This window comes from Mauremys reevesii, linkage group 13 (genome assembly GCF_016161935.1).
Source record: "Mauremys reevesii isolate NIE-2019 linkage group 13, ASM1616193v1, whole genome shotgun sequence".
Classification (NCBI taxonomy): Eukaryota; Metazoa; Chordata; order Testudines; family Geoemydidae; genus Mauremys; species Mauremys reevesii.
The window spans coordinates 11,812,330-11,884,418 of record NC_052635.1 but is presented as its reverse complement, the minus strand read 5'-3'; the positions used below and the strand labels follow the sequence as shown (position 1 = coordinate 11,884,418).

General features: G+C 46.1%; 2 protein-coding genes across 2 annotated transcripts; both read right to left on the bottom strand.

Annotated features, from left to right (window-relative positions):
• Nucleotides 1–20,691: 20,691 nt before the first annotated feature.
• Nucleotides 20,692–27,851, bottom strand: LOC120380726 (olfactory receptor 4D1-like). Its single transcript, XM_039498663.1, has 2 exons — nucleotides 27,835–27,851; nucleotides 20,692–21,665 (listed from the first exon to the last, which is right to left on the bottom strand). Exon 2 carries the CDS (start codon nucleotides 21,643–21,645, stop codon nucleotides 20,698–20,700), a length of 948 nt encoding a protein of 315 aa, XP_039354597.1. The 5' UTR covers nucleotides 21,646–21,665; nucleotides 27,835–27,851; the 3' UTR covers nucleotides 20,692–20,697.
• Nucleotides 27,852–49,432: 21,581 nt separating this feature from the next.
• Nucleotides 49,433–54,883, bottom strand: LOC120380022 (olfactory receptor 5V1-like). Its single transcript, XM_039497527.1, has 2 exons — nucleotides 54,754–54,883; nucleotides 49,433–50,383 (listed from the first exon to the last, which is right to left on the bottom strand). Exon 2 carries the CDS (start codon nucleotides 50,372–50,374, stop codon nucleotides 49,433–49,435), a length of 942 nt encoding a protein of 313 aa, XP_039353461.1. The 5' UTR covers nucleotides 50,375–50,383; nucleotides 54,754–54,883.
• Nucleotides 54,884–72,089: the final 17,206 nt, after the last annotated feature.

Below are 72,089 nucleotides of genomic sequence, written 5' to 3'. Positions count from 1 at the left end.
ACCTCCACTCACACAACCCCCCACTCCCACAAACAGGCCTTGGGGGTGTCAAGATAAGGCTACATTGAAAGCTCCAGCACCAGCCCCTCGGACACATGACAAATTGAAGCCCAGGCTGGCAGTACTAAGGCAGTGCGCCATCTCCTACCAGGTGCTGGGTTCTCTCGCTCTCTGCACCCACTGAGCAGAGTTCATTCCCTCCAGCAGGCACAGACACCACAGCCTGTTCATGGGTGTTGTCCCCTAGCACCAGATCTGTCAACGCACATAGCCAGCAAAGGATAGCAAAGGGCCTCCATATTCTTCCTTGCTTCCCTGCACAAACACACAGCCAGGCTCATGGCCGAGCCCGAAAGGACTGCAGGATTTGGCCTGGTTTGTTTCTTGCAGGAATGCCAATGATGCTCAATAGCGACAGTCCACTTATGGCATGTGGGCCAGTGGATTAGGGGGCTGGAGCACATGAATTATGAGGAGAGGCTGAAGGAACTGGGATTGTTTAGTCTGCAGAAGAGGAGAATGAGGGGGGATTTGATAGCTGCTTTCAACTACCTGAAAGGGGGTTCCAAAGAGGATGGATCTAGACTGTTCTCCATGGTACCTGATGACATGGAGAACAGGTACCATGGAGAAACAGGTGAAAAACTTTTTCACTAGGAGGGTGGTGAAGCACTGGAATGGGTTACCTAGGGAGGTGGTGGAATCTCCTTCATTAGAGGTTTTTAAGGTCAGGCTTGACAAAGTCCTGGCTGGGATGATTTAGCTGGAGATTGGTCCTGCTTTGAGCAGGGAGTTGGACCAGATGCCTCATGAGGTCCCTTCCAACCCTGAGATTCTATGATTCTATGATAACACAGTTCAGAGCAGAAGGATGTAGAGGTTCAGCTTGGACAGCTTCACCCATTAGCCAAAAGCCTGGTCCTTGCCTTGGACATCTCTTACTTTGACTAGTGTAAACTCCTCCCCTCAAGACTCCTTGCTTATCACCTTTTCCCTCTCCTGTATCTGCAGTTACAATGATAACCCTCCTCTGGCACTCCAGTCATCTTACCCACCTCCTCTTGCAATCGCTTCACTGGCCTCCCCTACTATTCCATTACAAGCTCAAGTTAGTTTCCTACACTTCCAAGGCCCTGCACAATTTCATCTATACTTGCATCAATTTCTTCTTATTCTCTAGCCCCCAGAATCCTAGGCTCCACCCAATCTGGTCTCACTAGTCTTCTGCTTATCTCCTACAGCCAACCTCAGCATCATGCCTCTTTTCAAAGCAATTCCATGGGCCAAGTGATGTCCTTACACCTCATTTCATTCACTCCACCTTCCAATACTGGTCTCTTCTTCAATGCAGTCAGGTCACAACCTTCTGTGATTTGTACTGAACATATCTGAATTAAGTTGCAGAGCAAGCACGTCACCTTCCTCTGTGTTTGTAATGGTTGTAATTGTGCCTCAGTGCCAGGCGAGCCATCTCCTTGCGGCATCCTTTTGTGGCTGTTCCCCTGCTGTCCTTCCCCAGAGCTGGCCACATCTCAGCACCAGGCAAGCCATCTCCATGCAGTGTTGCTGCATCACTGTTACCGAGCTACCTCACACCAGAGCTGGCTGCATCTCAGCTGCAGGTGCGCCATCTCCATGTAGTGTCACTCTGTGGCTGTCACCCAGCTGCCCCACCCCAGAGCTGGCAGCATCTCACCTGTGCTGTGTGGAAGGGCGAAGATGCTTTATAAGCATAGGGCAAGTGTAGACCTTCCACTGCGGGGGGATGATGTGATTCTCTTTTGCCAAGACAAGGGAAGAGCAAAACTCTGAACTCCCCATAGTGTGAGTCCTATACTCAGCCGGCACCACATTAAACATTAACTAGCAGGTCGCACACTTCCCTGCTTCTCTAGGCCAAGCTGTTCACCCGGCTGGGCCCTGTCCCCACTCTGGTCAGACCCCAGACCCCACTCTGGTCGGAATCCAATGGATGAGGGTGAAAACTGGAAAACTTGCCACTTAAAATCAGTTTTTTCCCCAGTTTTTGCCAAAATAAACAGGGTGATCTCCTTGGGGTGGCTGGAGTGTGGAGAGGGGCCTGGCAGGGCATGGGGGAGTGAAGGGGGGGTTGGGCCAAGTATTAGTGAGCAGTGTGACTGGGGGGCTGGAGAGAGTGGGGTTGAGGGGCCTAGCTGGGGGTGTGGGGCTTGATGGTTTGAAGCTGAGGGGCCTGGCTGGGCACCTGGACAGATTGAGTGTGAAAAGCCTGGTTGTGGGAGCTAGACAGAGTGGGAGTGGGGGTCTGGCTGGGGAGGCTGCATGGAGTGGAGGTGAGGGGTCTGGTGGTGGGGCTGGAAATAGTGGGGTTCAGGGGCTTTCCTGGAGGGGGGGGAGGCTGGGCAGAGTGGGTGTGAGGGGCCTGGCTGAGGGGTATTGGCTGAAGTGTGGGGTAAGGGGCTTGGGTGGCAAGGCTGGCTGCAGTGGGAGTAAGGGGATGACTGGAGGGGCTCAATGGGGTGGGCAAGGGGCCTGGTTGTGGGGCTGGACAGAGTGAGGGTGAGGGCCCTGGATGGGGCGGGGCTGGGCAGAGTGGGATTGAGGGGTGTGTCTGGGGGCATTGGATGGAATGGGGGTGAAGTGCCTGGTTGTGGGGGCTGGATAAATTGGGGTTCAAGGGCCTTGCTACGGAGAGGGGGTGCTGGAGGTGAGGGGCCTGGCTGGACAAAGGTTGGAAAGAGTGGGGGTTGGGGCCCTGGAGGGGATACTTGATGGAGTGGGGGTGAGGAGCATGGCTGGGGGGCTGCACAGATTGGGGTTGAGGGACCTGGGGAGGGTTGGATGAAGTGGAGGTGAGGGGCCTGGCTGAGGAATCTGGATGGAGTATGGAGTGAATGGCCTGGCTGGTGGGGCTAGATGGAGTGGGGGTCTTGTTATGGTGGCTGAACATAGTAGGGGTGAGGGGTCTTTATGTGGGGGCTGGACAGGGTAGGATTCAGGGGCATTGCTGGGATGGGCAGGACAGAGTGGGGGTGAGGGGCCTGGCTGGGGGCCTGGGTGGAGGGGCAGAGAGGGACCTGTTTGTGGGGGTGAATAGAGTGGGGTTCAGGGGTTTGGGGGCTGGATGCAGTGGGCATGAGGGGCCTGGCTTTGGAGGCTGGACGAAGCAGGGACCGGGGCTAGAGACTGGGGGTACTGGACCAAATGGAGGTGAGGGGTCTGGATGTGGTGGCTGGCTGGAATGGGGCTCAGGGGCCTTGCTAGTGGGGTTGGATGAAGTGGGGTGATGGATGGAGTGGGAGTGTGGTGACTAGCTGGAGAAGGCTTGATGAAGTGCAGCTGAGGGATCTGGCAGGGGGGCTTGAGGGAGTGGGGCTTAAGGGCCTGTATGGCGGGAGGCTGGATAGAATGGGAGTCAGGGGTCTGGCATAGGGTGAGGTGGGGGCTTGATGACATGCAGCGGTGTGGCCAAGCTGAAGAGGGTTGGACAGATTGGGGGAGATGAGGAGCCTAGCTGTGCAGGCTGGAGAGAGAGTGGGGTTCAGGGGCCTTGCTGCGGAGGAGGGCTGCTGGACAGAGGGGATGCAAGGGGCTTGGCTTGCTGGGGGGTGGAGAAGAGATGGACAAATTGGGAGTGAAAGTTCTGGCCGGGGGGGCTTGACAGGTTGCAGATGAGGGACCTGGGATGGGGCTGTATGGATTGGGGGAATGGGGCCTCACTGGGGGGACAGGAGAGATTGGGGTTGAGGTGCCTGGCTGTGGGTGCTGGATGGAATGGGGGGCAGGGCCCTGGCTGGCGGGGCTGTACCGAGTGGAGGTGAGAGATCCATATTGAGGGCTGGATGGAGTGGGGATGAAGGGTGTGGCTTGTGCAGCTATGCTGAGGGGTGTAGATGGAGGAGCTCAGAACATCGTGAACCCCCATATGGAAAGTGACTTGGGCACCTGGGGTGGGGGGAATATATGGGAAGCTCACAATGGGGCTGTTCCCCCTACAGAGAGGCATTGGTGTGGCTCAGGTGTGGGGTACCTTAGAATGGGGTGATCCCCACTATTGAGAGGGACAGAGATTCCCCTATTCCCATGCTTTCTCCTTAAGATGGTCCCATGTCCCCTTGCACTCAGTGAGAGCCAGGCTCTGCCCCAATATACCAGCCGAAAGGGCTGATCCCAGGTGGGAAGAAATCTCACTGGGACTAGGAGACCCCTAGCAAGCCCATCAAGGCCCCTCTATCCGCACCTCTTCCCTGCCCTATCACTGCATGCTCTGTGCAGAGTCCCATATGTAATGTGTGGGTTGGTTCCCAGCAGAGCAGGGGTCCATTTGAACCTGATACTCAGTAACTCTACTCATTGCCAGAGATCAAGAACTGAGCAGATCCTGGAGGCTCAGCTTCCCTCTCTGTTTCTACCCCTCAGTCCTGACCCACAGCTCCCACCCCACTCCTAGCACTGGGATCTGTGCTGAGCTCTCTGAGGAGATGAGACAACTTTTGCTTTGAATTGCCTGGCTCCAACTTTTCAAGCAGGAACCAGCGGCAAAACTCAGCTCAGCTCTTAATTGGCTTCGCCGGTGGCCCAAATCATCAATACCCACAGCGAGAAATGTTCAGACAGCAAAACAAGCTAATTCCATCAAGGGATTTGCAGTCTGGTCTGTGTGATTTATTAAGTGTCTCTAACTCCCATGAAAGATACCGGGCAGACAATCCTCAGAGATGGACAGCCTCTGTTAATGCCAAGAACTGACACAGCACAGGCAGTGGGTGTGAGGTCAGTGGTCAGAGGACTGGACTGGAAGCCAGGACTCCTGGGTTCTTTTTCCAGCTCTCAATGGGTGTTTGGGTCTAGTGGGTAAGAGAAATGAGGGAAGTACATAGTCAGTGCTCCTGGGTTGCATCCATAGGTTTGGGAGGGGAGTGCGAACGTGGGTACAGTGGGTTAGAGAAGTATGGTTGGGCGTCTGGACACAAGAGTTAGAATTTAAAGTCAAAAGGGACCAGCACATCACCTAGTTTCAATGTCTGTATATCTCAGGCCAGCAACACCACCTAGCAACTGAAAATCCGCCAAGATATTACAAACCTCAGGAGGCTAACTTGTTATGTGCCATGGACGGAGAATAGCAGCTACTGATGTGCACCAGTCCCTAAACCCTCGCAATGGCAGGGAAATGATTAAAGGAGACACACCCAGCTAGTCCTGGCAACTGAGTCACGTGCTGACCCACATACTGCAGAGGAAGGTGGAAAAACCCAAGGTCACTGCCAGTTTGAGCTGGGGGGAAATTCCTGCCCCAGCCCACATACGGAGACCAGTTAGACCCTGAGCATCTGAGCAAGAACTGCCAACTAAGCACTCGAGAGAGAGTTTGGCTCTGTGCTACCTCAGAGCCCTGGCCCACCCCACCCAGTGTCCCATCTCCATCTGTGGCAATCCTAATGCTTCAGACCGAGAAGACAACAACACAAACAACCCCCCAAAATCGATTGAGGGGGTATCCCTCAGCTCTGCAAGTGACTAGCTGAAACCCTGAAGTTTTTAGGAACACCAGACATGAAACACAAAGGACCTTCAGGGCGACCAACCATTGGGAGGTTGTTCCAGGACCTGACACCTCTGTTAGCTAGAGATCTTCTTTTCATTTCTATCCCTGGCTATGGGAGGATAATGGAGTCTACTGGGTTAGCCTGGTGAAGGTCTGGGACTCCTGGGTTCTATCCCTGGCTGTGGGAACGGAGTGTGGTCTGTAACATACAAATAGAATGTTGCCATGATTTTGGTCCCAGCTGCATAGGAGTCAGTCTCATTTATCCAGGTAACAATTATAAAATCCAGCTGCACAAAAAGGGCAGAGATACGAGCTAGCATCTCTGCACATGCACTTGGTTCACTCTCCTACCCCCTGCACACACACACTAAGCTGGGCTCATTTCCTATAGCAAGGGCACATACACCCCCACACCTTCCCCATTTCCCTTTGTGTTCTGGGTGTACCATCAAACAGCCATTTTTTAATATTACAAGTGACCCATGCAGGTCACACAAAATGCTGTGTGTGTTCCCCCTGCAGGATTGGACCCAGCACCCCCTGGAAGGGGAAGGCCTCATACCCCATTGACCAATGCCTGACAGGGGCCAAAGCAAAACCCTCTGCCACTTCCCCAACAGCATCTCCTCAGAGCGTCCTGCATTTCTTTGTTTCTCAGGCTGTAGATCAGCAGGTTGAGCCTGCTGCTCCCCGAGGCTGCCGGGTTGACATAGATGAAGCTGTAGAATAGGACCATGATCACCAGCTGCATATGGAGAAGCCCTTGTGCTGCTCAGTCCCTGAGGGCAGCACTGCCCTTTCAACTAGCCCATAGGAAGCCAGGGTGATGGGAGTGCTCAGGGCATAGCAGGCCTGTTCAGTCCAAGAAGTTGTCTCGCAAGAAGCAGCCTCTTATGGGGCCAGGTCAAACAAACAAAATGATCCAGGGTGTTGGGGCCTGTGAGGGGGTGTGCATAATCCACACTAGGCAGGAAAGGGTTAATCCCACACTATTGGTGGAGGAAGTCCTGCCCCTCAGACCATGCTGGGCATGCTCCAAGTGCCATGCTAGTATAAAGGAGAGCAGCCTAGCTCAGTCTGGGCTGACTGCCAAGGAGGAAGGATGCTTGGTGGAGGTTCAAGCCTGAGATCCAGACCAGAGACCTGTTGCCCATAGCAGACCAGCTGGAGTCAGAGTCCCAGGGAGTACTTGCACCAAGCAGCCCGGAGACTCTGACATCATATGAGCTGAAGCTTCAGGAAGCCCAGTAGGAAGTGACCCAGGGAGATGGGGTGTGTAGTATCTCCTACCTGTGTAAGGTCAGCATGTTGTGGTTGGATTCTTCACTGACCCAGTGGCAGACCATTCCACCACTGTTATGGCCCTAGGTCAGAACCCAGTGGAGTTGAATGGACCCAGGTCCCCCTACCCCGGCTGCCCCCTTTTGGTGACAGCCCCCACGTTTGGCCATTAGGACATGCTGCCCTGCATTCGAGGGCAGGTATATTTACTCCAGCCATTAGGCCACTCTGCCTTACACTCAAGGGCCACTTTATTCACTCTGGTCACTAGGCCATATAGCCCTGCACCCAAGTGCAGCTGTATTGACTCTGGCCACTAGGTCATGCTGCCGTGTGCTTGAGGGACGCTATATTGACTCAGGCGGCTAGGTCACGCTGCTCTGCACTCAAAGACCGCTATTGACTCCGGCCACTAGGCCACACCACCCTGTGCTCATGGGCAGCCATATTGTCTTGTGCCATTAGGCAACACAGCCCACAACCCAAGGACTGCCGCTTTGATTCTGGCCATTGGGCCACACTTTTGAGCGGTCCAGGACAGTCTGGCAGACTGTAACCGCGGTATCAGCGCACCGACGATCCACTCTGAAGTGGGACAGGGTGTGCGTACACCACCAAAGGGCCACAGAAGGAGAGCTGGGAGATGAGGACCATGGGCATCATGAACCACAGGAATCTGGAGAGCCAGCAGGAGACCATTAAGGCCCAGCAGAGCTGGTGAGACATGAATACAGGGCAGCACAAGGGACAGCAGATGGCCAGGAACCTATCCAAGGCCATGTCTGAGAGGAAGAAGCACTCAGTGACCCTGCGGAAAGGAAGTAGAACTGCATGAAGCAGGCATGGAAGGAGATGGGGATAGTGTGGGACACCAGGTCAGAGAGCATCTGTGCCATTGTGGTTATGACATAGCAGATCTCCAGCCAGGAGAATTTCCCCAGAAGGATGAATATGGGCAAGCATCAGAGGCAGGATCCTGCAGGATAGCCCATACAATGCACAGGTTGCCTGCCAGTGTCCCAGCGTAGGTGGAGAAGAGCACAGAGGAGAGTGCAGCTCTGCTGGCCTAGGGAGTGGAAACCCAGCAGGATGCCCTTGTTTACTGGGTTGTTGTCATTCGCTGGATTCATCAGAGGGCCCAGGAGCTGAAAGGAAATGATCAACAGGACTCCAATGTTCTATCCAGAGGGAGTGGAGAGGGGTCTAGTGTTTACAGCCATGGGGAATAGCAGACTCACAACCACACATACAGACACATTGTCTCTCTCTCATACATAACACATTTCAAACTCCACCTGGGACCCAATACTCAGGCTGGGTTACTTCTTCCTTTGGAAACCCTCAGTGTTGGATAAAGATGGATGAGGGTGAAAACTGGAAAAACTCTCACTACTGGAGTCTGGACAGATTGAGGCCACTTGTACAGTTTTACACCAGAAAAGGGCATAATACAATATCATTCAACATTTCTGTGGTGGGAAGAACATCTCAACTGCCCAACACTGTGGTCTTTAATTTCAAAAGGGGGAACTATACAAAAATGAGGGGGTTAGTTAGACAAAAGTTAAAAGGTACAATGCCTAAAGTGAAATCCCTGCAAGTTGCGTGGGCCCTTTTTAAAGACACCATAATAGAGGCCCAACTTCAATGTATACCCCAAATTGAGAAAAACAGTAAAAGAACTAAAAAAGAGCCACCGTGGCTTAACAACCATGTAAAAGAAGCAGTGAGAGATAAAAAGACTTCCTTTAAAAAGTGGAAGTCAAATCCTAGTGAGGCAAATAGAAAGGAGCACAAACACTGCCAACTTAAGTGCAGGAGTGTAATAAGAAAAGCCAAAGAGGAGTTTGAAGAACGGCTAGCCAAAAACTTCAAAGGTAATAACAAAATGTTTTTTAAGTACATCAGAAGCAGGAAGCCTGCTAAACAACCAGTGGGGCCCCTTGACGATGAAAATACAAAAGGAGCGCTTAAAGATGATAAAGTCATTGCGGAGAAACTAAATGGATTCTTTGCTTCAGTCTTCACGGCTTAGGATGTTAGGGAGATTCCCAAACCTGAGCTGGCTTTTGTAGGTGACAAATCTGAGGAACTGTCACAGATTGAAGTGTCACTAGAGGAGGTTTTGGAATTAATTGATAAACTCAACATTAACAAGTCACCGGGACCAGATGGCATTCACCCAAGAGTTCTGAAAGAACTCAAAAGTGAAGTTGAGGAACTATTAACTAAGGTTTGTAACCTGTCCTTTAAATCGGCTTCGGTACCCAATGACTGGAAGTTAGCTAATGTAACGCCAATATTTAAAAAGGGCTCTAGGGGTGATCCTAGCAATTACAGACCGGTAAGTCTAACATCGGTACGGGGCAAATTAGTTGAAACAATAGTAAAGAATAAAATTGTCAGACACATAGAAAAACATAAACTCTTGAGCAATAGTCAACATGGTTTCTGTAAAGGGAAATTGTGTCTTACTAATCTATTAGAGTTCTTTGAAGTGGTCAACAAACATGTGGACAAGGGGGATCCGGTGGACATAGTGTACTTAGATTTCCAGAAAGCCTTTGACAAGGTCCCTCACCAAAGGCTCTTACGTAAATTAAGCTGTCATGGGATAAAAGGAAAGGTCCTTTCATGGATTGAGAACTGGTTAAAGGACAGGGAACAAAGGGTAGGAATTAATGGTAAATTCTCAGAATGGAGAGGGGTAACTAGTGGTGTTCCCCAACGGTCAGTCCTAGGACCAATCCTATTCAATTTATTCATAAATGATCTGGAGAAAGGGGTAAACAGTGAGGTGGCAAAGTTTGCAGATGATACTAAACTACTCAAGATAGTTAAGACCAAAGCAGATTGTGAAGAACTTCAAAAAGATCTCACAAAACTAAGTGATTGGGCAACAAAATGGCAAATGAAATTTAATGTGGATAAATGTAAAGTAATGCACATTGGAAAAAATAACCCCAACTATACATACAACATGATGGGGGCTAATTTAGATGGGGGCTACAACGAGTCAGGAAAAAGATCTTGGAGTTATCGTGGATAGTTCTCTGAAGATGTTCACGCAGTGTGCAGAGTCGGTCAAAAAAGCAAACAGGATGTTAGGAATCATTAAAAAGGGGATAGAGAATAAGACCGAGAATATATTATTGCCCTTATATAAATCCATGGTACGCCCACAACTCGAATACTGTGTACAGATGTGGTCTCCTCACCTCAAAAAAGATATTCTAGCACTAGAAAAGGTTCAGAAAAGAGCAACTAAAATGATTAGGGGTTTAGAGAGGGTCCCATATGAGGAAAGATTAAAGAGGCTAGGACTCTTCAGTTTGGAAAAGAGAAGACTAAGGGGGGACATGATAGAGGTATATAAAATCATGAGTGATGTTGAGAAAGTGGATAAGGAAAAGTTATTTACTTATTCCCAAAATACAAGAACTAGGGGTCACCAAATGAAATTAATAGGCAGCAGATTTAAAACAAATAAAAGGAAGTTCTTCTTCACGCAGTGCACAGTCAACTTGTGGAACTCCTTACCTGAGGAGGTTGTGAAGGCTAGAACTATAACAATGTTTAAAAGGGGACTGGATAAATTCATGGTGGCTAAGTCCATAAATGGCTATTAGCCAGGATGGGTAAGACTGGTGTCCCTAGCCTCTGTTCGTCAGAGGATGGAGATGGATGGCAGGAGAGAGATCACTTGATCATTGCCTGTTAGGTTCACTCCCTCAGGGGCACCTGGCATTGGCCACTGTCGGTAGACAGATACTGGGCTAGATGGACCTTTGGTCTGACCCGGTACGGCCTTTCTTATGTTCTTATGTTCTTACTTTTTTTGGCTGCTTTCTCCCCATCCAGCTGGCGGGGGGCAGTACACTGCTGAAAATGACATCACCCATGCAGCATGAAAAGGTCACTCTGGGAAGAGCAGCCCCACACCATTCCCAGAAGTGCTGGAATGTCCAATATTCCAAGGACGTGTGCATGGCCACTCCAATCCCTCACTAAAGGCTCTTAGGCAAACTAAGCAACCCCATGGGATAAGAGGGAAGGTCCCCTCATGGTTAAGTACCTGGTTGAAAGATAGGAAACAAAGAATTTGAATGAATGATCAGTTTTCTCAATGGAGAGAGGTAATTAGTGGAGCCAGTGCTATACCCCATATTCATAAATGATCTGGAAAGGAGGGTGAAAATGAGTTGGCAAGATTTGCAGACAATACAAGATTACTCCAGATAGTTAAATCCAAATCTGATGGTGGAGAGTTACAAAAGAATCTCACTAAACTGGGTGACTGGGATTGAAATCCAGTGCCGGTAATTGCATAGTAATGCACATTGGAAAACATAATCCCAAATTATGGGATCTAAATTATCTATTACCACTCAAGAAAAAGATCATCATGGATAGCTCTCTGAAAACTTCTGCTCAATGTGCAGCGGCAGTCGAAAAAGCGAATGGATTATTAGGAACCATTCGGAAAGGGATAGATAAGCAAACAGAAAAATATCATAATGCCACCATAGAAATCCATGGTGCATCCACACCTTGAATACTGTGTGCAGTTCTGGTCACATCATCTCAAAATAAAATATGTTAGAATTGGACAAAGTGAGGAGAATAGCAATGAAATGATTAAGGGGATGGAAAAAGACAAGGACTGTTCTTCTTAGAAAAGAGATGACAAAGGGGGATATGATAGAGGTCTATAAAATCATGAATGGTGTGAGAAAAGTGAATAAGGTAGTGTTATTTACCCCTTCTCATAAAACAATAACCAAGGGTCAAACAAATTAAAAGACAGGAGATTTAAAACAATCGTAAGAAAGTACTTCTTCACACAACTCACAGTCAATCTCTCCAACTCATTGCCAGGGGATGTTATGAAGGCCAAAAGTATAACCAAGTTCAAAAAAAGAATTATATACGTTCATGGAGGATAGGTCCATCAATGGCTATGAGCCAAGAGGGTCAGGGATGAAACACCATATGCTGGGTCTCCCTAAACCTATAATTCCCTGAGCTGGGACTCAGCAATAGGGGATGGATCACTCAATAATTGCCCTGTTCTGTTCATTTCCTCTGAAGCTTCTGGCACTGGCTACTGTCAGAAGACTGGATACTGGGCTAGATGCACCAGTGGCCTAACCCAGTATGGCCATTCTTATATTATGTTCTTATGTTCACTCTCCTGGATTCAGACAGCTAACCCAGGTCAGCCCTTTCTTGCACAAAAAGAAGGGACGTATGTGCACCATTTTACTCAGAAGCCCAGTGTTTAAAGAAGTCCCCAAGCATGTTAGAGACCCCTATTAAAACCTTCAATCTGCCTCATTCAGAGCAACAACGTGAACCCAGGTAACCTACTTCCCACATGACTGTCCTAACCGCTGGGTTATAGGTGGGTTTCTTTCCATCCCTCCTATTGAAGTAGCTCCACTTCTTGTAAAATATGCCAGAAGAAGAGGCAGTGCACACCTCTGCAAGCTAAGCAGAGATTTTGAGGAGGTTAGTATTGGATTTAGGCATCAAAAGTGGCAGTTAGGTTCCTAAACCTCTTTGTGGATCTAGTCCTTAGTCTTTTGTAAGATGTTTGACTTAGTGCTACACAACCTTCTAATTAAAAAAAATCACGTTATAATGTCAATACAGCACATATTAAACATATTAAGAACTGGTTAATTGATTGAGCTAAAAAAAATAGAGAGACAAAGTGGGTGAGGTGATATATTTTATTGGACCAACTTCTGTTGGTGAGAGAGACCCCCAAGCCATATAGAGCTTCACACACACCAGAAGAAGAGTTCTGTGTGACTCGAAAATTTGTCTCTCTCACCCACTGAAGTTGGTCCAATAACACATATTACCTCACCACCTTGTTTCTCTAACATCCTGGGACTGATACAACTGCAACTACACTGCATACATTTAAAAAAAAAATCATTAATGTGGACTAATCCTGTAGTGAGACTCTTCAGTTCCAATGACATTCAGCATTTTAATCAATGATCTGGAAGTAAATATGTCTGCTGATATAACTTGCAGATGACACAAAGATTGGTGGAGTGGTAAATAATGATGAGGACAGGGAAATGACACAGAGTGCTCTGAATGGCTTAATAAGTAGGGCCAACTCAAATGAAATGTGCTTGAACACAGCCAAATGCAAAGGTATTCACTGAGGAACAAGAAAGGAAGGTACTTAAAGGCTCTTTGATCTAGGGGAAGAAGGCAGAAGAGGAACTAGTGGCTGGAAGCTGAATCCAGACAAATTTAATGTAGAGACAATTTTTTTTTAACATTAACCATTGCAACAAGCTACCAAGGCAAGTGGTATATTCTCCATCTCTCTATGCCTTCAATCCAGATGGGATGCCCTTCTAGAAGATACTGTGGGGTATAGGGCTCATTGAGTCTCCACCAGACCACAGTTTGGGTTGCTTCCCTTTTCTAGCTCTCACCAACTCCTTCCCCTGCTTGGGGCATATCCGAGTCTCTCAAAACAAAATCAGTGCAGGGAGGATCAAAGTAAATACAGGGAAAAGGGGGCTTAGTCTCTTGGTCACCCTTTTGGGGCCCAGCTTGTCTGTAGGCTTTTTCATGTTCTGCTAAGGATTAGAGTCCATCCTTAGACCCCCACCCAACCTTTCTGTAACCTTCATTCTGTATCAGGGTGGACAGTGTCAAGGGCAGCTGGGTCCATGACTCACTCTCACTTTGCTGATCTACCCCTATAGCCAGTTTCTCCCAGCTATCTTCTGCTAGTTGCCGTTTCTTCGTGTGGCAGGCTTTCCCTTTTTGAATCCAGTCCTCCCCACCCGTCTAGCCCACTGGACCCCACTCTCCTCCCAGATTTGGGGATATAGCCCAGGAATCTGGACTGATAGACTTCTTTTGTTATAACTCACTAGACCCACTCCCCACCTGGAGCCAGGGGAAAGAAGCAGGAGCCTTTCTACTAATCACTACACAAGTCTATCAAAGTTTTGATTTCCTCTCTGAGAGCAGGATCCTTCCTATTAACCTCCTGAGGGGCTTTTCATCTCAGTGTTCCTCAGGGTGTGGATCTTCAGGTTCAGCATTGGAGTAATCACTGTACAGCATAGACACTGCCTTGTCCACCATGAACGTCTGGAAAGGTCAGTCATAGATAAAGATCCAGGACCAAAAAGCAATCTCAGCACTGTGATTTGGGTGGCAGAGGTGGTCAGGGCTTTGCGCTTCCCTTCCATGACCTGTGCCCTTATCTGGACCAAGATGATGGTATAGGATATGAGCAATGCAATGAAGACTCCTGTGGTGACCAGCCCACCTGGTGGAACCAGCAGCACCTCCATCATGTATGTGTCAGTGCAGGCCAGTTTGATGACCAGTGGGATGTCAAAGAAGAAACTGTGTAGCATATTGGGTCCACAGAAGGGGAGCTGGATGAGCAGTTCAACCTGGAGAATGGAATAGTCAAAGACACCCGTAGGCCATGGTGGAGCTCTCAGCAAAACTAGCAGCGTGAACCAAAGGCCATGAGCCAGAGTAGGCCTGGATTTGGCAAAGTAGTAGCACACACTGGGTGTCATCAAACCAAGTAAGCACATTCCTGACCAGAGAGGATGGTACCAAAATACTCTCTCAGGTAACTAATAAATGCATTCCTAAGAGATGGCACAGGAACACATGGGCACCTCAAATGATAAGGAGGGGATAACAGGATAATGGATAAGGATATCTTACTCAAACTAGCACATACGCCAATGAGGATGGTGTCAAGGTGTCACCCCTACTCTGAACTTTAGGGTACAGATGTGGGGACCTGAATGAGATAACCCTAAGCTTATTTACCAGCTTAGATCTAGTAGCTGCCACCAGCTACTAAAAAAAAAATTCTCTTTTACCTGTAAAGGGTTAAGAAGTTCACATAGCCCAGCTGACACCTGATCAGAGGAACCAATGGGGGGACAAGATGTTTTCAAAGAGGGAGGAGGGAAATCATGCTAATCTCACAGAGGTATTCCTTTCACTCTTTATCTTTAATTAAAATCTTCTTTTAAAAGCTTGATTGATTTTTCCTTTTTTTAAGATCCAAGGGTTTTTTTGGATCTGGGCTCACCAGGAATTGGTGGGAGGTGAATCATTCTCAATCTGCCAGGAAAAGAGGGATAAAGACTGGGGAAATATTTGGGGGGGAAGACAGAGTTTCCAAATGACTCTCCCATAAACATTTGTTTAACCCTTTACAGGTAATAGAGAAATTAACCCTTAACTGTCTGTTTTATGACAGATGGTAAATAACAACATCTGGTGTGTGATACATAGCTTGTTTGTATCAAGGAGGGAGGTTGTTTGTATCAAGGAGGTAGGTTAGACAAACACCTATCAGCGATGATCTAGATAATACTTAGTCCTGCCATGAATGCAGAGGACTGGACTAGATGACCTCCTGAGGTCCCTTCCAGTCCAATGACTCTATGTATAAAAGGAGAAGTCATAGGAGGGGCATCTTTGGGCAGGTGCAAAGGGATAGGATTCTGGTGTCCTGATTGTACCAGTACCATTCTCATGGGCATACATGTGTTAAGTGTATCTATAAGGCCCTCGTACTGTGCTTTGTCAACAATAAGTCTGGAAAAGTGCCCTCCCCATTGTACAGAGCCTGTGGTGTTTGTTTATTAATAACATGGAGGTCTACAGAATCAATACGCTTCACTCTCTGTACAGCTAACACCAGAGCTCCAAGAACAGTAGCACCGGCAGCACTGGCAATTTAGCAGCATTAAAAAAGCTCAGTGAATTCAAGATGCAATTCTCTCTCACCACATGTCCTGGCAGCCTTACCAGCTGAATCCTTCCACCAGTCCCAATCTGTTTCCTTTGTTCTTCATATGTTCTGGCTGACAAGAGTAGAGATGAAGGGAGAGAACATTTGGGGCATTTGTTCCCCATTTTTGTATTTTTTCCTCCTCTTTGAGAATCATCTCTGGTGAGGGTTCAGGAGACAGAAAGTCTGTGGGACGGGAACTTGCACCTCTTTCTTTGCCGATATGTAAATTCCTCGCTCACATCCTTTTTCCTGCCAAAGAATGGCTGCTTAACCACCTGATAGTTCATTTGATTTCATTGACACCTGGCTGAGGCATCAGTTTGCCTTTTGTCTTTGAGGGACTGGTTTGTGCCTGCTTGGAATATGCCTCAATAATGTTATACAGTAGAATCTTATAACTTTACCTACAATGTTGCCACACATATATTACCATGAAAATAATGATCAGCACATTATGAGTTTTCAAAAGATACCTCACAAGGTGTACTTTGTACAAAATCCATTATAGTTTTGTAAAAAGGGTGAACATAGGGATACAGACTGTCACACTAGGCTGAAAGAGAAATTAGCCCCAGAAGTCATCACATTATATCATTTCTGACCATTCCACTAACACTGGTATTAGGATGAAAAATCCCCTGGAATCAACCAGAGTTTCACTAGACATGGCCAAAAAAGATGCTACACTGAGAACTTGAGCATTATGCACATGTCATTTTGATTCCAAGTGGGATTATGAAAAAGTTCACAGAAGTTTCAGGTTTTGCATTTAAATTTTGCAAGTGTTTTCTTTGTGTGAAGTTAACTGAGCATTGAGTTGCTGGAAAGCATCTGAGACTCAGAGAAAAGTTGGATGTTTGCTTGACTCCTGAGAGAGAGAAAAATCCAGGAGTCCTGGGTTATCCTTCTCTACCTGGGAGAGGAACATGATGAAGTGTTTTGAGAAGGAGAGTGGTAGTCAGAACCCCTTATTTCCTTGGCTCTGAGAGGGAAGTGGGAGTGAGTGATCAGAATACTTGGATAATGTTTTCCAAAGAGCCTAAGTCTCATTAAAAGTCAATGGGACTTAGATCCTGTCAGGGTTCCCTCCCCACTCTGAACTTTAGGGTACAGACGTGAGGACCTGTATGAAGACACCCCATGCTTATTTCTAGCAGCTTAGGTTAAAAACTTCTCAACGCACAAATCCTTCCTTGTACCTTGAATTAGGTAATGCTGCCACCACCAAGTAATTTAAACAAACATTTAGGGAGCCCTACCTCCCCCAAATATCCCCCCAAATTTTAATTAAAGAAAAGGTAAATGAATCACCTCTGTAAAATTGAGATGGTAAGTACTTTACAGAATAACAAAAGACTCAAGAACACAGAGGATCCCCCCTCTAGGCAAAACCTTAAAGTTTCAAAACCAGGGATTAACCTCCCTCTTAGACAAAGGAAATCACAAGCCAAAATAAAAGTAAGCTAACGCATTCTTTCACTAGTACTTACTAATACTAATGGAGTTGGATTGCTTACTTTCTTGATCTGTCTCTGGCAAGCACACAGAACAGATAGACAAAGAACAGACAAAACAAGCCCCCCCCCCAATTTGAAAGTATTTTGTCCTCTTATTGGTCCTGTTGGTCAGGTGCCAGCCATGTTACCTGAGCTTCTTAACCCTTTACAGGTAAAAGGATTTTTTTGCCCCTGGCCAGTAGGGATTTTATAGTACTGTATACAGGAAGGTGGTTACCCTTCCCTTTATATTTATGACAGAATCTCTTTGACACTTAGGTGCTTGTTTAAGAAATGTACAGAGGGTGATTAGTAGTAAGGCTCTTCTTGCTTCTTTCTCTAGGGAGTGGGTCCAGTATTATTATCCAGTAGTATTATCTAGCCCCTGATACAGAATGAAGGTTACAGAAAGGCTGGGTGGGGGTCTAAGGATGGACTCTAATCCTTAGCAGGACACTAAAAAGCCTACAGACAAGATGGGCCCCAAAGGGATGACCAAGAAACTAACCCCCTTTTCCCTTTATTTACTCTGATCTTCTCTGCACTGTTTTTGTTTTGAGAGACTCAGATATGCTCCAAGCAGGGGAAGGAGTTGATGAGTGCTAGAAAAGGGAAGAAACCCAAACTGTGGTCTGGTGGGGACTCAATGGGGCCCCATGCCCCGCAGCATCTTCTAGAAGGACATCCCATCTGGACTGAAGGCATTAAGAGATGGAGACCCCACCATTGCCTTGGTAGCTTGTTGCGATGTCTAATGTTAAAAATTTGTGTCTAAATTACATTTGTCTGACTTTAGCTGCCAGCCACTGGCTCCTGTTCTGCCTTCCTCCCCTAGATTAAGGAGCCATTTAGCTCTTCATTCCTTGTTCCTTGATGAACACCTTTGCATTTGGCTGCCTTCAAACACATTTTGTTTGCTATATCATCTAGTCTGACCCCCTGTGTAGCACAAGCTGCTAACATCACTCAGCGCCCTCAAACTAAACCCAGCAACAGAAATTAGACCTAGGTATTACGGCCCACAGGAGACTAGGCTGTTATATGCCACATGCAGAGAATAGGAGGGATGGGTTGCACTAGTGCCTGATGTCTCCGCAATGTCAGGACAATGACTGAGATACACCCAGATAATCCTGGTGAGCGACCGTCACCCAATGTTACAGAGGAAGGCGAAAAATCCCCAACTCCCACTGCCAATCTCAACTGGGGGAAAACTCCTTTCTGACCACACATCTGGCCATCTGTTAGACCCCGAGAATATTCGAACCTGCCAGCCAATCACCTAAGAGGGAGAATGCTCACTGCAACCCCAGAGCCCATCTCATGCCCTCAAATGTCCCATCTCCAGTCATGGGCATCCCTGATGAATCAATGGTTTTTCACAAGTTTCATACGCTGGAAGTTAGTTAATAATGCTTTTGTTATTTCAGCTGGAAATAGCAGCCAGCCATCATCTCAGAGATATATTGGCTCTGCAGGGCTAGCAGGGGTCAAAATTCAAAATTATTTTGACTCTGACAATCCAACTCTGACACCCCTGGATTGCAGAACTGTGGATTACAAAGGGGTCTTTTGTTATTTAATTAGATTTTACAGTGGAGCTGCATTTTAACTACTTAAAGTTCTACATTTTGAGCTGATTGGAAAAGAAAAAAAATCAGACAATTACTGAACAATTTCAAAAACATTTCACTGCAAACGTTTTGGAAAGTAGTTATTTGTGGTAGTAGTATTAATGACACTTCTATCTAAAACTATTATTTTTTGTTTCTGTCAGTTTTCCTTTTTTCTCCTACTTCTTTCCCCATTTTCTCTTTTTTACTTTCTCCTCTTTTTCTAAGGAACAGGGCAGTACAGAAGGAGAAAAATGGCGGGGGGGGGGGAGAATAAAACCTAAAGAACAAGTAAATGAGAGGTTTTTTTTCATTTTTTTTCTCTGAAAATCTGGAAAAGTATGAACATTTTTTTTTACCAATTGTCAATTAAAAGAAAAACACTTTAACAAAAAACCTTTTCAACTAAAAAAAGAAAGATTGCCCTGCTTTATTTATAAATACACCTTTACATCAGGATTAGATAATCAAAGACAACTTTAGGTGAACCTGTAAAGACAGAAATAGAAATGGAAGCTTTGTGTTAAAACAAACACACACTCCAATCCCACTAATTCTTGGTAAAAGTAACAATGAATTTTGTGAAATCAGACTCCTGACTTGTCACATGGGAAATTTAAATAAGCTGTATAATTGTATAAGAGAGAAAAGGATAAGCCATAAAGTAGTAGAATATTTTGGTTAATTTAGTGGAACATTTTATAATAAAATACTCCTGCCAGTTAAGAATTATTTAAATTACATTTTTTTTTCAATTTATTTGAATTTTTTTTCTCCTGAGAAAACTATGATTTTAAGATTTTATTTTCAGTATTTGAAATATTCATAGAATATTTTTTTACCAAAACTTCTCAGGGTCAAATCCTCCACTGTTGGAAAATATCCGGAGAGCACACTGAATTGCATCATCTGGGGATCTGACCCACTGACTCCAGTGGAACTATGCAGGTTTACAGCTGGGGATATGGTCTACTGGCTCCAATTCATCTGTCATGGGGTCACCGGTCCGATGCTCTGGAACAGCTCTGTATGAAGCCAGTCTGGACTCTGGAGTAGCATGCCCCTCTCACTGAGAAAACTGTCACCAGGACAAGAAGTTTACACAGCTTCGACCCTCCTGGATCTGACCTTAGAGCATTCAGCATCCCCTTCCACACCATGCGCTTCCCGCAGCAAGTCCACTTGGGTGGGGCTCCTAGGAAAGCTAGGGCCCTGCACCCCAACTCTGCAGTCAGCTGTGACTCAACCAGCATTGTAAAATGGAAGGTTTATTAGTCGAGAGATCAGAACTTGTTAGCATAGAAATCAGTGACTTTCAGACAAATCCATCTTGGGGAGTCTTGGGCCAGATGCCCTGGGCTCCCCTGCTTCCAGTCCCACACTGCAGACTGCCCTGGACCTCACTGCCTGGCCTCCAGCATGCCCTTTGCTCCTCCCCTGGGCTTTGTCCTGCTTCCTGGGGAAAATGTCACCTGGTCTGATCCGCCTCCTGGATTTCAGGTTATGAAGGACACCGGCGATCGCCTACATGCAGACAGATGGGAAGCGTCACCTGCCCTGAGGGTCTCAGCAAAAGTCATGCATCCAGTTCCACCACCTAGACATTGGTGCAATACACAGGGAAACTGAGGTACACACAGTATTAGTGTAGGACAGTATGACTTACATGCAACATAACAAGATGAAAAAACCCCACTTCATCACAGCAACTACTGTACATTGATTTACACCAGCTGGGGTTATGATCTATTTACTCCAGTGGAGCTATGCTGATTTGCACCAACTGGCTCCACGGATTTCAATGGAGATTATTGCCCTTGTTCCGTAACTTATTTATGCACATATTTCACAAGTGTGCAGGATGTGATCCCTTTCAATAGGATACACAATTCATGTGGCGTATCCATCCCCTCTCTGATATGGTCTAGTTTCTAAGATAAATGACCATTTAAAAATAAATTATGTTTTTAGTTTCCTGCATGAGAACAGGAATCTGCTCATCAGTCTCCTGATGGCCTTTTTCATCTCAGCATTTCTCAGCGTGTAGATAATTGAGTTCAGCATTGGAGTGATTACTGTGTAAATGACAGATACCAATTTGTCCAGGGCAAACTTCTTGAAGGGCCGAGCATAGATGAAGATGGTGGGTATGAATATTAAACACACCACGGTAATCTGGGTTCCACAGGTTGACAGAGCCTTGCGCTTCCCATCTGTGACATGTGACCTGATCTGGACTAAGATGATGATATAGGAAATTAGCAGAATTATGAATACAATTAGAAGGAGCACTCCACTATTGAAGACCATCTGCAGCTCGATCACATGGGTGTCAGCGCAGGCCAGTTTGATGACCTGTGGGACATCACAGTAAAAATTGTCCAGGACGTTCGGCCCACAGAATGGTAGCTGGAGGAGCAGTCCAATCTGAACAGCAGAGTGAGCAAATCCACCCAACCATGCCAGTGCCACTATCCCCACGCACACACTCCGATTCATGATAATCAAGTATCTCAGTGGTTTATAGATGGCCACATACCGATCGACTGCCATCCCCACAAGGAAAAATACCATTGCACCCCCTATGAAGTGGAAGAAGAAGATCTGGAGGAGACAGTCATTGAATGAGATGGTTTTACACTGGGAGAGGAGACACAACAGCAATCTGGGAGTATTGACCGATGAGTCACTGACATCTAGGAAAGCCAGGTTGGCCAGCAGGAAGTACATAGGGGTGTGGAGTCTGTGGTCAGTGATCACCGTGATGATGATAGTTAAATTTCCCAACCAAGTGGTCACATATACTATGAAGAAGGCAATGAAGAAAAAATGCTCTAGCTCAGGACTCTGGGTGAGTCCCAGGAGCACAAATTCAGTCACTGTAGTGGTGAGATTCTGCTGGTCCATTTTGTGGACTTAAAATATATCTGCAATGAAACAGAAATAATAATAATTATGTCATTTTTGTAATTCTCCCCATGTCTCCGTCTAAGGCTATGTCTACTCTACTGCAGTAATTTGACCTATGTTACGCAACTCCAGGTACGTGAATAATCTAGCTGAAGTCAACGTAGCTTATGTTGACACTCTCCTATCAATTTACCTTAATTTTCTCGTGCGGGGTGGAGTACCAGAGTCGACTGGAAAGCGACCTGCAGTCGATTTGGCAGTAGACCCGCTAAATTGACCTCTGTGCATTGATCTCTGGAGTGTCTATCCAGGCGGTAGTGTAGACATAGCTTAAGTGACTGATATTACATTATTCTTAAATCCATGTTAGCAAACAAACTTTGTTTGGGAATTTTCTTATTTTTCCTCAATTAAACACCGTGTACTCAGCTAAATTCAGGAGAATCCTGATTCAGCAGACCCTCTTCACTCCTTCAGTGGTGATCTTGTCCTGGGAGTGAAAGGGAGTGGTTTGCTCCACAACAGTATGCCTGTTCCTGACAGTGTCCATTCATCCATTTGCAACTTTGATGCTCTAGACCTCCCAATTATTTTTTTTTTTCAATGTTTAGGCTTTGGATTTTCAGTGTCATTTTTTTAACCTCTTTTTTAAAAAAAAAAAACCTTTATCCCACTTTTCCACCCTAAAATTGTGGAAAGGAAAGTACGAAAAGTGGGACAAAGTTTGCCTTTCTCTCACAATTTACCATGAAAAGAGTAAGAAGTGAAAATTTTGTATCCAAGTGAAATGAAAAGCTTCATTTTCTTTTGAAAATTTCTCACGAAAAAGTGAAAACACATAATTGAAAAAAACAATTTTCCCATTAAATATTTTGATTCCAACCAACCATTTTATTTTATAGTGATATTCTTTTCAAAAGAAAATGTTGCTTTAAATGAAAGGAACAACTTAATTTTGATTGACATTTTCATATTAAAAATTGAAACATTGTGTTAAAAAAGCCCCCCAAAACAGATTTTCCCATCTGCAGTCTGTTGATATGTCTTGCAAAAGGATGTCAATCGGCTCTAAAAACCTTGACCATAAAGTATGGTTTCAGGTTGGGGTGTGAGTAGTTGGAGAGGATGGCTTTGAAGGTAGAACACTAGATGGTTGGGAGCTGGGTTAAGTTTCTGCTCTGCAACAGACAACTTCTGTGACTACAGATAACTGACACCTCCTCTCAGTCTGGATTTTCAAGGCAGAAGAAGGTTAGGCGTTCACCTCTGCTGATCATTGTTGGGAGCTGGATGCTTAAACTCCTCAGGTCCTTTGACAATCCCTGCCTCTGCTCCTCCTCTTGGGATCTTGGGATTTAATTGGGATTAACAATAGTTTCCCTACATTGCAGGAGTCTGGGGAGGTTAATATATTAAGGATTGTCAGGCACATGGGCACCGTGATGATTGTGACCATGGCAAGTAATTAGGTGGAGAACTTGGGTGGAAAGGAATGAAGGTAGGGGCATTGTCCATTGTCCATTACTCCCTCATCTAGACTTCAGAGGCTGCTGCATCTCTTAGGCTGCTGTGGAAGTTTCAATAGAAACACACCAGTGTCTACTAGCTGAGACAAAAGACCAGAGTCGTTAGCAGATGTACTCTGTATGTGCTCTAGCCAGTAGAGAGGCGCCTCATTAGTTCAGCGTGGCTACACCTTGATCTGTTGTGAAGTAAGTCACCTTTAAGCATTTTAGGATCTTAGTGTAAATGGGAGCTGCTCTCAACTTTCAGGGAGTTAGGTGTCCAACTACACTGGAAAAACTTACCAAGGTTGTGGTGGATTCTCCATCACTGACAGTTTTTAAATCAAGATAGATTCTTTAGAAAAAGAAGAGCCTGCTTTAGAAATTATTCTGAGGGGAATTATCTGGCCGCTTCTGGTTTTAGAATGTATGTCTCCATGTAAAATTCTGAAATGGGCCTTCTGAGAAAATTCCAGTCTAATGTTATTCAAAAGCTTAAAAGCATAAAAGATTCTAATTGAAAGAAATCCATGGTGGGAATTTCACTCTGGTTTTATCTGCAGATCTGGAAACTTCTCTGGTCCACTTCCTATCTCCACCCTGCCCCAGAGAAAAATGCATTTCAGGTCTTAGCAACCTAGAACCCTTGCCATGGGAGAAGATGAGTGACACTGAACTAGTCACGTGAAGGTTTCAGACAGTGATAACAGTAGTGGGTCTGTGGGCTGTTATTTTCCTAACTGACTTAAGCTCTGAAATCCCCAGCGAATACCTATAAACCTCTTTAGAATAGAAAAAAAGATCTATCATTAAAAAATGTTATCTCTGCAAGTACATCTCGCCTTCCTTGTCAGCATTGGTCTCTGTGCATCTCCCCCTACAATAATGATGCATATCCTGGTGTTACCTCCTACAAGCTGCTATATCTGTCATCCCAGAGTCAGCCACTTGCAAACGATCGCTTCTGTGATCTCAAAGCTGATCTTTGGTCTCCCGACAGGCATGGGAAGGGGATCTGGAGCCATAGAGTATAATATAATATATCCACTTATATTTTCCCCCTGTGCTAAGGCTGGAGCTAGGATCAAAGAATCTGTGAAATCCCCTTCAGCTGTACTGGGCAAAATCAAGAGAGTTTGTGCTTTGGAGATCAAGGGATTCTGTCTGAAGGGGAGTCAGTTTAGTGTCATCTGCAAACGTGCTGAAGGTGCAATCCATCCCATCATTCAGATTATTAGTGAAGATGTTGAAGAAAATCATCCTTAGGACCTGCCCCTGCGGCACTTCACTTGATGCCAGCTGCCAACTAGACATAGAGCCATTGATCACTACCCATTGAGCCTGATGATCTAGCCAGCCTTCTATCCACCTTATAGTCCATTCATCCAATCCATCCTTCTTTAAATTGCTGGCAACAATACTGTGGGAGACTGTATCAAAAGCTTTGCTAAAGTCAAGGTAGATCATGTCCACCACTTTCCCTATATCCACAGAACCATTTATCTCAAGACAGAAGGCAATCTGGTTGGTCAGGCCTGACTTGCTCTTAGTGAATCCATGTTGACTGTTCCTGATCACCTTTCTCTCCTCCACGTGCTTCAAAATGGATTCTTTGAGGACTTGGTCCATGATTTTTCTGGGGACTGAGGTGAGGCTGAGGTGAGGCTATAGGTCCCCGGATTCTTGTTCTTTCTTTTTTTAAAGATGGACACTATATTTGCCTTTTTCCAAGACCTCCCCTGATTGACATGAGTTTTCAAAGATAATGGCCAATGGCTCTGCAATCACATCAGCCAACTCCCTCTTACACCATTTTCCCTCTTACACAGCTCTGGGGAAGAAAGAAATGAATTGACTTGCCCAAAGTCACAGAAGAAGTCCCTGGAGGATGAGGGAACTGAACCCAGTTCTTGATACTGCCAAGCTAGGACCCTAGACACTGGATGAGCCACCCGATCTCCATGAAGTCATTTTTATCCCTGCAAGAGTGATTTGTGATTTTGGATACCTCTGTTCTTGGGAGACCAGCTTCTGACCCCTTAAACAGCTCTGATTTTCAGAAAGTGCCTAGCATTGGCCTTATGAAAATCAGGTCCCTAGAAGATCTCTCAAATTGGGCATCTCACAATCACTAATCATGTTTGAAAATGTTGCCCATTATTCTTATGAATTCTTTGCCCACCTGCAATTAGCATATTACAGAATATTTGAATAGATCAATGAGAATAGGCTAATATTTCATGGGTCCTTTCCCCTCCTTATATACATACATGGCTTTTATGTCTTTCTTAAATAATCTACCATCAACCTGTCTTAAGAAAGTTCAGACATTGCTTTTGTAGAGGACTGGATATAGGGTAACCAGACAGCAAGTGTGAAAATCAGGACACTGGGTTGGGGGTAATAAGAGCCTATATAAGAAAAAGACCCAAAAATTGGGACTGTCCCTAGAAAATTGGGACATCTGGTCATCCTAACTGGATATAATAGCATTGACATATTATTTATATTTCTACCTTAACATGTAAAACAAAGCTTCCCTTTAGTTGACTTTTCCCTCATTTGATATAATACTGGGTGCCTAAAGATGTAAATAGATGCCTAGTGGGGTTTTCAAAAACACATCGGTGCCTAAACCTTAACAAATCTCATCCTAGGAATTTTAAAAAGACGGGCAAGCATAACTATTTTATATTCGTGGATAGATCATTTTATAGACTGGGAAACTGAGACACAGGGTGGTGTGGTCACACGCTAAAGATGATGTAGTGAGACAATTATGGGGCTGAGAATAACCCAGATCCCCAAATCTCTGAATTCCTCCCAGAACCAATAGGTTCCAAGAGTCCTGACTCCAAACAACACCTCTTCTAAATATGACACCCGCTCCACAGCCAAGAACTCAACAGCCCAGGACTCATGACTCCCAGACCCCTTTCTCTAGCCACTAGAACCCCCTCCACTCCCAGAGCCTGGGACAGAATGGCGGAATCGTGATGCCTAGCACCCTGTTTTAACCACAATACGAACTGCACTTCCAGAGGCAAGAACTGAACAACCCCAAAATAATTTCTGGTCCCCTTCTCTAACCACTAGATCCCACTCCACTTCTAGAACTTTAGGCAGAACCTAGGCCACTACTCTAAACACTAACCTGAAACCATTTCTGCTTTATCCCCTACAGAATACATTCATTAACTTGATATGTATGAGATACAGTAAGCCTCGTGAGGTTTCAAAATTTGTTTTTAATCTGAACTGAGATGAAGGCAAGACCTTGCAAAATAAATAAATAAATAAATATAAGAGCCCTACCATAGAATAGGAAATATTCCACCCTCCCACATTACACTATCCCCTCCACTTGCAGAAATCAGAATTAACTACAGGAGTACATGAGCATCTGACAGTAACCCCAAAGAATGCTCACATTCAGGCTTTAATACATTATTTGTCGAGTTCTGATTTCATAGCCACTAGATCCCACTCGTTCCTGGAAATGGCACGGAACCCAGAAGTCCTGACTAATTTTCTCAGGCTTTAGCTTCTTCTTCAGCTTTCTCTTCCAGTGCCACGAACCCATCCCAGAAGTCCTAAGACTTCCTTTGCTTCACAGGCCAGTCAAATAGCCACTTCTTTCTACGTACGTCAAATACCCTCCTTGTACCACCCTCAATATAGTTGGCACAGGAGGGTATTTCCAAAGCCTGTTGAGTTTCCATGCCTCAAAGAAACACAAAGAATGGAAACACTCCATGAATTTTTTAAGGACTCCCCTTCAGACGGAATCCTCTGATCTCCAAAGCACAAACTCTTTTGCTCCTGCCCAGGAAAGCTAAAGGGGATTTCAGAGATTGTTTGATTCTAGCTCCAGCATTAGCACTGTGGTGAGATAAAACTTTAGACTGAATGTTCTAAGAAGGCCCATTTCTGATTTTAACGTGGTGTCATGGACTATAAGACCAGAAGGGGCCTGAGAACTTCCCCCAGAACAATTCTTTTAGAAAAAAAAAAACCAACAAACACCTATCTTGATTTAAAAATAGCCAGGGATAGAAAATCCACCATGATCTTGGGAAATTGTTCCAATGGGAGTTGGGCAGCTAACTCCCTGAGAGCACCTTAAACACTCCCCATTTACAATAAGATCCTAAAATGTTGCCACTTCACACAGATGAAGGTGTAGCCGAGGCTAAAATAATGAAACTCTTTCTTCCTCTCTATTGGCCAGAGGACATGGAGAGCACGTCTGCTACAGCCTTTGAGCTGATGGTTCGGGTTTTTTATCTCAGCCAGTAAATACTCATGTTTATTTTGAGAGGTTCTGAGTTCAACCCTTGTAGATGTCCCTCTCAAAATTCCATAGCAGCTGTGGCAAAGTCCCGGCACTATTATGATGGGTCTTGCGCTTTCTCTTCTTTTTTGGGGGGTGGGGGTTTCAGGGCATCAATTTTTGCCCCTGAATTGGAATATTAATTGCCCCACTAGTGTCCTAGAGCAGGGGAGTGGAGAGGGAGGAACCTGGGCCCACCCTCTACTCCAGGTCCCAGCCCAGGGGCTCTGAGGATAGTGGTGAACCACTTGAACTGACGGTTCCTTCCTCTGGGCTACTTCCCTCTCCTGCCCTTCAGCTTGTGGGGGGCTTCCTGCCCTCCCTCTGCGCAAGCCAGGTGCCCCTTACCTAGGGTCTTGGACTTCTTTCCTCTGCTTCCCCTCAAAGTGTTCTCTCCTCCAACACCAATTACTCTCTGCTCCAACTCCTCCAAACTGTTCTCTGCTCCAGCACCAATCCTTTCTGCTCCAACTCCTCCCCTGTCGGATTGAAGCAGGGGTTTTTATCAGGTGACTGACTGCAGGTGCTCTAATTGGCTTCAGGTGCTCTAATTAATCTGTAGCAATCTTTCTTCCCTCTACAGGGAATATAGCTCCCTTCTAACCCTCTCCTGCTGCCCTCTGGCCATGCTGTGTCACACAGCCTAAGAGCTGCACAGTCCTTGGGAGTCTCTGAAGTGTATAGGATGCAGTGGTGGTCAGTACCTTCATTGCCTTCTGCTCAAGTTCTCCACCTCATTACTTGCGTGGCCCCAGCCCCGATAATACCCAAGTGTTTGACAATCCTTAACAGCTTAACATCCCCACAATGTAGGGAAACAGTATTGTTAATCTTTATTTAAGAGAAGCAGAACTGAAGTAGGGATTTTCAAAAAACCCAAGAAAGTTAAGCATCCAACTCCCACAAAAGAAAAGCGAAGGGGGCACCTAACCTTCTTCAGCCTTGAAAATCCCAGACTGAGAGGAGGTATGAGTTATATGTAGTCCCAGAGGTTGTCTATGGCACAGTGCAAACTGGGCACAGCTCCTGAGAGACTTAATTTATTGTTGAATGATCATTTGTATGAAAAGCCAGACCTCAACATATCAGAGAGGGGATGAATACCCGACATGAACTGTGTATCCCATCGAAAGATCACATCTGACACACTCATGAAACATTGTTTCCATAAATCAGTTACAGACCAAGAGCCAAAGTCTCCATTAAAATCTGTGGAGCCAGCTGGTGTAAATCAGCATAGCCCCATTAGAGTAAAAGGATCTGTCAAGGTTCCTCCCCCACTCTGAACTTTAGGGTACAGATGTGGGGACCTGCATGGACACTTCTAAGCTTAATTACTAGCTTAGATCTGGTAACACTGCCACCATCCAGAAATTTCAGTGTCTGGATCACTTTCTCTCCCCCCAAAACCTTCCCCTCCCTGGGCAGCCTTGAGAGGCTTTTTCACCAAGTTCCTGGTGAACACCGACCCAACCCCTTGGATCTTAAAACAAGGAGAATTTAACCATCTCCCCTCCCTTCCCCGACCAATTCCTGGTAAGTCCAGATCCAGTCCCCTTGGATCTTAACACAAGGAAAAAATCAATCAGGTTCTTAAAAAGAAAGCTTTTAATTAAAGAAAGAAAGGTAAAAATTATCTCTGTAAAATCAGAATGGAAAATACTTTACAGGGTAATCAGATTGGTAGAGCTCAGAGGAACCCCCTCTAGTCTTAGGTTTAAAGTTACAGCAAACAGAGTTAAAATCCTCTCAGCAAAAAAGGAACATTTACAAGTTGAGAAAACAAAAATAAGACTAACACACCTTGCCTGGCTATTACTTACAAGTTTGAAACATGAGAGACTGATTCAGAAAGATTTGGAGAGCCTGGATTGATGTCTGGTCCCTCTTAGGCCTGGTCTACACTAGGAGTTTGTCAAATTTAGCGGCGTTAATTCTTAATTTAACCGTGCACCCGTCCACACCAGGAAGCAAATTAGTTCGACCTAGAGGGCTCTTTAGTTCGAATTCTGTACTCCTCCCCGACGAGGGGAGTAGCGCTAAATTCGACATGGCTATGTCAAATTAGGCTGTGTGTGGACGGAAATCGACCTTAGTAGCTCTGGGAGCTATCCCAAAGTGCACCACTCTGTTGACGCTCTGGACAGCTGTCCGAGCTCAGATGTTCTGATCAGCCACACAGGAAAAGCCCCGGGAAAATTTGAATTCCTTTTCCTGTCTGGCCAGTTTGAATCTCATTTCCTGTTTGGACATCGGGGCAAGCTCAGCAGCACTGGCAGCGATGCAGAGCTCTCCAGCAGAGGAGTCCATGCAATCTCAGAATAGAAAGAGGGCCCCAGCATGGACTGACCGGGAAGTCTTGGATCTGATCGTTGTGTGGGGCGATGAGTCTGTGCTTTCAGAGCTGCGCTCCAAAAAACGGAATGCAAAGACCTACGAGAAGGTCTCCAAAGCCATGGCAGACAGAGGATACAGCCGGGATACAACGCAGTGCCGCGTGAAAATCAAGGACCTGAGACAAGGCTACCAAAAAATCAAAGCGGCCAACGGACGCTCCGGAGCCCAGCCCCAGACATGCCGCTTCTACGAGGCACTGCATGCCATTCTCTGAGTCTGCCACCACTGCCCCACCAGTGACCATGGACTCTGATGATGGGATACTGTCGATGGGCAGTTCCTCGGCGATGTTCGTGGACGGGGAAGATGAGGAAGGGTTTGAGGAGGATGAGGCAGGCGACAGCGCTTACAGAGCTGATTTCCCCGACAGCCAGGATCTCTTCATCACCCTCCCGGAGATCCCCTACCAACCCTCCCCAGCCGTTAACCCGGACCCTGAATCAGGGGAAGGATCAGTCGGTAAGTGCTATAAACATGTAAACATTTATTTTGAAAGAACAGGAATGTTAACTATGTGAAAAGAAGGTCAATGTATATGGGGATAGAACAGAAATCCCTTGGGAGATCTCCACGAAGCTCTCTTGGAGGTAATTGAAAAGCCTACGCATGAGGTTCCTGGGGAGAGCTGCCTTATTGGGTGCTCCATGGTAGCACACTTTTCTGCGCCAGGCTGTCATCAGGTATTCTGGGAGCATTGCCTCCACGAGCATGGCAGCATAGGCCCCTGGTTTGTGCTGGCTTTCACACAGCATGCGCTCTCTATCTGCCTCAGTGACCCTCCTCAGGGTGATCTCGCTTGGCGACTCCTGAATTTAATTAGGGGAAATACTGTAATGTTAGTATTGGGAATGCTTCACTTTTCCTTTGCATAACAATAAGCGTCAGTTTACAGCCACATGGTGGAGGCTGCAGAGGGGCAGCATACAGGGATCTTTCCCGGGGACAGCCGCGAGGGGGTGGAACAGGGTCAGAGTTTATGCTTTTCGGATTGCCTGCAGCAGGAGGGCACTGCTATACATTAAGTTTTAAGCAGCATAAAGTCTACAGCTTACCATGCCTGGCTGCTCCACGGATTCTGCTGTCCTGAACCGCTTGTCTGATCTCCAGTGCAAGACCCCAGACAATGAAAGTGAAGGTCGAAAATTCAAACTTGTCCTGAGTGCGCATGAGATAGGTGCAGTGCATGGTCTTGTTCACAGAGACAGACTAGACTGTGTTCATTGTTCGCAAAAATGTATCTTTGCAAGGAATTCACTCCCTTTTTCCCCATCACACAGCTGCGACTGTCTCCAGACCTGCCCCAGGATCCCCCTCACAGAGGCTGGCGCAGATTAGGCGGCGAAAGAAAAAGACACGGGACGAGATGTTCGCTGAACTTATGGGCTGCTCCCGAGCCGAGGCGGCCTAGCAGAGCCAGTAGAGGGAGAACTTCTCTCAGTACCAACGCTCACACAACAAACGGGAGGACAGGTGGCGTGAGGAAGACAAGCAGGCGACTCAAATGCTGCTTGGACTAATGAAGGAGCAAATGGACACGCTCCGGTGCCTTGTGGATGTTCTGCAGGACCGCAGGCAGGAGGACAGAGCCCCCCTGCAGTGTATCTGCAACCACCCTCCCCCACCACAAAGTCCCATACCCCCCTCACCCAAAGTAACAAGAAGGAGGGGTGCCAGGGGCCGTGAAAACTGTCACTGCACCCCAGCGGAGTGCTCAATTACCCAAAAGCTCTCATTCCCTAAATTTTGAGAAGTCCTTTCCTTCCTGACTCACCCAAGCCCCAATCCCAGTTTCATCCCCTAACTGTCTAGTTGATTATTAAAAATACTTTGCTGTTAATTACTGTTTCCGTCATATTTTCGTACAGAAGACTGTGTTTGAAGGGGGTGGTGGGGAAGGCGGTTGGTAATTGCATAGGACAGTCACCTTTACCAGGGTACAGACACGGGGGCAGGATCAGCAGCAGGTCACACACACAGTGCAGTCAGTAGGCACCCTGGTCGGTATGGGAGGTGGTTTCCAGGTTCTGTGTGGGTGTGGGGGTATGTGACTTTGTAGCGGGGGAGGGCGGTTACAGATCTTATGCAGTGGTCCTTTTTCTGGACCACAGAGCCATGCAGCAGGGGAATCTGTATCCGTCCTCCTCCGCAACAAGGTCACATAGCCCCCGCACACAGAGTCCCAAAAAGGAGGGATGGCAGGCTCCGTTGAAACAACCAGTCCGGCACTGCGGACCGCTCTAGGAGCAGGAGCCTGTCATTCCTCGAGTTTAGAGGCGGTCTTTACATCACTGCACACCCTACCCAGCACAGTCTGTGTCCCAGTTTTAACCCTTTAACGCAAAGTCATTAATAAAGAAACCTTTGTTAAATAACAATGGAACATGAATTTTATTTTTACACGTGTGTTGGAAGGGGGGAAATGGGGTGAACAGGGTATGTAACTGCAGAGGATAGTCAACAGTAACTGGGCAAAGAAACAGGGGCAGGTTCAGCTTCTCTGTAAAGAAACTGAACAGTCACAGGTCACGCTGCTCGCTGAGGAACCTAGCTTTCAAAGCCTCCCGGATGCACAGCGCTTCCTACTGGGCTCTTCTAATCGCACGGGTGTCTGGCTGAGCGTAATCAGCAGCCAGGCGATTTGCCTCAACCTCCCATCCCGCCATAAAGGTCTTCCCCTTGCTCTCACAGAGATTGTGGAGCACACAGCAAGCTGCAATAACAATGGGGATATTGGTTTCGCTGAGATCCGAGCAAGTCAGTAAGCTTCTCCATCTCCCCTTGAGACATCCGAAAGCACACTCCACCACCATTCTGCATTTGCTCAGCCGGTAGTTGAAGAGTTCCTTGTCACTGTCCAAGGCGCCTGTATAGGGCTTCATGAGGCAGGGCATTAGCGGGTAGGCTGGGTCCCCTAGGATCACTATAGGCATCTGCACATCCCCAACAGTTATTTTGTGGTCCGGGAAGAAACTACCTTCCTGCAGGCGTCTAAACAGACCAGAGTTCCTGAAAACCTTGGTCATGAACCTTGCCTGGCCATCCGACGTTGATGTTGGTAAAACGTCCCCTATGGTCCACCAGTGCTTGCAGCACCATTGAAAAGTAGCCCTTTCGGTTAATATACTGGCTGGCCTGGTGGGCTGGTCCCAGGATAGGGATGTGAGTTCCCTCTATAGCCCCACCGCAGTTTGGGAATCCCATCGTGGCGAAGCCATCTATGACGACCTGGACGTTTCCCAGGGTCATTACCTTTGAGAGCAGTAGCTCAACGATTGCGTGGGCTACATGCATCACAGCAACCCCCACGGTAGGTTTGCCCACGCCAAAGTGGTTCGCTACTGACCGGTAGCTGTCTGGCGTTGCAAGTTTCCAGAGGGCTATGGCAACTCGCTTCTGCACAGTCAGGGCTGCTTGCATCCGGGTGTCCTGGCGATTCAGGGCAGGGGACAGCAAGTCACACAGTTCAAGGAAAGTGCCCTTACGCATCCTGAAGTTTCGCAGCCACTGTGATTCATCCCAGACCTGCAGCACTATGCGGTCCCACCAGTCCGTGCTTGTTTCCCGGGCCCAGAATCGCCGTCCCACAGCATGAACATGACCCATTGCCACCATGATCTCTGCGGCGCGGGATCCCGTGCTTTGTGAGAGGTCAGTGCCACTCTGAGACTTCATGTCCTCACCGTGCTGCCGGAGCCTCCTCGCCCGATTTCTCAGCAGCTGACTGTGTAAGAGGTGGACGATAAGGTGCGAGGAGTTGACAACGGCCATAAGTACAGCGATGATCGCAGCGGGCTCCATGCTCGCAGTGCTGTGGCGTCTGTGCTGTCACTGACCAGAAAAGTGCGCAAACAGATTTCCTGCTGGCGCTTTCAGGGAGGGAGGGCAGGAGTGACGGTTGAATGATGACAGTTACCCAAGACCACCCTCGACACATTTTTCCCCCAGCAGGCATTGGGGGCTCTACCCAGCATTGCAATGGGCAGCGGGGACTGCGGGAACTGTGGGATAGCTGCCCACAGTGCACTGCTTCCAATGTCGACGCTTGCCCCCTTAGTGTGGACTCACAAAGTCGAATTAGTGTCCGTAGTGTGGATACACAAATTCGACTTTGTAAGGTCGATTCCACAAATTCGACTTAAGTTGAATCGAACTACTCTTGTTGTGTAGACATACCCTTAGTCCCAAGAGCGAACAACCCCCAAACAAAGAGCACAAACAAAAGACTTCCCTCCACCAAGATTTGAAAGTATCTTGTCTCCTTATTGGTCCTCTTGTCAGGTGTCAGTCAGGTTTACTGAGCTTCTTAACCCTTTACAGGTAAAAGAGACATTAACCCTTAACTATCTGTTTATGACAGGATTATATCCTCAGACGGTGTAAATCAATGTACAGTGGCTGCATTCTAGCTAGTAGACCATATCCTCAGCTATAAACCTGCATAGATTGATTGAGATCAATGGGTCAGATCCCCAGCTGATACAATTCAGTGTGCTTTCTGAATATTTTCCAACAGCTGAGGATTTGACCCTTAGAATTTTTGGTAAAAAAATATTCCATGAATATTTCAAACACGGAAAATAAAATCATAAAGATCAGTCTTCTCAGGAGGATTAAAAAATCAAATACATTGAAAAAATTATGTAACAAAAATTATTCTTAACTGGTATGAGGATGTTATTATAGAATGTTCCATTAAATTAATAGGAATAAACTAATATTTTATGGGTTATCCTTTCTCTCTGATACAAATACACAGTTTATTTGTATTTCCCATATGACCAGTCAGTAGTATGATTTAAAAAGAAAAAATCTTTTTTTATTTTCACCAAGAAATTTGTGGTATTTAACACAAAGTTTCCATTTGTATTTCTATTTTTACAGTTTCAAGTAAAGTTTACTTTGTGTAATCCAGATATACAATTGTATTTATAAATAAAGCGTGCCAAACTGTTTTTAATGTTTTTGTTAAAAAGTGGGATTTTTTAAAATTGACAATTGGGAAATAATTTTTTTCATACATACTTTCCAGACCCCCTCTAGTTGTTTGTTCCCATCATATAATAAATGAAACTTAACGAGAGATGCGCCTTCAGTGGAACCTCAGATCTGAAGAACCCATTGCAGGGGGTTGTAAACTGATTCATACTGAGGCTCCAACCTGTAAAATAATGTAGAGGAACAGGCTATCTGCCTACCTGACAAAGAAAATGAATCAATCAGAGAAGCTTCTGCCTATGGAGAATCCTTCCCATTGATACCGTAATTAGGCGAGAGATTAAAATCTTTTTATTTAAAAAACAAATATTGCCCACTCTCTGCAATCTTCACTGGAAGTCAGATGATTCTGAACACTGGAGATTCCAGGCATGAACCAGTGGGGCTTCTTTATGGAAATGTCCATGTGTTAGACGAGCATGAGATGTATCAAGTTGAATATTGATTCCTTTTGAAGTGTGTTTGAAATGTGCTGCTGTATGTATGTCCAGACGTGTATGTGTGTGTGTGTGTGTGTGTGTGTGTGTGTGTGTGTGTGTGTGTGTGTGTGTGTGTGTGAGAAAGAGAGGTGAGCATATATTTAGAAGGAATGTGGAATAACACAATTTAATATATTTGTTTTCTCTCATATACAACTCCAAAAGAGTGCTGACACTGATTGCTTTCTCAGGGCTACATCGGATTAATAACATGTCCTAGTGACCAATACTGAATTAATTGACAAGATACATCTCCCTGGCCCTTGGGCAAAATCCAGAGGATTGCACTCGGGTTTTAGTCAAGGCTTACTCTTTTCAAATTGTTTTGGAGTTTTGCCTGTGTGTGTGAAATCTGAATAAAGATGCCAGGTTTCCCTTTCCATGATCTTGAGGCTGCTAGTCAGATCTTACTTATTAATTTCAACTGAGCCAGGATTTCAGCCATAGAATTTCAGTCTAGAAAGAACCATTTGGATCCATTAGACTGACCTCCTGCATGACAAAGCCCAGACAATTTCAGATAGCCATGCAGTCTCCTTTGCCCCGTGCATCCCTTAGTGTGTTTACAAAATAAAACCAACTCCATCTATTCCTACTTCTGGAAGAAAAAAAATTCTCTCCTCCTCTACATTTGCTGCTGCGTTTGCATAATTAAACAGTGGAAGACAAGCCTTTAAACTCCCTTTTCTAGCCTGTGGGGATCTCATGGCTAAAAGAGAGAAAGTGGCACTTCCCCTTAAGGGTGTTACCAGCAAAAGCAGTTTGTTATCTCTAAGTCTGTGCTGGAGAAGCAATATTTCCTTGAGAGCCCTGGGGACTGGAGACCTCTATCGGTTAAGCAGGTGCAGAATGGGCAGGAGCACCAACAGACTGACTGGAAAGCCCTCCAGAACTGAAAGTGGAATTCAGTCTTCATGGCCACTCCAGTCTATGGGCTAGGCACAGAATTCTAAAAGCAGAGTCAGTAAATGCTAATTATAGCAGCATTGTCTAGTGGCATACCTGCTAGACATTAGTAACTGGCAAAAAAACAACAACAACAAAACCAACCCTGATCAGGTTAGGCATCTAGCTCCCAAAGAAAGACAATGGGAGTTAGCTGCCTAACTAACTCGTGTATGTCTACACTGCAAGCTACATTTTGGAAGGCATCCACCCGGTCATGTAAGATCAGGCTAAGGCACTAAAAAGAGCTGTGTAGCCAATGCCTTGACATTAGGCTTCAGAGCTCCAGCCCACACCACAATGTTTACACCCCAATTTTTAGCATGCAACCTGCTAGCCTGAGTCTGCGGCCCCAGGCTGGGACACTTGCTCCCAGATGTAGTGTAGACATGCCCTTAGGTGCTTCTTGAAATCCCACTGGGATCTAGATCCACCAAAGCATTTAGGCACTTAACTGACCCTTTGGGTGCCTAACTCCAAAATTTTGTTCCCTGCTCAGTTGCTGCCTAACCCTATAGGTGCCTGAATTCCAGCCAGTGAGCATGACCAGAGGCTGGACAATCAGGTCCAAGTCCCTGCTCCAGTAAATAGTTAATTGTTCTTTACAACGTGGAACAACTCTGTCAGGTCAGACAGAGAGAGCCATTGCCCAGGGGTTAATGCATTCAGCTAGACTGAGACACTGAGCTGCAGCTCCCATGAGATGCTGCAGGAGGACGTCTGACTCCCAATGTTTCAGTTTTGGAGTGTTTGGTTTATCAGTGCAAAAAAAAATGGAAAAGTTCCATGAAAAGCAGCCGCCTTTCATATTTCTGTATGAAAAACAGTTTGGATGGGAAAATTGTGGCCAGACATATTTGCCGACAGTTAAATAGCTGGTATGCTGTGGCCACGCTTTCTATACTGATCTGCATTGCCTCTGTTTCTTTTTGATCCTTCTGTCTGTTTGGTGTGTCCTCTTGCTGTCTTATGTCTTGCATTTACACTGAAGGGTCTTTGGGGAAGGGACTGTCCCTTTGTTATGTGTTTGCACCTTGACTCCTCGAGTTATGACTGGACCTCTAGACTTAGCAGTGCTGTGCTGACCATGTCCACTCAGGCAGCTCTTTGCCTCTCCTAGTTGGTGTTAAGTCCCATAAATTTCCCCTTCTCTGAGGGATTCTTTATACCACACCCTTGTGCATGTCCCTCCTGCTACCCAACAACACGCCAACCCTGGCAGACACCCTGGCTTCATTCTGGATAGTCCCATCTGCTTTTCTGGCTAACTTCAGAGATAATGGCTTTGTTGATCTCGCTGATGAATCTTGGTATTTGTTAAAAATGTGTTGTGTAACACCCAGTATTTTTCAAAGACATGTAGACAGCTGTCTGTGTCTTGGTGGAATCCCAAATGATATTAAAAAGAACCCAGCCCCCAAGATATTGCTGATGTACACCAAAGTAAATGATAGAATATCAGGGTTGGCAGGGACCTCAGGAGGTCATCTAGTCCAACTCCCTGCTTAAAGCAGGACCAATCCCCAACTTCCCCCCCAATCCCTAAATGGTCCCCTCAAAGATTGAACTCACAATGCTGGGTTTAGCAGGCCAATGCTGAAACAACTGAGCTATCCCTCCTCCCCACCCATAGATTTGATATGAATCTATATAGAATTAAACTATATTATTGGTAGTAGTTATTGTCCCATCACCGTGACATCTGTTCAGCCATTCCTGGCTATGATGATGAGCACAGCATATAAATCTATATAGACTCAAACTATATTATTATGAAAAGCAGCAAAGAGTCCTGTGGCACCTCATAGACTAACAGACGTATTAGAGCATGAGCTTTCGTGGGTGAATACCCACTTCGTCGGATGCGGATTATTATTATTAGTTATTGTCCCATCTCCATGACATCTGTTCAGACATTCAAGTTCTCAATAGATGGAATCAAACCCTTCTGCTCTGTGCTTCACAGGCCAGCAAGAAAGGAAATGTAGACACACTGATCTGCGCAAACTGTTGAGATGGTGCCAAATTATTATGAATTGCTGTGATTGTTATGAATGAATGTGGGAAGTATGGGCTTGGTACGTCTGACTTTGCTAGAGGATTCTGGGAGCAGGATTCTCTTAGCATTAGGTAAATGATGTGAAAAATTACTGGAGGTGCTGAAACTGCATTTGAATGGTTAATAATGGCTTGATTTGCGAGTATGTTTCAACATCAAACTTTGGAATATCAGCCAGGGGTCCGGTTCACAAAGTAAAGAAGATGTAAAATCATGTGATCAGTGGGCTTGGTACAGGGTGACCTGAGTCAAAATGACAACTCTGGATGGCATCACGCTAAGAGCATAAGTCAGGGGTTGGCAACCTTTCAGAAGTGGGCTGCCGAGTCTTCATTTATTCACTTTAATTTAAGGTTTCACGTGTCGGTAATACATTTTAATGTTTTTTAGAAGGTCTCTCTCTATATGTCTATATATTATTTACTAAACTATTGTTTGATTGTAAAATAAACAAGGTTTGCAAAATGTTTAAGAAGCTTCATTTAAAATTATATTAAAATGTTGATCTTACACAGCCGGCCCTCTCAGCCCGCTGATGGTTTGGGATTCTGTTCACCTAGGCTGGCAGTGAGCTGAGTGGGGCCTGCGGCCGGGACCCCGGCTGGGAAGAGTCTGGCAGCCAGAACCCCAGACCAGCAGAGGGCTGTGCGGGGCTGGCGGCCGGGACCCCAGACCGCCAGTGGGGTGAGCAGCTCAGCCCACTGCTGCTCAGCGGTTCCATCTGCCATCTCCTGCCAGCTGGGATCCCGGCTGCCGGACCTGCTCAGCCCACTGCCGGTCTGGGGTCCTGGCCCTGCCCACATACAGTGGGTACCTACCTTCTCCCTGGTTGCGGCCTATTGTCTTCCTCTCTCTGCACTGAGCTGAGGGTAGGAGTGCACAGTGCACAGGGCTAGGGGTGAAGGGTCTGGCCAGGAGCTAGAATGAAGGAGGGGGCTCAGGATTGGAGCACTTACCAGGGCAGCTCCCATTTGGTGTGAGGTGTGCAGGTGGGAATATGTGTGTGTGTGGGGTGGGGGTTGCAGGAGCTTCCGTTTGGTGCTCAGGTTGGGGGTGGGGATGTGGAGAGTTCAAGAGTCAGGATGTGGGGGTGCATGGGGTGGGGGGACTGGGAATGTGGGGGGGTGCAAGAGTCAGGACAGAGGGCTGGGGGCATGTGAGGGGGGTGTAGATGTCAGGGCAGGGGGGGGGGCTGGGTATGTGTGGGGGTGCCAGAGTCAGGGCTGGGGTCATGGGGGGAGTGAAGGAGTCACGCAGAGGGCTGGTTGTGTATGAGGGGGATACAGGGCTCATGGCAGGGGCCTGGGGTGTGTGCAGGGCTGTGGGGCAGAGGGCAGAGGGCTGGGTGTGTGTGAGGGGGGGTCAGGACAGAGGGCTGGGGTGTGTGTGGGGGGGGTCAGGGCAGGGGGCTGGAGGGGATATGTCCCTATTCCACCCGCCTCAAGGCTCTGCCCCCGCTTCTTCTCTGCCTCTGTTGGGAGCAGCGAGCATGCTGACTCTGCTCCTTCCCAACCCACCCCCTCGCAAGGGCCATCAGCTGATCGGCCAGCAGGGAGGGAGGGATGGAGAGGCGGAGGAGGGGCAGGAACCCAGCATACTACGGGAAGAGGCAGGGGAGCCAGCAGGACCAAGCTTCTGCCCCCTGCCCCTTGCCCCCTGCCCCCACAGGAGGGGCGGGGGGAGTGGAGGGTGGAGAAGAGCTGGCCAGGTCAGGCTGGGCAGGATTTTTAATTGCATGCTGCTGCCTGCTGCAGCCAGCAGGCAGCAGCATGCCATTTAAAATCAGCTTGCATGCTGTCTTTGGCATGCGTGCCATAGGTTGCTGACCCCAGTTAACATCTGAAGGCGCTGTGAGATAGAGGGCCCAGGGTGAGCTAGGCCCCACTTTGAGGGACCATTGTGGGATCCTAGAACCAGAAGGGCTCAGGGTAACCTAGAGACTCTCCTTCAGGGGACACTTGACAGACCAAGTACCTGAGAGGGAAAAGAAGAGAAGAGAAAAGGTCTCCATCTAGAATTGGTAGATATACCTGCTTTGTTTGATAATCAGGATACTGTGTCAGGCCAACATAGTTACTGAGGGTTTATGCTTGAGGGATTGAGGCTTATAGTGAAAAATGTGTAAGCATATTGCTTTCTGAATTCTCATTGGTGCCAGTAACATCCACTTAGCTGTGGGTCGTTAAAGATCAATTTCAACACAGGCTTGGGACACAGAGCCGCTAGTGAGAAACCCTTGCTCTGGCCCCCCATGGTCTCCTGTCCTTCAGTCCAATGCTCCAAATATTGTATTAATAATAACACTACTCAGCTCTTCTATAGCACTTTAATCAGTAGATCTCAAAGTGCTTTATAAAGAAGGTCTGTCATCACCTCCATTTTAAAGGTGGGAAAACGGAGGGACAGAGAGAGAAAGTGGTTTGCCCATCATTATACAGCAGGCCAGTGGCAGAATTGAGAACAGGACTGAGATCTCTTGAATGCTAGACCAGTGCTCTAGTTACTAAGCCAAATTCCCTTCCGTAGCAACAATGGCATTATGAGGAAGTCTGGGATAAGAAGTGAGTCTTATGGTGTGCCCTGGAGTTAATTAAACCTATATACTAATGGACCAGGAGCACGAGGCTGCAGTAGGTTGACTGGCTCTGTAAGTCACTGGTGCACCTCCAAACCTTCTACTTCTACCTCTGGATTGACTCTAGGCCTAGTGTCACAGCCAAAATGGAATAGGATGAGGTGGACGAGGCTTTCTTCTGGCAACTAGCAGAAGGACTAGATCGCAGGCCTTGGTTCTCATGGGAGACTTTAATCACCCTGATATCTGCTGGGAGAGCAATACAGCAGTGCACAGACAATCCAGGAAGTTTTTGGAAAGTGTAGGGGACAATTTCCTGGTGCAAGTGCTGGACGAACCAACTAGGGACAGAGCTTTTCTTGACCTGCTGCTCAGAAACAGAGAAGAGTTAGTAGGGGAAGCAAAAGTGGATGGGAACCTGGGAGGCAGTGACCATGAGATGGTCGAGTTCAGGATCCTGACGCAAGGAAGAAAGGAGAGCAGCAGAATACGGACACTGGACATCAAAAAAGCAGGTTTTGACTCCCTCAGGGAACTGATGGGCAGGATCCCCTGGGAAAACATGAGGGGGAAAGGAATCCAGGAGAGCTGGCTGTATTTTAAAGAATCCTTATTGAGGTTGCAGGGGAAAAAAAATCCTGATTTGTAGAAAGAATAGTAAATATGGCAGACGACCAGCTTGGCTTAACAGTGAAATCCTTGCTGATCTTAAATGCAAAAAATAAGCTTACAAGAAATGGAAGATTGGACAAATGACCAGGGAGGAGTATAAAAATATTGCTCAGGCATGCAGGCATGAAATCAGGAAGGCCAAATCCCACTTGGAGTTGCAGCTAGCAAGAGATGTTAAGAGTAACAAGAAGGGTTTCTTCAGGTATGTTAGCAACAAGAAGAAAGTCAAGGAAAGTGTGGACCCCTTACTGAATGAGGGAGGCAACCTAGCGACAGAGGATGTGGAAAAAGCTAATGTACTCAATGACTTTTTTGCCTCTGTCTTCACAAACAAAGGTCAACTCCCAGACTGCTGCATTGGGCAGCACAGTATGGGGAGAAGGTGATCAGCCCTCTCTGGAGAAAGAATTGGTTCGAGACAATTTAGAAAAACTGGATAAGAACAAGTCCATGGGGCCAGATGCGCTGCATCCGAGGGTGCGAAAGTAGTTGGCGGATGTGATTGCAGAGCCATTGGCCATTATCTTCGAAAACTCAGGGTATGGCTACACTTACGGTTTGCAGCGCTGGTAGTTTGCAGCGCTGGTCATCCAGCTGTGTAGGAGCAGCGCTGGTGTGTGGCCACACTCACAGCTACCAGCGCTGGTGTGTGGCCACATTTGGAGCATTTGCAGCGCTGTTGGGAGTGCTGCATTATGGGCAGCTATCCCAGCATTCAAGTGCACCAACGTGCTTTTCAAAAGAGGGGGGTGGAGGGTGGTGTACTGTGACAGGGAGTGGGGGGAAAGAGAGAGGGGATTTTTGGAGCCAACGCTGTGTGTTAGCTTCCTGGATTGGAAAAATCACTAAATGTTCATGAGCCCTTAGTCTTAATTCTAATTGCAAACAGCCTGCCTCCAACACAGACTGCCCCCTGATTCACTCACTCCCTGTGGTGTACTGTGACAGGGAGCGGGGAAGAGAGAGATTGGAAAAATCACATGTTTGCAAACCCTAACAGCCTGTTTCCCCTGCCTCTCATTTGATCGTTCACAGCCAGGTACAGATAGCTCCTGTTTGCTGTGATCAGTGTTTGTTTTTACAGATAAGCAGTTCAAACGGAGCTCGATGGGCTCCGTTCTGTTTCATTCACTCTGCCTGCCTGCCTCTCATTTGATTGTTTACAGCCAGGTACAGAACGGAGCTCCGCACGGAGCTCGTTCACAACAAAACAAAGAGAGGCTGCATAACAAAACAAAGAGAGTAATTTATAAAAGCATTCTGGGATACACCTTATTCCCTGGAGGCCAATCACAGCGCTGGTGTGTGGCCACACTTGATGACCAGCGCTGCAGCACCAGCGCTGGAATCCTTATTCCCCATGCTGAGTGAGGTGTACGGCCAGCGCTGCAGCCAGGGAGTTGCAGCGCTGGAAGTGCCCTGCAGGTGTGGCCACTTACTAATTGCAGCGCTGGTGGAGGCTTTCCAGCGCTGCAAATCGCCAGTGTAGCCATACCCTCATTGTGATCAGGGGAGGTCCCGGATGACTGGAAAAAGGCTAATGTAGAGCCCATCTTTAAAAAAGGGAAGAAGGAGGATCCGGGGAGCTACAGGTCAGTCAGCCTCACCTCAGTCCCTGGAAAAATCATGGAGCAGGTCCTCAAGGAATCACTTCTGAAGCACTTAGAGGAGAAGAAAGTGATCAGAAACAGTCAGCATGGATTAACCAAGGGCACATCATGTCTGACTAACCTAATGGCCTTCTGTGAGGAGATAACTGGGTCTGTGGATGAGGGGAAAGCAGTGGACATGTTAGTCCTTGACTTCAGCAAAGCTTTCAATACGGTCACCCACAGTATTCTTGCCAGCAAGTTAAAGAAGTATGGGCTGGATGAATGGACTAAAAGGTGGATAGAAAGCTGGCTATATTGTCGGGCTCAACGGGTAGTGATCAACGGCTCCATGTCTAGTTGGCAGCCGGTTTCAAGCAGAGTGCTCCAAGGGTTGGTCCTGGGGCTGTTTTTCTTCAATATCTACATTAATGATCTGGAGGATGGCTTGGACTGCATGCTCAGCAAGTTTGCAGATGACACTAAACTGGCAGGAGTGGTAGATATGCTAGAAGTTAGGGATAGGATACAGAGGGACCTAGACAAATTAGAGGATTGGGCCAAAAGAAATCCAATGAGGTTCAACAAGGACAAGTGCAGAATCCTGCATTTAGGACGTAAGAATCCTATGCACTATTACAGACTAGGGACCGAATGGCCAGGAAGCAGTTCTGAAGAAAAGAACCTAGGGGTTACAGTGGACGAGAAGCTGGATATGAGTCAACAGTGTCCCCTTGTTGCAAAGAAGGCTAACGGCATTTTAGGCTGTATAAGTAGGAGCACTGCCAGCAGATTGAGGGATGTGATCATTCCCCTCTATTCAACATTGGTGAGGCCTCATCTGGAGGACTGTGTCCAGTTTTGGGCCCCACACTACAAGAAGTGTGTGGAGAAATTGGAAAGAGTCCAGTGGAGGGCAACAAAAATGATCAGGAGGCTGGAGCACATGACCTATGAGGAGAGGCTGAGGGAACTGGGATTGTTTAGTCTGCAGAAGAGAAGAATGAGGGTCAATTTGATAGCTGCTTTCAACTACCTGAAAGGGGGTTCCAAAGTGGATGGATCTAGACTGTTCTCAGTGGTACCTGATGACAGAACAAGGAGTAATGGTCTGAAGTTGCAGTGGGGAAGATTTAGGTTGGATATTAGGAAAAACTTTTTCACTAGGAGGATGGTGAAGAACTGGAATGGGTTACCTAGGGACATGGTGGAATCTCCTTCCTTAGGAGTTTTTAAGGTCAGGCTTGACAAAGCCCTGGCTGGGATGATTTAGTTCGGAATTGGTCATGCTTTGAGCAGGGAGTTGAACTAGATGAACTCCTGAGGTCCCTTCCAACTCTGATATTCTATGATTCTATGAATTTAGTGGGGGGGGGGGCATTCTGTCTGGTACCTGGGGTGTTAGTTACATTTATGAGAACTGTGCAGGAATCCGAGGGGTTTTTTTTCCATCGAAAATTCTGCATTTTGCAAATGTTTCCATTCCAAAATGAAATAGAAAATAAAAATTGACATTTTCCAAGCAATGAAATTCTGAAAAATTATTAATTTTTGGTCAATCAAAATGTTTCATTTGGATTAAATTGAAACATTTCATTCAGATTTCAACTATATCTATCAAGTTGTATCAGATACTAAAACTGAAATGAAAAGTCATTCTGCAAAGGAGAATTGAAACATTCTATTTTTCCCATATCACAATGCTCTGTTTTGATTAAGAAACAAAAACTAGAAATGTCCTTGAAATTGATGCCTTTCATGTAACATTTCAGTTCATATGAAACAGCATCTCCAATCAGGTCTAATGTTTGTTTATTTTATTCAGTTTAAAACAGGGGAACAAACTACCCATAAATAAGATCTAAAGTCAAGATTTTTAAAAGTGGTTAGATACCTAAAAAGCTAATGGAATCAAGAGGAGTGAGGAAACTAGATGTTCTAAAAAATCCCAATCCCAAAATATCTGGACCTAGGTGCCCTGACACTGAACTCACAATTCACATAGAAGGAACTGTCCAGCAGTACACAGATACATCCATGCAGCCCACAAACACAGAATATCTCATCAGAAGTCCCCTCCCTTCAGCTTTTCCCCAACTTCCTATCTCATAGATCTTCTTTGCAGCATGCCATAAAATTCAGCGGGGCTGCTTTGAAGACTTCGCTACTAAACAGATCTTTTGTGGATGTTAAGACCAGAAGGGACCACTGTGACCACCCAGCCTGACCTCTGGCATAACACAGGCCAGCTCATTACATCCATGATAACATGAGGCTAAGCTACTATTATTATTTATTGTAGCATGAAGTAGCCCAAGTCATGGAACAGGACCCCGCTGTGCAAGGTGTAGAAAATATCTTTTAGAAAGATGTCAGATCTTGATGTAAAGACTCCAAAAAAAGAAGAATTTACTACACCCCTTGGTGAATTGCTCTAATATTTAATTACACGCACTATTTAAACGTGTGCCTTATTTCTACCCTGAATGTATCTAGCTTCAACTTATAGCCATTGGATCTTATTATTCCTTTGTCTGCTGAAGAGCCCTCTACTATCAGAAACTATCTTCCCAGCAGCCCATGAACATGTCACCTCTTACCCTTCTCTAGGATAAGCTAAACCAGGTTATGTTTTCTGGCTCTTCTCTGACCCCTCTTCATGTTTCACTGTCCTTTTTGAGGTATGAAGGCCACATGTGTACACAGTATCCCAGTAAAATCTTTCCAAAGACCTATTTACATTGAACCCAGTAGCTTCATCATCATCAAAAGAAGAAAAGGAGAAGAAGGAAGATGATGAAATGGTAGCAGAGGGGAAAGTAGTATCATGTGTCCCTTGGATTGACATAACTCAGCTATGAGTGATTCCTGGCTGAAAATTGAAAATAAGCCAAATGCAAGCTTCAGGTCTAAGACTAGTTCCAGCACAAGGGACTGTGCCTGCTAGTCAAAAGGAGTGCCACGAATTCTGACCTGCTTTTCACCCCATGCCATGCCAAAGAAGTTTCACTTTAAATGGAGTGAGAGCCATCCCTTTCTACTCCTAGCTCTTCCTTAGTTCCATTTGTTTAGAAGGCAAGCCAGCTCAGATTCTGGGGCCTACCTCTGAGAAAGGGACCATTGCCCCAGTTGGCTAAGGACTTCTTTGTGGCTCAAACTGGAGTTTTTCAGCTGTCTTCCCCCTGCCCAGGAAGACTCATCGGTGGAAGCTCAGTGCTCTGAGGATTAAGGTATTAGACTAGAGTGGCCCTTTTGGCAGGTGTCAAGCTCTAGGCAGAACCCTGGCAGGGAGCATTCCTTGTGGTGCAGATAAACAAGGGCCATTAATCTTAGAGCTGGGTGGGAACTGGAATTTCCATCCCTTGGGAGAGGTATTTCCAAAAAATTCCATTGCAGAAGAACTAAAATAGATTTTCTTTAAAGTTTCAAACCACACTGTCCAAGGCTCCCTATCTCTGAAGCAGCCCATCTCCAGGATGCCAAGATGCTGGGAAACTTAGAAGTCCAGAAAGCTTGGGAGCCTGGGCTCCTCTGAAGCCCACCAGACTCCTGCCAAGGAGGCTGAAAGCCTAGGGAGGAGTGAGGGGACAAGCTGGCAGGAACCCAGGCTGGCCATCCAGACTTCCTGTTTTCCAGTGAAAACTTCTGTGGAATCAACATGTTTCTGTGGAAGGTTTCGATTGCTGTCAAATCAGCACTTTACAATTGAACACTCTTCCCTCAGAAAATCTGCAACCAGCTCTCATCCTTCTATCTTGGCTCTTCAGGGTGGGTGAGAAACAGAAGGGGGGTGGGGCATGAGACTCTCACTTTTGGGGAGGCTGGTCGTGAGCACCAGAAGCTCCCTCAAAGTTGGGGGCCATTCCCCTTGCTTTGCCCTGAGGCCCACCCCCACTTGGCCTCCTCCCGCAGAGGCCCCATGCATGTGTGCTCTACAGGAGATCAGACCAGATGATCAGAATGGTCCCTTCTGGTCTTGGAATCTATGTATTATCTCTGGGAATGTGATATCTCTCTGAAAAGTATCCTCATGTTCAGCTGAACTTGCTGGGTTATGTTGAGGAATCACTAGCTGAGATTCTACAGATGGGATTGCCCTAAAGGTCCCCACCGGCCTTAAAATGTTTGATTCTATGAAAAGTCACTCAATTCAATAGTCCAAATTCCCCTGTAACTTAAACCAATGTAAAACAAAAGTGATTCAGATGAGGTAAAGATTCAAGCCCATGTGAACATCATCTAGGTTTGAAATGCCCAGCATTTTTATCACTTATGTATATCATGGGATTGCTTCAGATACAAGAAAGACACATACATACAAATTAGATAATCAGAATCAGTAAGTAATAACCTTTCCAATGATATCTCACAAGACCCATATTGCATAAAACATGTCTTAGTTATGCCAAATTCATATTATAACAATATCTCCATGAAGAATACGGGGTGTAGTGTCGAACAGCCCATATGGCCCTGCATCAGGGGACAGCAGGAGGGTGCGGTTGGTGGTCAGGAGAGCAATGGGTACCTGTAACGGGTTGGACTCACCCCTGCGGCGCCTTCTGCTGGTCATCCTCGGGAATTAGCTCAGTCCAGTGTCCAGAGCACCCTCTGCAGGCCAGTGATCCACCTGTCTGCTACTGGCCCCCGTGTCCCTCCCAGGACCCCGGTGCCCCTTTAGCTGTGTCTTCCCCTCCCAGGGGAACCCCCACCCTCTATCCCCACCTTGCCTCAGTATTGGCTACTGCCCAGTATCCATCTTGCCCCTGTTCACTGGGCAGACTGCAGTATCAGCCACTCATCATAGGCAAAGGGGTTTGGACCTGCTGCCTTTGCCTACCCCTGGGTTGCCCCCTGCAACCTCCAGTACCTCTTGGCCTAACGCTAGGCTGCAGCCTGGGGCTTTCCAGGCAGGAGCTCCCCAGCTCCTCGGCCTTTCCCCAGTCCTGCTCCACTCTAGGTACCTTGTCTAGCTCCCTGCAGCCAGGCCCTTCTCCCTCTACAGGCAGAGGGAGAGTCTTTGGGCTCCTGGCTCACAGCCTTTTATAGCGGCCAGCTGTGGCCTGATTGGGGTGTGGCCCAGCTGCGGCTACTTCCTCAATCAGTCCAGCTTTGAAGGCAACAGTTCTCAAGCTCTGCCAGGCCACTTTTAAACCCCTCAGGGCAGGAGCGGGTACCCAACCCACTACAGTACCTAACCAGTTACAAGGAGAGCAGGGGAATGACAATATTTTTTGGTAAAAACCAGGTCCCAAAAATTTGGAGGAAGACCAAAAATACCAGGGAGACTCAGTAAGATTTGATTCTTTAATTCATTTTTGGGTCAAATTTTGGTGGTAAATATTTTTATGTGTATAGTGTATTTCTGTCTGGGATGAGGGAGGCCCATGTGACAATATCTAGGCTGAGATTTGAAAAGTTGCCTAGTGCTTTTTGGTGCTCATTTCCTATTCATATTAATTCATTCCTTTCTTTTTATGTGGGTTAGGGAGGAAAATCAGATCTTATGAACTATGAAAATTTTGGCCATACATCTTATGTTTGCATTTCATATATCTGTATCGATATCTATATAATTATTGATATAAATATAGATAATTTAATGTTGCCTTGATCCTGCAAAGATCTATGAACAGGAAGGAAATTTCACGTGGCAGGACAGTAAGACTCCCAAATCTCCACAGACTTTCATTTTTTGTGTACCCAGTTACAGATCTGCTGAGAATTCTGCCGAATCAAAGTTCCCTACTCACTGTGGAGGCAACATTTTTCACCTACTATTCGGAGGCATAAATGAAAATGAGGATCCTAAAAAAATGGAGAATGAATGTCATTGGCTTCAGTGGGAGTGGAAGAGACCCAGAACCACTCAAAAGATGGTAAGCTCCTTGCAGAATTTGGACATTAGTGTTCATGAACGGATGAATGAACCAGAGCGCTTTACTGAAATGTGAGTTTGGAAAAAAGCCCAATTTGCATCAAGGCTGTTTCTTACAATACGAAGTTTTGTATAAAAGAAATGTGTATTAAATGTATGAAAGATGAATGCTCAAAAGGTAGCAGAGTAACAGGAAGAGAAAGAGAGAGAGAAAGAAAGAAAGAAAGAAGTATGAAGTAAGGTTAAAAAGGGGTAACCCTGTTCTCAAGGACTTGGACTCAAATAAGAAACTATATCAGTTCATCTCTATTTTATTATATGCTAAAATTTATACTTTCACATTCTATGCCTGTTTCTCTAAGCTACTAGTTTAAGAATAGATTTTCTTAGGGACTCATTGACCTCCTTGTTTCTCAGGCTGTAGATGACAGGGTTGATCATGGGAGTCAGGACTGTGTAGAAGACAGAGAATATTTTGTGTAGGACCTTGGGCACATTGGCTGTTGGAACTACATAGACAGTTAATACGGTCACATACAAAACTGCAAGCACAATGAGGTGAGAGGAGCAGGTGGAAAAGGCCTTTTGCCTCCCAATGCTGGAAGGGATTCTCAGGATAGTGGTTACGATACAAATGTAGGATATCAGAATCAGAAGAAAGGGCACAAATGTCCCTATTACAGAGATAATAAATGTCAACAGTTCCAGAGTCTGGGTGTCGACACAGGACAGCTTTATCACGGGTGAAAAATCGCAAAAGAAGTGGTCAATTTCTTTGGAATCACAGAACGTTAATTGGAAAAAGAAAATATTTACTATGGTGCAGAGCAGAAAGCTACTTATCCAGGACCCTGCCACAAGCTGCCAACAAACCGCACCATTCATCAGAGCATCATAACGGAGTGGATTGCATATCGCTAAATACCGATCGTAAGACATTGCTGTGAGCAGCAGATTTTCTGTATTTGACAGGATACCAAAGGAATATAATTGCACAATGCAGCCCTTAACAGAAATGGTTCTGTCCCCAGTCAGGAGACTGGCCAGCAGCCTGGGCAGGATGGCAGAGGTGTAGCAGATCTCCAGGCAGGACAAGTGCCCCAGTAAAAAGTACATGGGGATGTGAAGGTGCTGATTAGTCACAACTAGCACAACGAAGAGGATGTTTCCGGTGACAGTCACAATGTAGATCAGTAGAAACAGCAGGAAGAGAAGGGGCTGCAGTTCAGGGTCATTCCCAAATCCTAAGAGGATGAATTCCACGATGGGCGTTTGGTTTCTTACTTCTGCTTTTTCCATAATATGTATCTAGAATCAGAAAACTATTAAATATTGATGGAGTACACACAGTCAGGCTGTGCTGTTGGTTATACTGGCAGAAACCTGGAGTAGGTAACCTCATACCAATGCATCTCTCCACTGAAAAAATGAAGTTGCCAAAAAAACCAGAGGAAGACTCCTATCCTTAAGAGGTTAAGCTTCCAATATAGGTGAAACAAGAGCATGGAACCCTATTGAATTACAGGAATCTCCCATCTAACTCACTTAAGCTCTCTTCAACTTTAAATACTTTTAGGCTGGGATTTTGAAATATATTTATCATATCAGTGTCACATCAACCAATCTAGAAGACATAACAAAAATCAATAGACTAGAAATGAAAGATATTTAGATTTCTACCACTAGTATGTCTCCCCTGCAGCTGAGAGGTATAATTCCCAGCTTGGTAGACGTACATGCATGAGCTTTGATCAAGCTAGCAAGATAAAATAAGCAGTGAGAACACAGCAGCCCATGCAGCCGTTTGGGATGGCCACCTGTGTACATACCTAGGATCTCAGATGAGATTAGGCTCTGGCAGCTAGTCTGTGCTGCCAAGGCTACACTGCTATTTTTAGCACAATAACTCAATCAAAGATTGTGTGTGGTGGGTTTACCAGAACAAGGAATTACACCATCTAGATGCAGGATAGATATTCCCCATAAGACAGATACTGAAACACTAATGAGGCTGTGCTTTGTATGAAAGTCTAGCCTGCTGTCCTCTATCCTAGCAGATTCAAATTAAAATTTGCACTATTAGATAAGATGCAGCTGAGAAACAGACAATGACACAAACAAACCCTAAACACAGACTACGGGCTGTTTCCTGAATTCAGTTACACCAGGGTAAATTGCATCAGCTTCATGTGGATTTATGCAAGTGCAACTGAGATCGGAATCCAACACCATATAAAGAAATGAAAGTTAGATAAAAATGAAAACTCATTAAGAGAGAAATAAGAGAGTCATTTTTATCCAGAAGGGACAATGTGCCTGGAGAAAAATGAAAAACTGGATAAAAAAAATAAGCTATATATAGACAGAATGAGACAAAAATACACACAGAGAGAGAGAGAAATTGTTTCTTTCTCCAAATTTTATGAACAATAGAATACAGATATGTTTAAAGAGAAGTAGCAGATCCTTGCTGTTAAGTTAAAGAAAAGGTATCAGAGCAAATAGGCCTGAAATCTTTTCTTTGCTTTTCCCCTACATACTTCTTGATATATTCTACCATCTGATCTCTTCACCCACTGACTTATGACACACCCACATGAACTATGTCTACACCAGGAGTGGCAATGGTACATTGACACTAGTGCAACATAAATGTATGACAGAAAAATGGAAATCCAGAAAAACACACAGAGAGAAGACAATTTTTACGAGCACTAAAACTCACATGGTAAAAATAAAATGTACACACAAGGAGTCAATAAACTAGATACATTCATGGAGGATAGGTCCATCAATGGCTATTAGCCAGGATGGGCAGGGACAGGGTCCCTAGCTTCTGTTTGCCAGAAGCTGGGAATGGATGACAGGGAATGGGTGACTTGACGATTATATGTTCTGTTCATTACCTCTGAAGCACCTGGCATTTGGCCACTGTTGGATGATGGACCTTTGCTCTGACCTAGTATGCCCGTTCTTATGTTTTTACATTCTAAATCTGAGAGCCATTCATTGGACTTTCCTGAGCATTTTTTGCTCTAACACTTCTACTTTTATTTACATTCCCCCTGGATTGAACAAGCAATCATATTCTTTCTGATACACTAGATGCCTGAGCAGATATTTTTCTTTTCTAAATCAGATTATTTCATTTTAACTGTGCTGCTTTACGTCTCACACTGACAGTCTATTGCCAGCTGCCCCCTAACCATCACCCTTCCTTCAGATTTTCTGAGATAAGGTTATAGTCTTCACACTACATTTTCTAATCTCTTCAACTCCTGAAAATCTTCAATTATCTCAGTAATTACTGGATTTTACAGTGCTCCTTGGTGTATTTTGTTGTTATTCCCTTTCATAGAAATTAATGTCTCTCCTGGTTGGTAATTTCTCATTCTTATGAGGTGATGTAATCTCCCTCGATTGCATAGAGGAAAGATAAAGTGTTCCCTCTAAGCTGTGTGACTGTGCAACCGCACAAGAGTGAATCAAGTGCCATGCACTGATTAGCAGAGCCTCCCAGGGTGGCATGTGTTCAGGTACCCTTCCCCCCACTGCTCTGCAGCCACAGTGCTCCTGCTCTTTGCCTTGGAGCCCCTTGCAAGCGGCTCCCAGGACCTTGCTGCTTCCTGTGCAGAGCAGGGAGGGCAGGGGGGATACTGATGTCAGGATGTCCCTCTCCTCCACTCCCCCCTGCCCATGTACTCCATCTCCACAGAGCAGGAGATGGGGGACAGGGGTCAGGAGCAGAGAGCTTCTGGTAGCTGCTTCAATCTCAGCTTTCTGGTAGGAGTGCCTTAAAAACACAAAGCATGGTCTCTCATAGGCTTCCCCAGCAGCCAGCACACTCACACTCTGTCTCTGTGTCTCTCACTCACTCACACACACACACACTGTCTCTGTGTCTCTGACACACACACACATACATTCTGTCTCTGACACACACACAGTCTCTCACTCTTTCTCTGTCTCACACACACACTGTCTGTGTCTCACACATACACACTGTCTCACACACACAGAGTCTGTTTCACACACACATGCACACACTCTGACGCACACAGTCCCTGTGTCTCACACATACACACAGTGTCTCACACACACACACAGTCTCTGTTTCACACTTACCTCCCAACACATATTTGTGTTGTTGTGTTATTGCAGTTTTATGACTGGTCTACGCATTGCACAATTTTATTTCTCTCTTACACTTAAATTTAATTATTTGAGTAGTTAGTATTATAATGCCTAACCTGTTCTGGATGGAGTAATTAACCCTATGGTAACTTTTAAAAAATATATATCTACATTTTTGTTTTAGTTTTTACTGGTGGCACACATCACCTCTATATTGGTGCACATAACAAAATTCACTCTGCACATGGATAGAAAAAAATAAAGGGAACATTGATGTGAGGGAATATTCTGTGCATGTGGGATGGGAAAGGTGGAGGTGGATTGTTCTACTGTAAAATGCGAATATATTTTGAATGGGCAGGAGAGACAGGAATCCGAGCTCATATCAGACGTGAGGAAAATATCTCTTGCCTTTTCCCTGTAAGGGGCTTGACACAAAACCTCTTGTACTCAATGATTGAGAGTCTTTCCCTTAACTACAAATAACTTTGGATCTCGCTCATGATTATAATTCAAGATGTTGGAGCATGTGAGCCATAGTGAGATAAAAAATGGTTTGGCTCCTAGTTTGTATCTACTAACAGGATGACAACTTATACAGTAGGGGGCTGGTCGGTGATGGGAAGTTGACGCATGGGGACGTATTGATGTGATGACGTGAACAAACCAGTCCAACAGAGACCATTCTTTCTCTGTATTGTTTGGCATATAGTTATTGTAGCTTAGTGTTGCTGAATAGTATAGTAAATTGCTTCACTCACTGTGGTTCACTATAAAATATAGTCAAAAGACTAAATAACCAGTAATTATAAGGTACAGGAAAAAGGGAATGGGCAAGAGGGGATGGATCACGTGCTGATTACCTCTTCCATTCATTTCTGCTGAAGCACCTTGCATTGGCCACTGTCAAAAGACTAAATGGGCTAAATGGAGCTTTGGTCTGACGCAGTATGGCCATTTTCATGTTCTAAAGCTATTCACTGCTCTTTCTTGAGCTTGCTTTGCTATAACCCATTTTTGATGGCTTACCCCTGGGGTGCTACATGGAACTGTAGTTCCACTGAGCCCTCTGACCCACCAGTCTGGGGTCCCTCTGACACTGTGCTGCTGTGGCAATTTGCAGACCTACTCCTGGTCCTACACTTCCTCCAGCTTTTACACAGGTAGGGACACACCCAGCTGCTTTTGTATGACCAGCCACTGCATGAACCAACAGTACAGAAGCCACAAAATCCCCCGCTGTACCACCCTGGCCTGGTCAAAAAACTGACCAGTAGGAATTTGTTACCCGGTTTGCCCCTCTCCCTCAATATGAAGAGGAATTTGCACACTTATGCTAAACGAGCTGAGATTTTTCCCAAGATATTTCCCTTAAAGGCACACTGGTTTATGTTAAACTATAAACCAGTTTAACTACAAAACACAGGTTTTAAGTGACTATAAGGGATAGGAAACAGATCAAAGCAGATTACCAGCAAATAAACAAAAACACAAATTAAGAATAACACAGTGGTTAGATTGAGTATGAATGAGCAGTTGCTAACCCTGACTGATGATACCAGCGGTCTTGCAGATTCTCAAGGCACAGGCTGCATTTGCTTTGCAGTTAAGATTTCTCAGGTCTCCATACACAGGCTAAAATCCCTCTAGCCTGGTTCAAGCACTTCCCCCACTTCATTGTTTGTTCCTTAGGTCTTTGCAGGAGTCCTCTTGTGTGATGAGTGAAGAAGTGTCAATATCACTCCCTGCCTTTTATAGCCCTAGCATAGGGCGGGAACCTTTTGTTTCAAAACTTGGTGCCTGGACCAATGCGTGGAAAAGTACAGACATCCCAAGATGGAGTTCAGAGTCATGTGGTCTGGTCACCTGCCCTTGTAGAGTCATAGCAACAATTAATTACAGACTCTCTGGAGTGCTCTCAGGAAGGCTTATCAGCTGGGGGATAAGCTTCTCCTAAGGCCTATTGTTTTCCCTAATGGCTCATTACCCTGAATAGGCCCTTCCCAACCAGGTGTGTAGACTGAAAGCATCTTGCCTAGTGGAAAGTACCAAGGTGTAACTACATTTGACATACAGATACATAGTCCATATTCATAACTTCATATCCAAATTTGACACATGCATAGATATTGGATAATCATATTAAGCAAATCACAACTTTTCCAATGACACCTTACATGACCTGTCTTGCACAAAATACACGATAATTATGCTCTAATCATAACATAATAATCTCACTATGAAGGATATAGTGTGCAGTGTCACCCCATCAAACTTTATTTACTCCCCCCCCGGATTGAACATGCAGTTATACTGTTTCTGACATGGTGGATGCCTGAGTAGGCATTTCTTTTTTTCTAAACCAAATTATTCCATTTTTTCTGTGTTGATTTACCTTTCATACTGATGATCTATTGCACCCTAACCTTTTCTTCAGATTTCCTGAGATAAGTTTACAGTTTTTGCACTACATTATCCATTCGTCTGCTATTGATAGTCTTACATTATCTCAGTAACCTGAACTTTGGGTTACTATCTGAATGTCAGGGTCCTACAGCGCTTCTTGGTGTATTTTGTTGATATTTCCTTTCACAGAAATTATGGTCTCTCCTGGTCGGTAATTTCTCCTTCATATGAGATGATGTAATCTCCCCTGACATTTCTGCTGGTGGGAATTTGAAATTATTGCACAGAGGAAAGTTAATATTTATTTTTAGAAAGGAAAAACAATGGTACAAGGAAGTCTTATTACTAAATTCAAGGGGGAAGCTATGGAAAACAACTGATTCCAAAGGGAAAATAACAGACAGCAGAACTGTTGACCCAAAAGACAAAGCAATAAAAAAAAGGGAATGTCATTTCAAAGAAAATTAATGCAGAAGAACTTCTGATCTCAATGGAAATCTCTGTTCACCTGATGTATTTGATGAGTAGGTCTGCTAGAATAATAGCAAAAAAGGAACCAATGTCAATTCTATTTCATAGTAATAAGAAAATTAAATGCTCCCAGGTTAAAAAATTCTAAAGCTCCCGGGTCAGTCTGATCTCTGGACCTGGAACTCCAAATGCAGGCCTAGTAGACCCTAAAACTGCCACATGAAAAAAAGTTCAAATCTCCTTGTTGACATGGCTGTGATTTTTTTTAGAAATCTAAGGGAGTTAGGCACCCAACTGCATTTGAATATCAAAGGGAGTTGGGCAGCTAACTTTTCTATGCTCCTTTGAAAATCTCTACTTAGATGCTTCATGACATAATTATCTCCCATCCTTCTGGTCTTTGCTGAAATAGCGAGGGGCTCCCTCTCCCACAGTGTGTCGGAATATTCTGTGTATGTGGGATGGGAAAGGTGGAGGGGGATTGCTGTATTGTAAAACGTGAATGTAATCTGCGAGTGTTTGTTTTAAGAGTGGGCAGGGAAGACAAAGATCCTAGCCCATATCAAATGTGGAGAAAATATTTGTTGCCTCTGCCCCATATGCGTCCTAACACAAAACTCCTTCTAGTCAATGACAGAGGACTTGTCTACACTGGCACTTTACAGCGCTGCAACTTTCTCACTCAAGGTGTGAAAAAACATACCCCTGATCACGGAAAGTTTCAGTGCTGTAACATGGCAGTGTAGACAGTGCACCAGTGATGGAAGCCAGGCTCCCAGTGGTGGTAGCTATTCCCCTAATGGATGTGAGTTTTTTACAGCACTGAGATAGCTCTCTCCCAGTCCTGGTGCCGTGACTACATGGCCACGTTAAAATGTTGTCATGGCAGCGCTGCCATGGCAGCGCTTTAACGTTGCCAGTGTAGACATGTCCTGAGAGACTTTTCGTTAACTACAAAGACTTTGGCTCTTGCTCATCATTAGAAGATGCAAGATATTGGAGTGTAAGTGATGTGGGATTCACCCCTGCGGCGCCTCCTGCTAGTCTCTGTCGGGAATTAGCTCACCCAGCTTCCGGAGTGCCCTCTGCAGGCCGGTGATCCACCTCAACGCTGGTCCCCATGTCCCTCCCAGGACCCTGGTGTCCCTTGCTCTGGGGTGCTGCCCCTCTGGCAGTAACCCCTCAGTCTCTGGGTCTCCCCACCCAGGAGAATCCCCCACCCCCTATCCCCACCTTGACTCAGTGTAAGGCCACTGCCAGTCACCAACTACCCCGCATTCCCTGGGGCAGACTGCTGTGTATGCCACTCATCACTAGCAAGGGGGGTTTGGGCCTGCTGCCTCTGTCTAGCCTTGGGCTGTCTCCTACAACCCCAGTACCTGTTTGGCCTTATACTAGGCCGCAGCTTGGGGGGTTTCCAGGCTGGAGCTCCCTTGGCCGTTCCCCAGCCCTGCTCCACTCCCGGTACCTTGTCTCTAGCTCCCTGCAGCCAGGCCCATCTCCCTCTACAGCTAGAGAGAGACTGTTTGGGCTCCTGGCTCGCAGCCTCTTATAGGGGCTAGCGGGGCTCTGTTTGGGGTGTGGCCGCAGCTCTGCCTGCTTCCCCCAAACAGCCCAGTGCCTGCTTTCTCCTGCCACAGCCCTTTCCTAGGGCCGTTTTAAGCCCCTCAGGGCAGGAGCGGGTGTCCACCCGCTACATGGAGCATGTGAGCCATAGTGAGATAAAGAATGGTTTGGCCCCTATTTTGTGTCTACTAACAGGGTGACAACTAATACAGTAGGGGGTGGGTGGTGATGGGAAGTTGACTCATGGGGAAGTATTGATCTGATGACATCCACAAACCAGTCCAAGAGCTACCAGTCTCTCTTTACTTATATTGCAACCAATACAATGTTACTTAGTGTTGTTGAATTGTATAGTAAATCACTTCACCCACTTTGATTTATTATCAAATATATTCAAAAGACCAAATAACCAATGCCAGTCAAGTTTATTGCTTTAAACCAGTAATAATATAGAACAGAAAAAAGGTTCTGTATGATACCGGTCTCCGGGAAGTGATCTCATATAGTCATGTTATATTCACCTTACGCAGAAGGTGTGCTCCCAAAGTTATACTCCTAAAGCCATCGTTTTACACCTGCTCCGTTTACAAATAAAAGATGCTGCGTACATCATTTGAAACTAGTCAGCTTTATACCTTGTTTTTCTGGTAGCATGGTGTACCCCTTATCTCCTAGGTCTGAACAGATCCATTTCAAGTACCAAAGAGCATGAAAGCACCTGCTAGGCCTGTAATAGGGCAGAACAAACATGAGTCTTTTCCTCTCAAAGTTATTCCAGTACAGGGCTATGAAAATCACTCCCTAGCTGTTGCTGTGGTAAAATTATCATCTATCTTGATCTGGACAACTGCCTAATCTACTTCAGACAAAGCTGATTTCAGATAATGCAAGGCATTATGGGATACTTAGCATAAGAGAATAGAGGTATAGTTAAGGTGTAGGCCAATTTGGGCAATTTGTGTTTAATATTATTTATGCTTAATGTCCACTAACATATAGGTGGTGTGGATAATACAGATTATTACTTAAATCATCTAAGTGCCAATTGGGGTTGTATTCATAAATCTCATAGGACCTGTTCTTTAATGATATAAGATTAGAACTGAGTGAAAAAAATGATTCTTTTTGTTTGTTTTTTGGGTTTTTTTTGTTCAGTGATTGAATCCAAAAATCCATGAAAAAATTGGCTCTTTTGGAACCAACACTTGGCATTCACCAGGCAGCTGTGTTGAGTCCTACTGTTATGCTGATACAAAGCACACAAAATCTTTTTATAGGGGAGAAGGCAACACGTCGCATTTATTGAGAATACAGCAGTTAGCATATGCTTTTCAGTCATACACACACAGACATACACAGTCCCCACCAGTTGATGTTTATAGTTACCAGTCCAGAGTCTGGACCAATCTAGTGGCCAGCCAGATTGGTCGCAGAGGGGAGTTCGGGCTCTGTCTGTTGCAATCCAATGCTCCTGGAGTTGTGGCAAGACAAACCCAAAGTCCCACGCAAAGCACCCTGTTCTTATAATCCTTTTTCTCTGTTGAAGTCTATGGATTTTGCTGTGTCAATTTGTGACCGGTTAGTCCTTAATCGGTGTTATTTTCAGATGCTAACATTCTAAAGTGCCATTCTGTCCTTTTGATTTCATCAATTGTCTTGTCTTTAGGGGTGCCTGCCTCCTCCTTAGGGTCGTCAATCTGCCTTTCCTCAGTCATGGATGTGCATTGATGGTTCTCTGGCATGGATAAGCCTGTTCAATTTCTTCACTCCTCCTCCCCTGATCATCTGGCTCTGACAATGGCCTTCACACCTTATCTTTTCCTCATGAATGCACTCCTCATTCACACAAACAATCTTTTACAGAGACCTTATACAAACAGCAGTGTTTCATGTTGAGCAAGAAAGGCAGTAGAAATTAAACCTCATTAAATCTTGTAATCAAAACAGTTCACACAATACATGATCCTGTCTTTTACTCACTAAACCTTAAAACAATTAAAACAATGATTATAATTTATAATACATATAGGAAACAAGAGCCCATCTTTTATAATACAACTTATCCTAAAACAAAGGGTCACCATAATCAATCTGGTCTGTCCCTGCCTTAACATCAGTACAGACACTGGCAGCCTGTCAGATCCATTGCTACCAATTCCCCAGAGGATCAGTCCTTTCTGCTATTCAAAAAGCGTGGCTGGCGGGATAAACTATGACCTTTAATACAAATATAAAATCCTACCCCTACACCACTACTGTAGACATGTGTGCATTAAGCTTTCATGGATCTCAGCAGGCTGCAGCACAGTTTCTTCTTTCTAACCCTTCGTGGAAATGGAATGACATGGCCCAGTTGCCGTAGGCCCCAGGACCAGTGCTGATGCCCCAGATGCCCTAGTATGTCAAGCACACCCCACCCCAGAGATGGACACATGTAGGTGCTCTGAGTTTATGGTTCACTTCTCCAGGGGCAGGTGAAGCAAACAGATTCACAGGCTTTACCAAGATCTCTAAACATGAGATCACATGAGAAATACACTGAGCTGGATAGGGCCATAGAAAACCTCCCTCAGTTCCCTCAACCATCTGGGATATTCTTAGAGCTTGGGCCATAGTGTTCCCAGGATTCCCATTCCTACAGCTCATGACTCCTTCCCTGAATCATGGGATCTCTATCTCTGACCCCTGGAGTTAGTGTCTTTCTACTCTTTTTTTCAAATAACTGGTGAGAGACTCTCTAACCTCCCATCCCCTCTGTCAGGTGATCCCTTCCAAAGTCAGACTGATCATGTGATCAAAGCCTTGCTCTACACTTAACCACACACCCAAGTAATATTGCTATGCCAACAAAACCTTTGGTAAGACATAGCTATGTGGACACATGAGAACTTCTGTCTGCATAACTAATATCGTTCAGGAGGTGCTCTTCCTACACCAGCAGAAAAACTCCTTCTGTCAGCATATGCTCAGCCACGATGACAGTGGCTTAGCTGTAGCACCATAATGTAGACACTTCCTTCATTGGCAGAAGGGGATTTTCCATCAGTGTAGTTAATCCATCTCCCAGAGAGGCAGTCGCAAGCTTAATGGAATAATTGTTCTGTTGATCTAGCTGCATCTACACTGGGGGGAGGGGTTATGTTAATCTAACTACAGCACTCAGGGCATGACATTTTTCAAAGCCCTGAAAGACATAGCTAGGTCAATCTAACTTCCAAGTGTAAACAGGTCTCTGTAGTGCAGACACAATCTATGCCCCCTACCAGATGGTTCATTGTTAGACACCATTACACCTCTGGAGTTCAGACTTGCAGTGTGGGTTTGCCCCAGGTGGCAGGGCTGTTGTGCCAGGGGGATTATGGCAAGGTGTCTCACCCGCATGCATTCCCCCTTACAGCTGTGACTGTTATTGCAGAGCCCTTTCCTCATTTGCCTCCACCAGGCACCATTTGGGTCTGTTAGTGATCAATTCATTCTGTGAATTGCCCACCAGCCAGGACACTTTCTTCCCACCCCTCAAAGGGTGAAAAAATGAGTCCAGCAAAATACAAAGAAACATAAATTCTTCTGTCCTCCCTGGACCCAATCCTTGGCAAAATCTTCATTGGCCCTCCCAGACTGCGGAATATTATTTGCTGATCTACTACAGAGCGCTTCCTCACAGGTCTTTTTTTCAAGAGGTCCAGCTCCTCCCAAGTTGCTGACCCTCAGGGCTGTTTCCTAGAATCCTTCTCCCAGGCATCCTTCAGGAGCCTCTTCACCCATGCTGCCCTTTGACCTTCAGGGCGAATACCAGGGTACAAACTTCATCTGTAGAATTTACTGCTCCTGGCCTCTCTGACAGAGCCCCCGTTTCAGAAGAGAATGCAAAGCCCTAAACTCCCTCTCAGTCTCCTTACTTAGGAGAGACAATCAGGAATCCTAGACACTCATTCTCTTCCCTCTTACTCCCCGGAAGGGCTTCCTATATATTAGCCACCCCTCACTGGGTCTCATCTTTAATTAAGCCTGCTAAACCCTTCTGGAACCACCAGGTGCATTAATTGCTCTCCAGCTCTCCTTAAGCTAGTGTGGAATTTATTCATCCGATCACAGCAAGTGCTCCATTGAATGCATGATCATCAGAGTTTAATGACCCTTTGTTGTGAGCCCTTCACTACCTCCACTTGGAATGTTAGTCCAGGTGGAGGCAAAAAGACATCAGGAAGGCCAAGATCAGCCTTACAATCAAAGAGAAGTTTGCAGTCTGACACAGACAAGCATGGAGAATTCCCAGTATCCATAAGCTTTAATAAGAGGTACACAGTAAGATTTCCCCCTAATGGTCACACATCTTTTGTCCTTTTCTCATTTTGCCATTGAAAAAGGGAGAAAGGGGGCAAAATGGAAGGGGAGGAGGGAAAAAAGCTATTTTTTTAAAAAAGTTGAATTTCATTTAAAAAATGAATTTAAAAAAAATTATAAAATAAGTGCTTTTTAAATTAAATTATTTTTGTAAACAAAACAATTTTCTTTTTTAATAGCGGTGAATTCACCTTTGATGACCTTTGTGTAACTTAGGATATGTTAAAGATATTTAGGCCAGAACGTTAAAGGTCTTTAGGCACTTAGTGGAACTTTCATTAGTCTCTAGGTGCCTCACTGTCATTGGTTGCAATGAGATCATAGAGTCTCTCAGGTTCATTTTATCCTAAATAAATGTCTCAGTGTCTGCATTCTCATGCAGGGCACAAATTTACATTACCCTTTTCATAGGCCCTCTTTTACCTCCCAGTGTCTCAGGTTGTAGATGAGGGGTGTCATAAACATACAGTTAAGGGTAGCATAAAATCCCTCTTTACCCTGCAAAGGGTTAATTCCTCTTTTACCTGTAAAGGGTTAAGAAGCCCAGATAACCTGGTTGGCACCTGACCAAAAGGACTAATAAGGGGAGAAGATATTTTCAGATGTGGGACGGGGGATGTTTTTGGTGGGTCTTTTCTTTTGGCTCTCTTCAAGTCAGCAAAGGAACCAGGGCAGGGTAAATACATCTCCATAAGCCATATCTGGACTAAGCATCTAGTATTGCAGAAATAGTCAGTAATAGCAAAGAAATGCATTAGATTCTCTTTTGTTCTTAGCTTGTGAATTTTCCCTGTGCTAAGAGGGAGGTTTATCCCTAGTTTTCTAACTTTAAAGTTTTGCCTAGAGGGGAAATCCTTTATGTTTGGAAACTTTTTGTTACCTTGTAAAGTTGTTTTCCATCCTGATTTTACAGAGGTGATTCATTTATCTTTTTTTTTAAATAGGGGTTTAAACCCCCCAGGGGGTTGTTCTGTGTTCATTTTGTAACCAATTGGTCAGGATATTATTCTCAAGCCTCCCCAGGAAATGGGGTGTAGGGGTTTGGGGGGATATTTTGGGGGAGGTAGGGCTCCACGTGGCCCTACCTGAATGTTTGTTTAAATCACACGGTGGTGGCAGCGATCAAGGACAAGGTGGAACTTGTGCCTTGGAAAAGTTTTAACCCAAGCTGGTAACATATGTGATTTCTTGTGGGTCCCCACATCTGTACCCCAGAGTTCAGAGTGGGGAACGGACCTTGACAAGGGGATTGAGCAGGGGAGTCATGACCATGTAGAAGATAGAGAATACTTTGTTCTGGTCCCTCAGGGTATAATTTCTGGGTAAGACATACAAAATCATCAGAGTCCCATAGAAAGCTGTAATAACCATAAGGTGAAAGAAGTGGGTAGAAAAGGCATTTTACTTCCATCTGGCAGATGAGATTCTCAGGACGATGCCTATAATAGCAACATAGAATATAACATTTAACAGAAATGGCAGTGAGTGAATGGAAGCTGTAAGTTCCATCAGGCAGGAGTCAGTTCTGGAGAACTGAACACAGGGGTGAGATCACAGAAGAAATGGTTAATTTCATTGGTGCCACAGAAAGTAAATTGTGACACCAACAATACTATTATACTGATAGCCAGAAATGCACTTATCCAAGAGCCAGCTGCTAGCGGGAGACAGAACCTGCTATTCATAAGGTTTGCATAGTGCAGGGGTTTACATATCGCTAAATACCAATCATATGACATAGCTGCCGGGAGGAAACATTCTGTAGCTCCCAGACAATCAAAGAAATACGTTTGTACAATGCAGCCCCGAAAAGAAATAGTTCTATGCCCAGTCAGGAGACTGGGCAGCATCCTGGGCAGGATGGAGGAGCTGTAGCGGGTCTCCAAGCAGGACAAGTTCCCGAGTAAGAAGTACATGAGGGTGTGAAGTTGTTGATCACCCACAACTAGAGCAACAGTGAGGATGTTCCCAGACATCGTCACAAGGTAGCTAACTAAAAACAGTGGGAAGAGAAAGATCTACAGTTGAGGGAGATTTCAGAATCCAAGGAGGATGACTTTGGTGGTGGTGGCTTGATTTCCCTACTCCATGTTTTCTATTGATTGTATCTAAGGCACAGAAAACTTGGCAAATTTAACTGAGGAAGATCAATTAAATTTTAACTAATATTTTCCATTTAATTCCAGAGGCATTGAGATTCCCCTTTCTCTGTTATTTAGTTGCCCAACAGATCAGTTAAGAATCCTGAGCAGGAAAATGATTTGCCTGACATTTCAACTGTGTAGCCAACATTTTTTTCTATATTTCTCTAGCCTTTTATTTAGCCCTCAACTGTCTGAATGTCTGATTTCCCTATTTTACAAAATCATTTTTATCCTGATAACCCACCTCCTCTTATGAGTGTTGACACAAGTGTCCTATTGCCTGCTACTCAGTTGTATACATAGGTGCCAACTTCTGCTCCTGCCCCTGGGTGCTTGATCCCCCTCTGCCCTTGGCCTTGCACTGACTCCAACCCTTTCCCCAAAGTCTCTGCCCCCTCCCTGCCCCTATTCTGACTAGGGGCGGCTCTAGGGATTTCGCCGCCCCAAGCACGGCATGCAGGCTGCTTCCAGGGGGTCTGCCGAAGCTGCAGGACCAGCGGACCCTCCGCAGTCATGCTGCTGAAGGCAGCCAGCCTGCCGCCCTCCCGGCGCTGGCAGAGCGCCCCCCGCGATTTGCTGCCCCAAGCATGTGCTTGGCGTGCTGGGGCTCGGAGCCACCCCTGATTCTGACTCCTTCCCCAAATCACCACCCCGGCCCCGCTGCCTCCCCTCAGTGCACCACGCTTCTGCTCCTCCCCCAGTGCTGGAGCGGCCAAAAAGCTAGAGATTGGGGGTGCTGGACCAAATGGAGGTGAGGGGTCTGGATGTGGTGGCTGGCTGGAATGGGGCTCAGGGGCCTTGCTAGTGGGGTTGGATGAAGTGGGGTGATGGATGGAGTGGGTGTGTGGTGACTAGCTGGAGAGGGCTTGATAAAGTGCAGCTGAGGGATCTGGCAGGGGGGCTTGAAGGAGTGGGGCTTAAGAGCCTGTATGGCAGGAGGCTGGATTGAATGGGAGTCAGGGGTCTGGCATAGGGGGAGGTGGGGGTTTGATGACATGCAGCGGTGTGGCCAAGCTGAAGAGGGTTGGTCAGATTGGGGGTGATGAGGGGCCTAGCTGTACAGGCTGCAGAGAGAGTGGGGTTCAGGGGCCTTGCTGCGGAGGAGGGCTGCTGGACAGAGGGGATGCAAGGGGCTTGGCTTGCTGGGGGGTGGAGAAGAGATGGACAAATTGGGAGTGAAAGTTCTGGCAGGGGGGGCTTGACAGGTTGCAGATGAGGGACCTGGGATGGGGCTGTATGGACTGGGGGAATGGGGCCTGACTGAGGGGACAGGACAGATTGGGGTTGAGGTGCCTGGCTGTGGGTGCTGGATGGAGTGGGGGACAGGGCCCTGGCTGGCGGGACTGTACCGAGTGGAGGTGAGAGGTCCGTATGTGAGGGCTGGATGGGGTGGCGATGAAGGGTGTGGCTTGCGCAGCTATGCTGAGGGGTGTAGATGGGGGAGCTCAGAACATTGTGAACCCCCCTATGGAAAGGGACTTGGGCACCTTGGGTGGGGGGAATATATGGGAAGCTCACAATGGGGCTGTTCCCCCTACAGAGAGGCATTGGTGTGGCTCAGGTGTGGGGTACCTTAGAATGGGGTGACCCCCACTATTGAGAGGGATAGAGATTCACCTATTCCCATGCTTTCTCCTTAAGATGGTCCCATCTCCCCTTGCACTCAGTGAGAGCCAGGCTGTGCCCCAATATACCAGCCGAAAGGGCTGATCCCAGGTGGGAAGAAATCTCACTGGGACTAGGAGACCCCTAGCAAGCCCATCAATGCCCCTCTATCCGCACCTCTTCCCTGCCCTATCACTGCATGCTCAGTGCAGAGTCCCATATGTAATGTGTGGGTTGGTTCCCAGCAGAGCAGGGGTCCATTTGAACCTGATACTCAATAACTCTGCTCATTGCCAGAGATCAAGAACTGAGCAGATCCTGGAGGCTCAGCTTCCCTCTCTGTTTCTACCCCTCAGTCCTGACCCACAGCTCCCACCCCACTCCTAGCACTGGGGTCTGTGCTGAGCTCTCTGAGGAGATGAGACAACTTTTGCTTTGAATTGCCTGGCTCCAACTTTTCAAGCAGGAACCAGCGGCAAAACTCAGCTCAGCTCTTAATTGGCTTCGCCGGCGGCCCAAATCATCAATACCCAGAGCGAGAAATGTTCAGACATCAAAACAAGCTAATTCCGTCAAGGGATTTGCAGTCTGGTCTGGTCTGGTCTGTATTAAGTGTCTCTAACTCCCATGAAAGATACCGGGCAGACAATCCTCAGAGATGGACAGCCTCTGTTAATGCCAAGAACCGACACAGCACAGGCAGTGGGTGTGAGGTCAGTGGTCAGAGGACTGGACTGGAAGCCAGGACTCCTGGGTTCTTTTTCCAGCTCTCAATGGGTGTTTGGTTCTAGTGGGTAAGAGAAATGAGGGAAGTACATAGTCAGTGCTCCTGGGTTGTGTCCATAGGTCTGGGAGAGGAGTGGGAAAGTGGGTTAGAGAAGTGTGGTTGGGCGTCTGAGCACAAGAGTTAGAATTTAAAGCCAAAAGGGACCAGCACATCACTTAGTTTCAATGTCTGTAGACCTCAGGCCAGCAACACCACCTAGCAACTGAAACTGGCCCAAGATATTACAAACCTCAGGAGGCTAACTTGTTATGTGCCATGGACGGAGAATAGCAGCTACTGATGTGCACCAGTCCCTAAACCCTCACAATGGCAGGGAAATGATTAAAGGAGACACACCCAGCTAGTCCTGGCAACTGAGTCACGTGCTGACCCACATACTACAGAGGAAGGTGGAAAAACCCAAGGTCACTGCCAATTTGAGCTGGGGGGAAATTCCTGCCCCAGCCCACATATGGAGAACAGTTAGACCCTGAGCATCTGAGCAAGAACTGCCAACCAAGCACTCGAGAGAGAGTTTGGCTCTGTGTTACCTCAGAGCCCTGGCCCACCCCACCCAGTGTCCCATCTCCATCTGTGGCAATCCTAATGCTTCAGACCGAGAAGACAACAACACAAACAACCTCCAAAAATCGATTGGGGGGGGGGTATCCCTCAGCTCTGCAAGTGACTAGCTGAAACCCAGAAGTTTTTAGGAACATCAGACATGAAACACAAGGGACCTTCAGGGCGACCAACCATTGGGAGGTTGTTCCAGGACCTGACACCTCTGTTACCTAGAGATCTTCTTTTCATTTCTATCCCTGGCTATGGGAGAATAATGGAGTCTATTGGGTTAGCCTGGCGAGGGTCTGGGACTCCTGGGTTCTATCCCTGGCTGTGGGAAAGGAGTGTGGTCTGTAACATACAAATAGAATGTTGCCATGATTTTGGTCCTAGCTGCATAGGAGTCAGTCTCATTTATCCAGGTAACAATCATAAAATCCAGCTGCACAAAAAGGGCAGAGATACGAGCTAGCATCTCTGCACATGCACTTGGTTCGCTCTCCTACCCCCTGCACACACACACTAAGCAGGGCTCATTTCCTATAGCAAACACCCCCACACCTTCCCCATTTCCCCTTGTGTTCTGGGTGTATCATCAAACAGCCATTTTTTAATATTACAAGTGACCCGTGCAGGTCACATAAAATGCTGTGTGTGTTCCCCCTGCAGGATTGGACCCAGCACCCCCTGGAAGGGGAAGGCCTCATACCCCATTGATCAGTGCCTGACAGGGGCCAGAGCAAAGCCCTCTACCACTTCCCCAACAGCATCTCCTCAGAGCTTCCTTCATTTCTTTGTTTCTCAGGCTGTAGATCAGCAGGTTGAGCCTGCTGCTCCCCGAGGCTGCCGGGTTGACATAGATGGAGCTGTAGAATAGGACCATGATCACCAGCTGCATATGGAGAAGCCCTTGTGCTGCTCAGTCCCTGAGGGCAGCACTGCCCTTTCAACTAGCCCATAGGGAGCCAGGATGACGACGATGGTGATGAAGATGATGGGGGTGCTCAGGGCATAGCAGGCCTGTTCAGTCCAAGATGTTGTCTTGCAAGAAGCAGCCACCTATGGGGCCAGGTCACCCAAACAAAGTGATCCAGGGTGTTGGGGCCTGTGAGGGGTTGTGCATACTCCACTCGAGGCAGGAAAGGGTTAATCCCACACTATTGGTGGAGGAAGTCCTGCCCCTCAGACCATGCTGGGCATGCTCCAAGTGCCATGCTAGTATAAAGGAGAGCAGCCTAGCTCAGTCTGGGCTGACTGCCAAGGAGGAAGGATGCTTGGTGGAGGTTCAAGCCTGAGATCCAGACCAGAGACCTGTTGCCCATAGCAGACCAGCTGGAGTCAGAGTCCCAGGGAGTACTTGCACCAAGCAGCCCGGAGACTCTGACATCATGTGAGCTGAAGCTTCAGGAATCCCAGTAGGAAGTGACCCAGGGAGATGGGGTGTGTAGTATCTCCTACCTGTGTAAGGTCAGCATGTTGTGGTTGGATTCTTCACTGACCCAGTGGCAGACCATTCCACCACTGTTATGGCCCTAGGTCAGAACCCAGTGGAGTTGGATGGACCCAGGTCCCCCTACCCCGGCTGCCCCCTTTTGGTGACAGCCCCCATGTTTGGCCATTAGGACATGCTGCCCTGCATTCGAGGGCAGCTATATTTACTCCAGCCATTAGGCCACTCTGCCTTTCACTCAAGGTCCACTTTATTCACTCTGGTCACTAGGCCACATAGCCCTGCACCCGAGTGCAGCTGTATTGACTCTGGCGGCTAGGTCACGCTGCTCTGCACTCAAAGACCGCTATTGACTCCGGCCACTAGGCCACACCACCCTGTGCTCGTGGGCAGCCATATTGTGCCATTAGCCACAACCCAAGAACTGCCGCTTTGATTCTGGCCATTGGGCCACACTTTTGAGTGGTGCAGGACAGTCTGGCAGACTGTAACCGCGGTATCAGCGCACTGACGATCCACTCTGAAGTGGGACAGGGTGTGCATACACCACCACAGGGCCACAGAAGGAGAGCTGGGAGATGAGGACCATAGGCATCATGAACCACAGGAATCTGGAGAGCCAGCAGGAGACCATTAAGGCCCAGCAGAGCTGGTGAGACATGAATACAGGGCAGCACAAGGGACAGCAGATGGCCAGGAACCTATCCAAGGCCATGTCCGAGAGGAAGAAGCACTCAGTGACCCTGCAGAAAGGAAGTAGAACTGGATGAAGCAGGCATGGAAGGAGATGGGGATAGTGTGGGACACCAGGTCAGAGAGCATCTGTGGCATTGTGGTTATGACATAGCAGATCTCCAGCCAGGAGAATTTCCCCAGAAGGATGAATATGGGCAAGCATCGGAGGCAGGATCCCGCAGGATAGCCCATACAACGCACAGGTTGCCTGCCAGTGTCTCAGTGTAGGTGGAGAAGAGCACAGAGGAGAGTGCAGCTCTGCTGGCCTAGGGAGTGGAAACCCAGCAGGATGCCCTTGTTCACTGGGTTTTTGTCATTCGCTGGATTCATCAAGGGCCCTGTAGCTGAAAGGAAATGATCAACAGGACTCCAATGTTCTGTCCAGAGCACTGGGAGTGGAGAGGGGTCTAGTGTTTACAGCCATAGGGAATAGCAGACTCACAACCACACACACACACACACACACACACACACACACACACACACACACACACACACACACACATTGTTTCTCTCTCATACATAACACTTTAAACTCCACCTGGGACCCGATACTCAAGCTGGGTTGCTTCTTCCTTTGGAAACTCTCAGTGGTGGATAAAGATGGATGAGGGTGAAAACTGGAAACTGGAAAAACTCTCCAAGGATTGGGGGTGAAGGGCCTCACTACTGGAGTCTGGACAGAGTGAGGCCACTTGTACAGTTTTACACCAGACTACTTTTTTTTGGCTGCTTTCTCCCCGATCCAGCTGGGGCGGGGCAGTACACTGTTGAAAATGACATCACCCATGCAGCATGAAAAGGTCACTCTAGGAAGAGCAACCCCACACCATTCCCAGAAGTGCTGGAATGTCCAATATTCCAAGGACGTGTGCATGGCCACTCCAGTCCCACACTAAAGGCTCTTAAGCAAACTAAACAACCATGGGATAAGAGAGAAGGTCCTCTCATGGATAAGTGCCTGGTTGAAAGATAGGAAACAAAGAATTTGAATGAATGGTCAGTTTTCTCAATGGAGAGAGGTAATTAGTGGATCCAGTGCTATACCCCATATTCATAAATGATCTGGAAAGGAGGGTGAAAAATGAATTGGCAAGATTTGCAGACAATACAAAATTACTCAAGATAGTTAAATCCAGATCTGATGGTGGAGAGTTACAAAAGAATCTCACTAAACTGGGGTGACTGGGATTGAAATCCAGTGCTGATAATTGCATAGTAATGCACATTGGAAAACATAATTTAGATCCCATAATTTGGGATTATCTATTACGACTCTTGGCAAAACCTTAGTTACACAAAGAAACCCAATTTGATTCTTCTTCTATGCAAAACAAAGTCACAAAAGAAAATAAACATAATCTAATACATTCCTTCTCTAAACACTTACTACTTTTAACAAATGTTAGATGGCTGATTCCTGGATCTTTTACTCCGGCACAAACTTTTCTGAACAGACCAAAGATTGATTTCCCTCCTCCCTCTTTGAAAACATCTTGTCCCCACATTGGTTCCTCTGATCAGGTGTCAGCTGGGCTATGTGAACTTCTTAACCCTTTACAGGTAAAAGAGAAATTAACCCTTAACTGTCTGTTTTATGACAGATGGTAAATAACAACATCTGGAGTGTGATACATAGCTTGTTTGTATCAAGGAGGGAGGTTGTGGAATCTCCATCACTGGAGGTTTTTAAGAGTAGGTTAGACAAACACCTATCAGCGATGGTCTAGATAATACTTAGTCCTGCCATGAATGCAGGGGACTGGACTAGATGACCTCCTGAGGTCCCTTCCAGTCCAATGATTCTATGTATAAAAAGAGAAGTCATAGGAGGGGCATCTTTGGGCAGGTGCAAAGGGATAGGATTCTGGTGTCCTGATTGTACCAGTACCATTCTCATGGGCATACATGTGTTAAGTATATCTATATGGCCCTCGTACTGTGCTTTGTCAACAATAAATCTGGAAAAGTGCCCTCCCCATTGTACAGAGCCTGTGCTCTTTCTTTATGCATAACATGGAGGTCTGCTGAATCAGTACGCTTCACTCTCTGTGCAGCTAACACCAGAGCTCCAAGAACAGTAGCACCGGCAGCACTGCCAATTTAGAAGCCTTAAAAAAGCTCAGTGAATTCAAGATGCAAGTCTCTCTCACCACATGTCCTAGCAGCCTTACTGGCTGAATCTTTCGACCAATCCCAACTTGTTTCCTTTGTTCTTCATGTGTTCAGGCTGACATGAGTAGAGATGAAGGGAGAGAACATTTGGGGCATTTGTTCCCCATATTTGTATTTTTTCCTCCTCTTTGAGAATCATCTCTGGTGAGGGTTCAGGAGACAGAAAGTCTGTGGGACGGGAACTTGCACCTCTTTCTTTGCCGATATGTAAATTCCTCGCTCACATCCTTTTTCCTGCCAAAGAATGGCTGCTTAACCACCTGATAGTTCATTTGATTTCATTGACACCTGGCTGAGGCATCAGTTTGCCTTTTGTCTTTGAGGGACTGGTTTGTGCCTGCTTGGAATATGCCTCAATAATGTTATACAGTAGAATCTTATAACTTTACCTACAATGTTGCCACACATATATTACCATGAAAATAATGATCAGCACATTATGAGTTTTCAAAAGATACCTCACAAGGTGTACTTTGTACAAAATCCATTATAGTTTTGTAAAAAGGGTGAACATAGGGATACAGACTGTCACACTAGGCTGAAAGAGAAATTAGCCCCAGAAGTCATCACATTATATCATTTCTGACCATTCCACTAACACTGGTATTAGGATGAAAAATCCCCTGGAATCAACCAGAGTTTCACTAGACATGG

Coding starts and splice junctions, on each gene's coding strand:
- LOC120380726 (XM_039498663.1), bottom strand. CDS start 21,645: ATGGACCAGCAGAATCTCACCACTACAGTGACTGAATTTGTGCTCCTG.
- LOC120380022 (XM_039497527.1), bottom strand. CDS start 50,374: ATGGAAAAAGCAGAAGTAAGAAACCAAACGCCCATCGTGGAATTCATC.